Raw genomic sequence first — 72,089 nt, 5'->3', positions numbered from 1 at the left:
TTCAGTGTGCTTAGAAGGTCTCAGTATTGAAATAAAAGAAAAGCAGTTATTCAGCCTAACCCAACCATATATATGTGTATTCATTCCTAAGAGCTTAAAAGATATATAACCTATTTTAAGGAACTACAAATGCGATTTCACAACTGATGTAACATTTTCAGACATCTAGTATTCTTCTTTTTTGGAAAATGTTTTGATGGCTAACTAATATTCATCCAGATTAGAACCTTAATATGATAAACATAGGTATTAAGAATACATGATTTTTTTGTATATCAGATATATATCGTAATTCCACTTTATTAATTTTCAATAAAAGATAGAACTTTTGAGCTGACTGGAGACTTTTTTGCAGCTTCTCAGAGAATTCTATACCAGGAAGAAGGCTGGAGACAGATGGCCAATTGTTTGTTCTTTAGATCATCTTTTTTTCCTAGACTCCATGTAGACAATCACTTTTCCTTAAACATGCAGTTTCCTCAGACAGAGTCAGTACATTTATAGGAACACAGATTTTTTTAAACATTATGATTCTAGCCATGGTTCATCTGATTGGGCATTTGCATTTCATAAATTTTCATCAAAAACACTTGCAAACTATTCTTTCCGTGGGACACGTTTCCTAGTTGTTAGCCTCATCATTATTGTTAATTCTTCCTAATTTTGGGGAGACCCTTATTGCTATTTCATGATGACAGAATTTATTAACCTGCTGGGGTTTCTGTTTTTCCCTCCTTCTCTACCTGTTTTTCTTCTCTCTATTCTTCCCTTTCTTTAATCCTCTATGACTTTCTTCTCCAGGCTTGCATTCTTTCTTTCCTTTTGGGAAGAGTCTATTTTTCTAAACCAGATTATAAAATGGATCTTATGTAATATTTGTCCAACTACCAAGCCTTCTAATGTATTTTCCACCTGAATTCCATAAAACATAGCAGTATGAGGGTGGATATTTTATGTCTTATTTTATATAATTTCTTCTTGAAATAGACCCTCCTACCTGCATGATCCATAATTTCCACCTAAGACATCCCCATCAGTGTCAAATTAATGACTCATAGATGATGTCCTCTTATAATTTCATCAGATTAAGTTTTTTAACCGAATCATTTGGATGCTATGATAAGATGGTAGGGAGCATATACTCATCCCAGTCACAGTGTAGTCTAGTGGAATCACACACCATCTTGTACCGAGGAAATAACAAGTCTGAAGATGACATCAGAACCATAGATAAGTTTGGGAGGCAGAAGGAGATACGGAACATGGGAACTGAGAAGATGGTGGAGCCACTAAATGAGTCCCAAAAATAAACCCTTGTCATTTTAAGGCACTAGTGTTGGATTTACTATATCATGTAGCTGAAACTAAGCCTAAGTAAAAATGTATCTATTGTTTAATGGTGCATATATCTTTAGAGCTTTTTATGTGTCTCCGGCAATGTGTTTTGGGGCAGAAAAGATGATCTGCTATGTTATCTCAAAATAAAACCTTTGCAATTGTAAGTCTTAAATTATTTCATCAGGGTCAAAAGACCAGTGGAACTAGATTTTACTTCTGCTGCCTAATAAAGTTGAAAATGTACCTTGATTCACTCATTTCAGAGGTACAGATGACCTTTCTTGCACATAGGAGCTCATCCATAGTTTTATTATTTGAGAATAAATTAGAAAGCAGTTATTGTAAATTGTCCACTACAGTAATTTCCTTATATATATTTCTGCTTGGGTTGTGAACCATTAAACAACCAATTGAAATGAGATGCCTAGCAGTGAGGAGGAAATTTTTATCAGAGATTCTCTTTACATAATGCGAAATTCCCATGGCCTAGAGCATCTTGTTTTTAAAGTCTTTGGATTATTGATGATTGTCCAAGAATAGCATTATCTCAAGCAATCAAAAGTACATATCTGATATTACCGCATTAATTATTTTTTGTCCCAGCAGAGAGAAAAAAATCATTGCAAATGAAATGATTATTTGCTATTGCTTTTAAGACACAACTTAGTTTGAGAGATGTCAAAGTTATTTTTTTAATGACTTTGGAATCAAGGAAACAAGTTATTATTGTATGAAATAATGGAACCAATAAAATTAAAGAAATAAGTTAGCACCTACTGATTGTAAAGAAGGCTTCTAGATGACAAAAAAAGATAGATGAAAGAAAGACTAATATTTAAACTGAATGATGTTAACATGATTCAAAAGCTTGGTGAATAATAAATTAAGACTATCCTTTAAATTGATACATACAGCACATCCAAGTTGCAATATGTCTAATGCAGATATTTATTAAAACTTGCCTTAGTTATAAAATGTGAATAGGTTTATCAGTGATGTATCCTGGGAATGAGATAATGTAGAAAGTCCTGGCCTCCTCCTGCCCTCCTGAAATGGGCCTCTTTGACTCATAATGTGAATCATTTTGGTCTGTTCTGTGGTAGTTTTATTTTAAGCTGTAAGAAAAGGTATTTTAAGCATCATTGTGTATGTTTGTATGTGTGGGTAAAAATATTTTAACTTGGTAGTCCTTTTATGCTCAGCTCGAGAAAAATCTAATACAAACCACCACATTATATACATATTAAAACTATAATTACAATACATAGTTGCATACAATAATTTTAATGGGTATGTACTGCAAATTTACTCAATGCAGAGTCTTATCTCATACAAAGTAAAGATATGCCAAATAAACTGTTAGTTGTCATGTTCAGCTTTACCCCATCTTCTCTGGTATTGGAACCACCCGATTTTTGCTGAGTGCAGAATGGCCCACAAAAAATTTTATGTTTTTCCGTGTTCCTTGCTGGGTAGTTGCAGAAACATTATGAAATCCCACCCCAAATATGCTTTCGATGGCAAAACTGATGCTTTTATCTACACACACTAAGAGTGCAAAAAGCATTATTACTCACATAGTGGGGTTTTCTGGGCAGAGGAGGGAGGAGAGTGACTCCAGAGCAGATCCAAAATGGCTTGAGTGAAATGGTGGTAAAAGGATACTAGTTTGACTTTTTTATGGTGGTTAGGCAGTGGAGCTAGAGTGAGGGTTCTCATGTATGGGAGAGGCTTTTTTGGCTTGAATTTCCACCAGAATTGGTGAAAAGCATTTAGGCTTTCTCATCAGCTTGCCATGAAAGGCAAGAGGGAGGAGTGAGGCTTAAAAAATGTGAATAGCAAACGTAAGAAAATTAAGTCAGACTCTGTTACAGTAGTCATGTATCAGTGGGCAGTGTGCAAATAATGTTTTCAACTTCTAGGAAATATTTTTAAAAACATACATTCCCTTAAAAGTCATTGTCTCCTTTTAATTTCCTGCTGGATAAATGCAGTCTTCCTAGTTGGAATTAGATTGACTGTGGTAAATCATGAGGTCAGACTGCAAATAAAGGTCACCTATGAAAAGCACTTATGGAAGGGCAGTGGGTCTCAGCACTCATGGAGCATTACTTACTCAATGCCAATGAATTGTGGACTTGTATAAGACAAGTCTATTGCCATTTCATTTAAGCCAAAGCTATTTTTATTTTTCCACCACAACCAAACTTAATCTAAACTATTCTATTCTATTCTATTCTATTCTATTCTATTCTATTCTGAGAGTCAAAGAATTTACAATGTAATTTGGACTATCTGGAATAGGAGAACTTCATTATTAGACATAATACACTAGTATATCATAAATTAATAGATTTTACAGAAAGTAGTATAGAAATTATAGGAAGAATTCAAAATAGGGCTTATTGGTAACTACACTAATATATCATAAATTAATAAATTTTACAGAAAGTAGTATAGGAATTATAGGAAGAATTCAAAATAGGGCTTATCGGTAACTACAGGGATGAAGCAGCTTCCAGGAAAGGATATAAAAGTTAAGTGGTATTACAACACATCAAGAAAGAATGGCAGAAGTGGTTGAGAAGGACATTCTGGGGACAAAGAACAAAAGTATCCTTAGAAGAGAATAGAGAGTAGGATTTGGTTAGAATAAATGCAGATTTTACATATAAGTAACACAGGAGAGAAGATTGGGAAAATAGGCTGGGGATATATCATAAAAGCCATAATTATTAAGGTTAAATCTAATGGTTTCACTTGTTTTTCAAGGCAATCCATGAATGAATCAGTAGTAAAGTGATCTTAGTTATGTAGGGCCATTTATCCACTAACTGTGACTGTAGGGTTTGGTTAGTCTTTGTAATATTATTGGCAGCAGGACAGAAGGAGAAGAAACAGCTAGAACCTGGGACTAAAAACTTCTCAGAGAAACAACAGGTTCATGGAAACTTTCCAGTAGCATATGCTGAGAATCATTTTTTTTGGGGGGGGGGAGTGGGAGAAAACAAAATAAAGTTGTTCCAATTAATTTCAGGCTAAGTGTTGAATAGTGCATCTTAATGTTGCTAAAAAGCACAGTATAGGCCTGAGCCACAAGTCGAATTGTATCTATCCATGTGGTCTGCATCTGGAAGATTTTTCATGAGTAATTGGAACCAGGCATTTCTTTCAGTACCAGCTCATCAAGGATGATTAAAGAAAGACAGAGAATCCCAGTCCCATGAAGGAATCAGCTATCGAGTCAGAATTAAGTCAAGGAAAAAATATCTAGGCAGAAGTTCATAACTTGAACTAAAGGATGTGGAGTGGGAACAGAAGAATAGGAATCATCCAAACAAAATTTAGTCAAATATAATTTCAGACTAAGGAAAAATATTAATAAATATTTCTGAAAGCTAGACACATGAGAAGAGGAAAAGACTGTTAGAGCTATCACATACCTGGGTAGGGGAAGTACACTGAGGAAGGGATGGGACTCAAGCTGACAGTGTAGAAATATAATAGGGAGCACCATTGTATGAAATTATATATGAGATAACTAACAAGATTAACTCAGTGATTAGATTATGTTCATAGTCTCCAGATTCCATTATTTACAACTTTGTTTCCCTTCACCCAATACCTTTTCTCCTCTTTGGCATGGTTATTCTTGATTAGACATTTTCTGGTCTAGTCTATCAATTTACTTAATTAGGTATTGAGCTCCCAATCTATCTACTAGATTTACAAATGCCTTGGAGGCAGAGGTTGTTTTACCTCAATTTGCATTCCCTAAACAACTAAAATTTGTGTATAATAGTCATTTAAATATTTGTGGGAGTTAAATTAATTAACAAGTGTTTAACTGGGTCAAATGGTGCAGAAGGTGATGGGAACGAAAACTTGAAAAATAGAGTAATTCAACTTTTTGAGTACTGTCCACCGTGCTGAAGACAACTTTAATCAAGATTTAATTTCTGTCCACTGGGAGTCTATTGAAGGATAAACAGTCAAATGGGAGATTATAATATCATTAATTCAGATAAGGGAATCATGTGATGATATATGGGAGCATAAGAATTTTACCTGGCTTAAGCCATTGAGTTTAGTGCTATAGAGGTCACTGTGTAGTTTTCAATTGCTACTATAACAAATTTTTACAAATTCTGGCTTAAAGAAACACAAGCTTATTATCTTACAGTTGTATAGGATAGAAACATGACGTCTGTCCCACTAGGCTACATGTGAAGTGTTGGAAGGGAAGTATTTCTAAAGGGTCTCAAGGAGGATTTTTTTCTTTGCCTTTTCTAATTTCTAGAAGCCACCTGTATTCCTTGGCTAGGGATCCCCTCACTCTCTTCAAAACCAGCAACACTGCATCTCTATGATTCTCCTTTCATCATCACATTTCTCTTTTCTGACCACAGGTGTGAAAAATTCTCCATACTTAGGGACTGTTGAGATTAGACTGAGTCCACCAAGATAATCCAGGATAATGTACCTATCTCAAGATCCATAATTTTAATCACATCTGAAAGCTCCCATCTCCATATAAGGTAATATATGCTTGGTCCTGAGGGTTAGGACATAACAATCATTAGGGGCGTTGATCTGCCTATTTGAGTCACTGTTATCTCCTAGAATATCAGTTTTAGTTCAGTGTGTAAAAGAGATTAAGATATGTGTGTGAAAGCGGAACAAAAGTAGTGAGTAAAGTGTAACATTATATAAATCATAGATAGAATAAAGTACTTCAATGTCACTGTTTTCATTTTGCTAATGAATATATTCGTATACCAAATGGCAAGAAATCACCATATCTAGTATGAATGCCAGGTCTAAAATAAAAATCCACTGGATGTTGTAGTAACATTATACATATACCTCAGGATGAATAAAGTCTTTGATTTTTGTTTTGTTTTGTTCTGTTTTAAATATATATAGTGCCTTTTGATGATTTGAATATTCACATTTCATATAACGGTAACTGATTTTTCATGGTGGTAAGAGTAGATGTACAATCCCAGGAAGTTATATAAAAAAATATATATTTTTAGTAAGCAGTATGATAGTAACAAGGGGGGTATAATCATTATTTAATTTTTTTAAAAGATTTATGAAATCCTTAAAACATTAATTTATTAGTTTTAAAGAAGGTTAAGTACTTACAAAGAGTTATTATGTTAGTTATTATGTTATTAATATGTAATTCTGCCATTATAGATTTGAAATTTATTTTACAATGTCTAAAAGAACTTGGTTAATGAAACTGATAATTCTCTTTAAATAATAGGGACATTTTATTTTTAAATGTATAAGTAAATCAAAAGTTAATTAAAATGAAGAAGGGATTGATTTTATATATATATATATATATGTATATATTTAAAGTTTTATTTATTTATTCATAAGAGAGAGACACAGGCAGAGGGAGAGGCAGGCTCCATGCAGGGAGCCCTATATGGGATTCGATCCAGGGACTCCAGGATCATGCTCTGAGCTGAAGGCAGATGCTTAACCGCTGAGCCACCCAGGTGTCCTGGGATTGATTTTATATTTACAAATACTACTACATTTGAAAATGTTATTGGTTTACATAACATGATCTCTAAACTTAGCTTAAAAGCTTAACACAACCTCAATTTTTTTTAAAGATTTATTTATTTGAGAGAGAGAGAACATGAACTGGGGGAGAGGCAAGGAAGAAGGAGAAGCAGACTCCCTGCTGATCAGGAGCTGGATGGATACAGAACTCTATCCCAGGACCCTGTGATCATGACCGAATATAGATGATCAACCCACTGAGCCACCCAGGTGCCCCTACAACTTCAACTTTTAAGGTATAATTTGAATGATTATACATACAGTTGATTGAAAAAGTATATGTTTAATGTAAGCACTCCTTTTCATGCCAAAGAGGTTTCCTTGATAATTAAAATATAATTAATTATAAGGGAATGACCAGATATGAAAACATTTCAGTAAGACAATGTTTGTTACAACAAATTTATTATTTGAACACAATTTTGAGAAAGGCTAAATTTTCAACATTAGGAATTTACTTAAATAAATTAAGGCCTATCCATAAAATGGAATGCTTATCATTGAAGAATATCAGTCAATGAACTTAAATTTAAGAATAAATTCAGTATGTCTCTTGGTGTTACATAAAACTATGCATATGTAAGCATAGAAATAAAATTAAAATAGAGGGGCAGCCTGGGTGGCTCAGTGGTTTAGCACCTCCTTCAATCCAGGGCCTGATCCTGGAGACCCCGTATTGAGTCCCAGGTCGGGCTCCCTGCATGGAGCCTGCTTCTCTCTCTGCCTGTGTCTCTGCCTCTCTCTCTCTCTTTCTGTCTCTATGAATAAATAAATAAAATCTTTAAAAAAATTAAAATAGAGACATTCAGGATTCCTTTTTCTCCACATCCTTGCCAACATTTGTTTCTTGAGTTTTTTATTTTAGCCTTTCTGACAGGTGTGGGGTGATATCTCATTATAGTTTTGATTTGCATTTCCCTGATGGTGAGTGATGATGAGCATCTTTTCATGTGTCTGTTGGCCATCTGCATGGATTCTTTGAAGAAATGTGTGTTCATGTCTTCTGCCCGTTTTAATTAGATTATCTGTTTTTGTGTGTGTGTGTGTTGAGTTATATAAATTCTTTATATATATTGGATACTAACCCTTTTTATAATGTATGCCATTTGAAAATATCTTTTCCCATTTAGTAGCAATCTTTTAGTTTTGTTGGTTGCTGCCTTTGCTGTGCAGAAGCTTTTTATTTTGATGTAGTCCCAGTAGTTTTTGTTTGCTTTGTTTCCCTTCTCTCATGCACTGTTGGTGGAAATGCAAACTGGTGCAGTTGCTGTGAAGGACAGTATGACATTTCTTCAAAAAATTAAAAATACCTATCATCCAATAATCACACTACTGGGTATTTCCCCAAAGAATATTAAAACACTAATTTGAAGGGATATACACACCCCTATATTTAGTGCAGCATTATTTCAATAGCCAATTTATGGAAGCAGCTCAAGTGTCCATAGATAGATGAATGGATAAAGGAGATACAGTGTGTGTGCATGCACACACACACACACACACACAGGAATATGATTCAGCCATTAAAAAGAATGAAATCTTGCCATTTACAACAACATAGATGGAGCTGGGGAATATAATGTTAAATGAAATAAGCAAGTCAGAGAAAGATAAATACCATATGATTTCACACTTATGTGGAATTTAAGAAAAAAGATAAAGGGAAAAAAAGACACAAACAAAAAGCAGACTCTTAACTACAGAGAACAAACAGATGGTTACCAGAGGGGAGGGGGGATGGGTAAAATAGATGAAGGGGATTAAGAGTGTACTTACCTTGATGAGCACTGAGTAAATATACACAATTGTTACATTATTGTATTATATACCTGAAATTAATATAACACTGTATGTTAACTACACTGAAATCAAAATTTAAAAAAATCTTATAAAAAATAAAAACATTAATATTTTAACTGAGGCCATCATGGGTGTGGCATAGATTGCTAGTCTTCCCTTAACAATCTTGAGTGCCTTTCTCACATTATTACAAAAAATACATGGCAGTGTCCATTCAGAATATAGGCTGCATGTCCCAGTGATGCTTGTAATTAGGTGTGATAATAGGACTAAGTCACAATTTCTGAGACTCTTTAAGAAACAGCCCACATTCATCATTTGCTCTCTTTGTTACTTTCACATTCTGCCATCTGGGATGTGGAAGTTACCATGTTGGAGTGAACCATGCAGTCAAGGTTTTTTGTGGCTCAGCATCAGAGAAAAGCTTAGCTCCCTGACAGCATGGAGTGAACCTCTACATGACAGTGAAATAAACTTCCATAATGTTGAACTCTAAAAAATGTCATAATTTGCACTTAGACACAATCTCTAACTAGGTGTTAAGAACACAGACAAGTTTAAATTCTTCATTGGTCATTATGCATTTTCCAAATTGCCTTCAATAATCACTTACTATAATTATAAGTATACATAATACATTTTTTTAAAATAATTTTATCCAAGGGGCACCTGGGTCACTCAGTAAAGTGTCTGACTTCAGGTCAGGTTATGATCTTAGGGTCCTGGGACTGAGCCCCCACATCCAGCTCCATGATCAGTAGGGAGTCTGCTTGCCCCTTTCCTCTTTCCACCCCTTTCCTGGCTCATGCTCACACTGTCTCTCTCTCCCTAATAAATAAATAAAATATTTTTAAAAATAACATTAAAAAATAAAGTAAAATAATTTTATCAGAAACCTAAAGTCAAATGTGATATTATGCACCTAAAATTTGAGTTAATATCTTATAAAGGAAGAAACAATTTCCTTAACCTGGAATATTGATGCGGTTTTCTAATAATGTTTTTTTGCCACTACTAATTGAGTTATTTTTTAAAAATATTTTATTTATTTATTCATGAGAGACAGAGAGAGAGAGGCAGAGATATAGGCAGAGGGAGAAGCATGCTACCCGCAAGGAGCCTGATGTGGGACTTGATCCTGGATCCTGGGATCAGGACCTGAGCTGAAGGCAGACACTCAACCACTGAGCCACCCAGGCGTCCCTCGTCCTGAAATATTTAAATATATTTTCACCGTAATTCACTATCAAATGAATGAAATGTGTAGGACTTGTTGATTGCAAACGATTTTACTTTGGCTCCTCATATTTGAATGAGGAGCCCTTTCAATGCTTGTCACTTTATAATTTTAAATTTGTAGTTTCTCTTGTTTTATATTATTTAAAATATCATAAAAATTAAAAGAAATAAAATTTGGCATAGGTATGCTTGCATCATGTGTGGTTAAGTACTTTCAGATGATTGGTGTTATGAGCCATGTTGTTAGAGAACATTTATTACATTTCTATTGGATGTCAGCTGTGATGTTGGGCAGAAAATACAAATATTAAAATGATACAGTTTATGCTCTTTGGACATGTCACATGTTCAGAAAGGGGCTGCTATTAAGCCCATGCGAGGATACATTTCCTACTACCAGTCATCAAAAACCTAAGTCTTATTTAATTAGAAAAGACTAAGCAAAATTTATACAACTATTGGACTTAATTAAATACACATTTATGGATCCTCTAAAAAGTGAATTACACCATACTCTCCTTATTTAAACCTCAATATTTTGAACATATATTTATTATGTAGAATATAAATTAATAAATTTATTTTTTCTTACAGGTAGATAGTATTACTAAAAGAAGGAGTTTATTTTCTTCTAATTTTGAGCTCTAGTGATAATGTTGTATAATTCTTAACATTTAAACTGAATTACTGGAAATTAATGAAAACTTCCAATTTTGCTTTAAAAAATCTCTGGCATGCAATTGAAAGGATAATGGCAGTTTTAAATATATCACAGTCTTAAAAATATTTTAATTAGAGGAAAGATAATGCTCAGTGTGCTATACCTTAAAAACAAACAAGATTCATAATCATCTGAGAATGTTTAATTGGAACATCTTATCATAGCATGTGGAAAGCATCACTTCCCCACCCATATTTATTTTTTCCCCAGGGCTAATGTGTATACTAGTGATTACTTTTTATGTTTAGGTTTTTAAGGATGGTATTTATCAGGTATCCTAGAATGTTTAAAATAATTCTATTTATTTATTTACTTATTTACTTATTTATTTATTTCATTTTAAAGATTTTATTTATTTATTCATGAGAGACACAGAGAGAGAGAGAGAGAGAGGCAGAGACACAGGCAGAGGGAGAAGCAAACTCCATGCAGGGAGCCCGACTGGGGACTCGATTCCGGGTCTCCCGGATCAGGCCCTGGGCTGAAGGTGGTGGTGCTAAACAGCTGAGCCACCCGGGTTGCCCTAAAATAATTTTAAAAGAGTATCTTTTTTTCCTTTAGAGAAAAGTCAAATCAGTATAAGTATCTATGAACAACTGTACAGGTAGATCAGTTCAGTGTGCAGATAAAGTCAGGAATTTATCTGAAGGATGTTTGCATTTTACTGTCTCTTTGGTTAAGTCATAAACTCCCCCATATTCCTGGGTTGTATTACCAGGTCCTGTAATTTATCTATTGCTATGTAACCACTCCCAAACATAGTGGCTGCAGATAATAGTGACAAAGAATGTTACAACTTCAGTCCTTGAAGACATCTAAACCTAACAATCTTATTTTTCAAATGAGAACAATTAAGATCCTAACCTTAACTAAGTTGTTAGTTTTAGACTATATTATCATACAATACATACTTTATTAGAAAGAAGAAAGAGGAAGGAAATAAAAAAGAAAGAAGAAGAAGAAGAAAGAAAGAAAGAAAGAAAGAAAGAAAGAAAGAAAGAAAGAAAGATGAAAGAAAGAAAACAGAAAGGGAGGCAAACCATTAAGAGACCCTTAAATATAGAAAACAAACTGAGGGTGCTGGAGGGGACTGTGGGTGGGGGTTGGGGTATTTGTGTGATGGGCACTAAAAGGGCACTTGATGTAATGAGCACGGGGTGTTATCTGAAACTAATGAATCACTAGATTCTACCCTGAATTTAATAAACAGTACATGTTATCTAAATTAAAGTTAAGTAAAAAATTAAAAAAAAAAAACAACTTTAGTTTTGGTATTAAACTTCCCAAGACATCTTTGAACTATGATAATCTTTGATCTTGAAGGCATTATGTAGCTTTAATAAGTAAACAAAAGTAGAAGTAAACAGACTCATGTAACAGAATCTATACGTATATTTGAAAATATTCTATGACATTAAGATTAATGGAAAAAATTTTATTGCAGTGTCAAGGATAACTTTTTTTATGACTAATGGATAAGGAAGATATACAGACTTAAATGACAACAGCACAAATTACATTTGTTAACTCTAAGCAATAAATTTTTTTAAACATTTTATTTATTTATTCATAGAGACACAGAGAGAGAGAAAGAGGCAGAGACACAGGCAGAGGGAGAAGCAGGCTCCATGCCAGGAGCCCGACGTGGGACTCGATCCCGGGTGTCCAGGACCACTCCCTGGGCTGGAGGCAGCGCCAAACCCGCTGAGTCACCAGGGCTGCCCTAAGCAATAATTTTGAACAGAGATTTTGCAGCATTTTGATAAGATATAGTGGAACCAAACTCCTACATTTGAAAAGTTTGATGATCATAGAAGTAGGTAATGTAGCCCTGCGATACGTGTTATTAGAATTCTCTCTAGAAGGCTTTTCTCTTTAAAATAATTCTAATAATACTCTTCCTTAAGAAGCTTGCAGATGAAATACATTTTTTGCTTTACGTAAAAATAAGAAGATATGTAAATGTTTATACTAATACATCGGTTCCTATCTGGGTGTCAATGGTGTATCAGCCCTCAGTATAAATGGTGAGATTCCAAATATAACCATGAATATTAAATACAACAAAGAAAATCCATTTAAAAGTAGTATAAAAAGATAAAAGAATGCAACAATCTTTTAAGTAACGCCATACACTAGATCCCAAAACTTTTAAAATTTTTTTAATTTTTGTTTTATTTTTGATAGTCACATAGAGAGAGAGAGAGAGGCAGAAACACAGGCAGAGGGAGAAGCAGGCTCCATGCACGGGGAGCCCGACGTGGGATTCGATCCCGGGTCTCCAGGATCGCGCCCTTGGCCAAAGGCAGGCGCTAAACCGCTGCGCCACCCAGGGATCCCCCTAAAACTTTTTAGAAAGAAAATTGTACTGCTGTATACAAATATGCAACATGCCAGGAAGAGATATGGAATACATTATATGACTACCAGAACATATTTCTAATATTTCAATTTTGTAGTCTCTTGGCTCAGAACAAAACAAAAACAAAAACAAAAAAACAAGATTAGATTAGTGAACAATCTAGTCCCTAAACAAAACTTAGGTCGAAATCATCCACAGTTCTGTCAGCAATAGGATTAGATTGACTGGGCTGGGAGAGGAAGTAGCAGAGAGAAAAAAGGTGTTGTGGGATTTCAGAAAAGGAACCTTATACCCGAACCTCTCCCCAAAGTTGGGACCATGATACTGGATCACAGAATCCCAATGCAGAAGCTAGAATGCTGTGACTATTTCCCATTTGGTGGCCTGTGAGGGTAGTCAACCCTGTGTCAAAAACATTACCTTCTCTCTGTGGGACTTAAAGTAGACATAGCAAATGGGTGTGTAGGCCTGTGGGGAGCTTCAAAGATCCCATGCAATTCAGGACTGTGAAAAGAGTCACTTCACTGACATGTACCCTGAGAATGGTGGAGTTGGGTAAGAGAGAGAGAGCTGGTGGCCTGAAAAAGTCTCCTGGTGGCAGAGTGGATTTGTTGACATTGAGCTGAGTGCAGATGGGGCTGCTTTCCAACTCCAAGGACCTGATTGTCTCAATAGGTGCCTGTAGAGTGGGATTGACAATCATTGTTACCCTTCTAGAATATAAGCTCTATTTAGATGAAGATATAACTGTATCCTCAGGACCAAGCATATGGTTCACACTCAATAAATATTTGTTGGTGAATAAATAAATCACATCTTAACACGGGATACTGATTTTGCATTGTGTATATTTGAATCCAGAGTTTCACTACTTACTATCTAGATGTTCTCAGTTCACTCCTAAGTAAAATGCAAATTATGCTTCCCTCAATAACAACATAAATATAAAGAATGTCACACAGTACTGGACAAATAGAGATGCTTAAAATAACACATTAATTATTGTTGGAAATTTGTAAGAATTTTTCATAATAGCAACCTTGAGAGCTTGTTGGACCTAATTACTTGAGCAGAATTCTGGGTTAGAAGATCTACCAATATTGGAGCAACTGAAGTTTTTATTTCCCCCTCAGTGTTGCATTGGAGAAATTGTTCTCATCAGATACCAGAAACAGATAAGCCAACAGAGAACTTGAGTACAGAATATGTATATGCATTAACATGGTATCAGAAACAACATTCAAATATCTAGTTTGGTAAGTGGGTAAAATCTTTCTCTATTCATTGGTTTTCTAACCAATAGTTGGCTACAGCCACATCAACTCCCAGACTCACTTGCTGCCTCTTATTGACACAAATGCATAAGCCCATGGAAGCATGCTCAGCTGCAGACCCGTGGGATTCAGCCTTTTCTGGATTGTGCTGAATAGCCTGAAGTAAAAAACAAACAAGGTGCCTGGAGCAAAATTTCTTGATTAGCAGTACACAGTCCTTTAAAGTGATCACATGAACTTTTATCTGAAACATAGCTTGGAGCAGCTAAAGATGGGATCTGTTGCTATGAGAACTGCCAAACAGCTCTGGTAAATTCCATGTGTGATAGATAATAACCTTTGTATCATTTAATATTGGATTTCCTGTTTCTGATGGCAACAAATAATCCTTACCTTCCTTTGGTGAGCAGTTCCTTCATCCCAAAGCCCAAAACCATGTGTGAAGACATTTTAGCAAAGGATTTCCAGTAAAGCCTACAGACCACATAGATCTGACCTAATCAGTGATTGCCCTGGGCTATCTTCTGTGTGCTTTCTGCTTTCCACATTATCTCCTGGGGTTGTTGTTATCTAACGTTTGTAAATATTTCAAAAGTTGGAGCTGTGTGTAATCAATTGTAAATGCTATGGAGCTAGGGACCACATCAATGGTGCTGAAAAGGATGCATCATCATTAAAATTATAATCAATCCATTTTTATTTCTCCTAACATTTTTTCTTATATCATATCATGTTTTGATCCAATGTTTCAACATTATAAAAATGGCATCTTTAATCTTAGAGGAAAGTTTTTAAAAGAGTCAAAAAGAAATTGGGAGGAACTGATTCACTTTCCTTAATTTAGCACCACCATGGTTCACCAAATTCTCCAAGAGATCACATTGCCATAAGTGTGTGTAAGAGCATATCCATATACTGGCTCTACTGACCACCCTCATCTTTTGACACAAAAAGGTCTAAATTGGAAAAGCACCAACTAACTGTAGTTCACAATCCATCTTAGAGAAGGAATGATTCTTTGAAGTGTGAGAAAAATATTTATCATTTAAATAATTTTTTTAAAAACTCACATTCTTATATAGTGGACCTATTCAATTGTATAACAGAAAATACTTCTATTGTACTGTGCTGAGAATGTCTGTGTAATTTTGACCAGGTCCCTGAATATTCATTGTGAATTTAAAGAATTTAACAATTTCTTTCCTACAAATAGCTTCTATTTTATTTGAGAGCTATTTCTTTGGTTAATATGGTTACTTCTGCTTTTTCAAGGACTCTCCACACACACAAGACAGCATTTCTGAGCCAATTGTAGAATATGATGATGTTGAAAGAAATCAAAGATCTAAATAAATGGAAAAATATTCCATGTTCATGTATATGCAGATTCAATATTGTTAAGTTAATGTCAGTTCTTCCCAAGTTGATGTATAGATTCAACAGAATCCCAATCAAAATCTCAGCAAGTTACTGTGTGGAAATAAAAAAAACTGATTCTAAAGTATATATGGAAAGGCAAAAAGACTCAAAATTATAATATGATGATGATAGGAATAAGAAGGATTTGTGGGTAATATCCTTAAGCTTTGGGAAACCTTCAAACTCTTTATAGAATGTGATTCAGGCTAGGAGCTTCAGCTGCAGGGCCAGGAACCTGGTCATGATTCTATTTCATGGGTTAGGGCAACCACTTACCCAAGCTGCTAGATCTACCTCTACCTCTATCTACAGCTGACCCTTGAACAAGGCAGGAGTTAGGACCACTGAATCCCTGCACAGTCAAAAATCTGTGTATAACATTTGACTCTCCCAAAACTTAGCTATGAATGCCTACTGTTGATTAGAAGTCTTACCAATAACATAAACAGTTGGTTAATGAATATTTTGCATGCTTTGTGTATGATATACTGTATTCTTACAACAAAGTAAGCTTTATAAAAAAAGGAAGCTTTTTTTTTTTTTTAAAAAAAAAAAAAGGAAGCTTTATCCACAAAAGTGATTAAGAACATTATAAGAAGGGAAAATATGGTCATAGTACTCTAATGAGTTTACGGAAAATATCTCCATATAAGTGGACCCGCATGCAGTTCAAACCTGTGTTGTTCAAGGGTCAACTGTATATTATATCTGTGTCTATGTGTGTCTGTCTCTCTCTATGTATCTAAGATTCAGAAATCACCTGTAAGCTACAGGCTGGGAAACCTCCAGCGACAGGGGGAATACGCACACATAATTCTGTGGAAGATATCAGGGAATATGAAAATTGCTGGAAAGAACTGAATATGAAATATTAGGAACAGAGGAAACTTGGAATTGAATCTAGCATCATAATTGGTCTCACACTGCTTTTGCACAAATCCATTGCCATGGGAGATAACTACTTTTCCCCATTGGTGAAATTAGAAAATCAAGCAGAAACTATTTTATTTTAAGCATTCTTTCAAAACACAAAGAAACAAGCATTAGAAATTATGAGAAGTTTGGAAGTATATTTTTCTATGACTTTGAAATAAACTGCTGAAACCCATGCACTCCTAGCCTACAACAAAATTTATCCTCTCAGAGTGAATTGGTGGTATCTGCTAGGTCCTACTAGACTAGTGCCCATTAGAGCAATTAGCATTAATTAGCACATTTATTGTTGAGGTTGGATGCGATCCTGTGAATGGGATGGACAGAAAGGAAAATCTTATCTCCACTAGTGCTGATCCCTCCAGAAAAGAAGATTGGAATACTTGTCAGGAATCTGTAAGGCCAGTTCATTGCCAGTACCCTAATGGCAGTGGTTACAGAGTCTGTCTCCAGTGGTTCCTGCTGATGGCTCTGGTGAACATTATCTTTAACCAGAAATAGAAAATGAGATTCCAAAGAAATGATGGTGTCATTTACCTTCATGGTCAAAAGCCTCCCAGGGGGCTCTAGTGAACATTTTACATTTTAACACAATGGAGACCACTAAGGACTACGTATTCCTCATGAATGTGGTTCATTGAAATATATGTGGAGTTTCCCATGTAACACAAGATTGCAGAATGTCTTTGATTCTAATAGCCAATGGCAGTTCTCTTTCTTCTTCTATGCTTTTAATCAGGAAGATCTCTTTCTCATCCAACTGTGGGTTAAAGAAATAGACCCTAAATCAAAGTTCACCTGTACTTTAGATGATAGGGGACTTTTTTCCTATACAGAATTATTATGAAACCCATAATACGAATGTGAAAGATATTGCAAGTCAACTGAATAATGTAATATGAATGAAATTTAAGATCTTTCGTTGATTTATAAAGGCTATGATTCCATTCTTTCTCCAATTAATTTTAATGTTTATTTAATATTTGAATTCCCAAATTATATTAGTATTAATGAAGCCTTTCAAGTCATTTTAGTTAGTATTATCTTAGGATCATAAACATGGATAGGAAAAAATAAAGAATGGTCTAAAAATATAAAATGGTACAATTATTTAAAGTAAAATGTGGTGATATTTATTAAGATTAAAATGAAAAAAAAAAAGATTAAAATGACTACATTTTTGGGAATGTACTTAGGATAAACCAGCACCAGTTCTCAGAATATTAGAATATGTGGGTAATCTTAAAATTCCTTTTGCTAGCTCTAACAATTCTGTTATATATATAATACATGGATTATATATACAGTACACACACATGCATTATGAAATATATTGCAGAATTTTTGAACTAGCAAAAGAATTGAAATGAAATACCTAGCAGTAGTCTAACTACTGGTCGAAAATGAGTACCGTACTATTATTTACCATGTAATCACTCAAATAATGAATTATTGGTATATGTGTGAAAGCATTTGTGTTATAGTAAGTTAAAAAATTCTGTAGTATAAAAAAATCTGAGGGAAAGTACATGACTAAATGAAGGAAAGGTCATGTGGTTTCTACTTTATGCCCTTATGTCCTCTTTCTTTTCCCATCACAAGGAGGATAGATTTCATTTATAATTATAAAATAAAGTTTAAGTGAAAACACATAAAGAGAGTAGACTACCTTAAATTCATCTTTGAGCAAGTTGAGAAACAAACCAATAAACAAATAGTATACTTATAGAGTAGCAACAGCAGTAAGAAAATTAGAACTTTCAACAATATAACTTGGTATATTTTCCACATTGCCAAATTTATTATGTATGAGACATTCAAGAATGGAGGTGCTGCCTTGCAAATGTTAAAAAAAATGTATTTTTTTCTTTTCAAAATATTTAGTGTCTACAATTCATCAGTGAACCAAGTAAATCATGGCTTCTTCAAGTGCAAGGATCGAAACCAATTACCATTAGTGACCATCGGGTGCAGCCGGTCCTTTCTGTCCTGTTGCCTGAATCTCAATGATCTCCCAAGTGTGCCCATGCAATTTAACAGAAAGATCAATATACCACAGCAGTTAGCAGCAGCTCTCTTGAAGTGCTTCACAAAACATGCTACATTTCTCTACCGAATAAATGTCAAAACATTCCAACAGCTACAATTCTTAGGAGAAATCGTTCTTCTGAAACATTATTGACATACTTTAACCCACATTTCCCGCTGCTCGCAGGCTTCCTACTGGCCAGTCAATTCTGATTTGGCAAGAGCCACATCGACGTGTGTCCCCTGCTGACTTGCTCGGGTGGCATGGAAGATATCAGAATCTGGTAGATAGGTCTTTAGGTTCAAAGGTCAGTGGTCTAACGCTGACCCAAGGCCAAGGTGATGGCAACCTCTCTCCAGAGGCTTGGCTTCATCTCTAATATGCCCTTGAAATCAATCAATATCATCACAGAGCTTGCCTTTCTAAGCATAAAAGACTGCCTGATCTAAATGCTTCTAGGTTACTTCCTGCAAACTGAAAGCTTAAAAGCCATGTAGGAGGAAGATGGAACAGATTTTATTTCTCACTTCATGGGATTACTGTTTTTAAACCTTACAGTGATTGTGACTTTTCTTTGTGGATATAGAGATTTTCAAATATATGTAACAAATAGAAATATTTGTACATATTGTGTATATACATATATGTAAATACACACACACACACACACATAGATGGAGAAAGAGAGAAAAATAGATTTATTTTCCTTTCATTGGGTTAGTCTTTGTTGTTTCACATCAGAACTCACACTGTGACAGTGGTTTAATTGTCATGCAATGCTCTCAGATATGTTTAAGTTCTTAGTTGCTGCTGCAAGTTCAACCTGGAATGAACATTTCTTTTGATGTTTGTTTTGTCTTCACTTTGTGCCCCTATAATTAGTGTTTCCCCTTCATCTTTCGGCAATTTTTTTTATTTGAATATGTGAAAATCCTCCAGATTGTATTATGAGAAGCAATACTACATATATGTAAGCAGAAAACCATTAAGTTAGCTTAAGCTTTATTTTGATGTTTACAAAACAAGGAACCATTTTGTCAGATGGCTGCTCTTCTTCATTTCAGGTTCATGAATACATGGCTCTTAGGACCCAATCAACACTATCACCAATTGGATCGCTCTCAAGACATAAACTGCAGATGGGCAGCAATGAGAATCATTATTAAAAATAAGAAAAGGGATAGCAACTATTATTCTGCCGAGACAGATTCTCTTAAAGTTTTTGGAAACCAAATTTATTAGCTAACTGTAGTTCTCAATAGAGCAGGTTTGACTAATTGGGAAAGTTATATACAACAGGTGTGCTGAATCATTGGCTGCATTGGGCTTCTCCCACACCTCTGCCTGTGGTGTTTAATGTATCCACAGTTAATACAGATCTAGTCAAGACGAACTGATAAGAAAGAAAAGGTCTCTGCCCCAAAATAAAATGCTACCATTACTTCTAGGGTGAAAACTTAGTGGACTATGAACATTTATAGAAGCATGATTGTTAAGACAATCAACAAATGGCAATGGAGACCACTGGACTCTTAGCCTTGGTTTCTTTAATAAATATCAGCAATAGCAATCTCAGTGATAAATTTTCCTTGGACTCCACTTAAAGTTATCCAGTCTCTTCTAAGCAAACAGGAGCCTCTTATTATTACCCAGCATTAATTAATTGATAAGAGATTTATTAAACCAATATTTTCATAGTTGTTTGTTCGGATCCAACTCTCAAGACATTATCCAAACACATGGATCTAACATCAAAATGAAAGAATCACATGATGTTTCAAATACAACTTCCTCAGTAAGGTAGAAACTAGATATTTCAGAGAAAAAAAAAAATCAATGTCACTTTCTCTCTCCAAACACACACACACAAAATCAATAATGTTCTAAATAACCATCTCACATATGTATTTTAGATTATGAGAACCCATCACTGAGATAATATGCAAGAATTACCTAAAGCCACAGTGACACCACTGTGAGGTGAGATCAAACATACAATGCTATCCAGAATGAGACTTACCGTACCTCCTCACACATATACACAGATGAGTTTCCTTTTTTTTTTCTTCAGATGAGTTTCCTTAACTCAAATATGAGTCCTGATAGTTAGCCAAGAGTTAAATATTCTAATCTCATATAGCTTGAAAATTCCTTAAAATAAATTATCTCTAATGAAAGTTATTATTGACATCTGCTCAGTACATTACAGATGCTATTCTTTAACTAAAAAGAAATTAAATATAATCCCTTTATAAGAGGATTATTATAACTAATATAATAATGTGTATGTAGGGATCCCTGGGTGGCTCAGTGGTTTAGCACCCACCTTCAGCCCAGGGCGTGATCCCTGAGTCCCGGGATCGAGTCCTACGTCGGGTTTCCTGCATGGAGCCTGCTTCTCCTTCTGCCTGTGTCTCTGCCTCTCTCTCTCTCTCTCTCTGTGTCTTTCATGAATAAATAAATAAATAAAATCTTAAAAAAAATAATAATGTGTATGTATATTTTGCATTCCACAGTATTCCAAGTATTTTGAGGGAAAGATTGTTTTCTGCTCCATACTATGCAAAATATACCATAATTATATTTTATATCCTTTATGAATACTTACCAACTACCTCAGAAGTTGCCTTCAAAACTCTAAATAGCCACTTCTTAAATAGTCCTGTTACATTTCTTATATCAATTTGTTTTCATATAAATTTTCCGTATCAGGAATCTCTCAAAGGTTAAGAAATCATTTTATGTTTGCTTTCTCAACTTGGGGCTGTCTGAATCCAAGACCCATGTTTTTAAGCCACACAGGCTATTCTAACATTATCTTACCAAAAGTATCCCAAAGTGACAGGTTTATGGTCATTGGAGGGAAAATTCTTATCGAAAGGGAATTATGCCTTATTTATCAGGTTTGGAGATGACATCAAGTTGAGAGCAATTAATAATGCAACTAATGGCATAGTCGGCATCCAGAACTATTTGGTCAAATTAGAGAAGGCTTTTCATTTTTACTGACTCAGAATTACATAGTGGTTACAATAAATGGTTCACAGAAATTATAAGCAAATAAGGAAAACCCCACGATTGGAGGTCAGAGTAGGGGGGACAAAAACTTGGCCAGAAGGAATGGTATGAGGGAAGAGTAGGTAGATGTGTAGTTAAAGTTCAGGTTTCAGAATTCATTCTGCTATTTCTGCTGTGTGGTCCTGGAGACATCTCACAGCTTGCTCAAAATTCCCTTTCCCCATCTGAAAGATGAAGATGATAACAGCCACTTTCATTTTGAGGATTAACTGAGATAATGTATATTGTTGAAGAGATCCACCAGGCAAAACAAATAAAAAATAAATGCCCACATCAGAGGATATCATGCTGAAATATTAGAACACCAGAGATTTAAAGGAAAAAAAGCCTATAAGATTACAGAGAAGAGGAAAAATAAGGCCATATACCAAGTAACTAAGGGGAACAGCATTTGACTATTCAATAGCACAGATAGCAGCCAGATGTGATGCAGCTTCCCTTCAAATCCTGAGAGAAAAAAGACATTCACCTAGAGTCCTATGTCTTGTCAAATTATCAATAAAATATAGCAACACAATAATGTGTTCATGATAACTTAGCTCATTGGAATCCTTTTTTAGGACATTACTGGTGAGTTCAGTTTAATGCAGAAAAGAAAAACAGAGTATGGCAAACAGGAAGACAGCAAAAAGTAGCCTCAATATGGCAGCTGCATAGAAGCCCCACAACCTGGCTTAGTAAGACAAGGTCAAGAGAAGAAGGCTCCAGTAAAGTGCAGAGTATTGGCAGGATTACATGATGATTTTTAAGCAAGTAAAAAATATTTGTGGTAAAACCATAAGAGAGACATAATAAAACATAATAAGAAGTGTTATCAACTACAGAAGAAAAATGGATGAGGCAAAAAAATTCACTCATAACAGGAAACTTGATCCAAGTGTGAGAAACACTATCATCGGAATGTTACCATTAATAACTTCCTTTAGCAGAAATTATGATTATTAGGAATGGAAAAAAATAAGGATTTATTTCCACACAAAAGCTAAGGCAAGTGTGTGATTCAAGAAATACAAAACTGTAAGTTAGGGCAGCTAATGATAATTTCCTTGAGTTCAAATATTTGAAGGACTATTGCACTATAAAGAGGTCAGTCACTTTTTTTTTAATGATTCCAAGAGTCACCAAAAGGACAACAAAGTAAATCGTATGGGGAACATATTTCACCTTAGCATAAGAAAAGATTGTCTGACATGACATAACTTTTGGCAAAATGATTCCTCTGCCACAGGAATGGCCATATATCAGACAATTGATTGATGGAGATTAAAGACAGAAATCAAGAATCAAAAATAGTAAGGTTTGTTCTAAACGTATCTTGTCTTGGGCTCAGTGACCCTATGGGAACCATGTGAGCCATTATTATGATGAGAAGGTTATCCCATTTGGTCTACCCAACTTGGATACTCTAGGATACCATAAAACTCTCTCTGAAATCTCAATACTGAAAACTTTGATGAAGAAATTCTCCAGGATCCCCTTCACCCCACCTACAAGTAGTTGAAGCATTGAATGTATTTTATTATTCAGGGGATGGTACTGAATACTCTCCTTACTCCAAAGTGCTCTTCTGGGATGTAGAGATATAGATTTGAACAAGACCAAGAAGGTCCTTCTAATAAGGAGCTTCTATTCTTTGGCTCATCTAGATAGACATAAAATGGAGATGCAGATGTCCTCACCAAACCAAAGAAAGATCTGGAAATATTAAATATGCCAAATAAAGCTTGTTAAAAACACCAAATAAAGACTGGAAAGGCACAGCACAGCCTAATATATCATCCCGTGTTGAGCTGTATAGTTCACCCAGCCCAGTTTACTGAAGGTTTGATTCAAATGCTTAATGTGATTATTTTTTTGTAATTTAAAGTTTTTAGCTACCAAAGCACTGTAAAAACTGGAGACATCTTTGTAGCAGTTGATGTGATGTAGTGGTAGATGTTCAGGGTGGGAAAGAATTTTCAGAAGCTTAAGGAAATGTAGTTGTCATAAAACTGTAGAGAGATAAGGCAGAGGAAAATTAGTTTTATGGTGGTCAGTTGACTGTTTGATGGGTTAAAAAATAGAGTTCTGCTGTAATTGGGAGAGGATTTCACTCTCCCGTGTGCTTTAGGCCAGGCTACTCCAAATTAAGTCTAACCAATCCCTCTGTACATTGTTTTCTGTCTGACACCACCCAGGATGGCCTGTAAGTTCCTAAGGACAAGAGGTAGTTTTTCATTCATTTTACTTTTCAGAGCATCCAAACATTTGGATTACACCTAGAAGATGCTCGTTTTTATTTAGGACAATTGGAGGATATCTACATAATCCCTTTCCTTCCATATTGTGGTTTTTAGGATGATTTCAATGAGGTTTAGAAATTTTGGTCACTTTTAGAGTTACATAAGGACTAAAAAAGCTAGAAATATCATCAAACATGTTTAATTCATTTTACTGAATACCAGCACTACAGTATTAGAAAAAATAATTAATTCCTTCTAGAATTATCAGTAATGTCTCTATTTTAGTATGTTCTTTGCTAGCTACTGAGAATCAGAAGGAACTCACTATCCCTGCCCACATAGTTGCCATATGCTAAAGGCTTATGATAAGGAGTCTATACATCATATGCATATTATTACATGTAGTCACAGCAAATGACATGAGTGGAACAATTCATAAAAGCCTTGAATTCCTAGGCATTTGCATGCTATTAATTCTTTTAACTTTTTTTTGACAGAGATTATTTTTTGAAATTTCTTTTAAAAAAATTTCTTTGACATGTCAATAAAGATGGTGATTATTCCTCCATGAAGTGGAAAATAAAGTTGAGTTACATCAAATGCTCAGGAAGGTGGTATAGCAATTTTATCGGATTTCTGTAAGAAATAAATCAAAATGGTCATGTTCACATCAATTAATAATAAAAACATATGAAATAATATTTGGTCATATGTAAGAGAGATAATCAATTCACCTGCAGTCTGAATTACATCTACCATAAGTACTTTGAAATGTATTAACTGTAGGTTATCATGGTCACAAAGTTATAATTTTTTTTTTACTTGTGTTGGATTAGTTTCCCTTTTAATTAAATCAATAAGTTGTCCTTCTTACCTGAAAAATCAACCCAAATGTCAACATCCTAATAGAGTTGTAAAAAGGCTGAAGAAAACACTATAATCAGATGACCAAGGAAGCATATTATTATTGATAAATAGACACAAAAGGACCAAACGTCCTTCTTCTACCAGATAAGTTTTCAAAGTACCACATGCTTCTTCCAAAATAATCTCTTCACAGATAAAATATTTAAACATAAATGAAATGTAAGAAACTTTGATTTCCTATAATATGTTTTAAGTGAATCTAAACTTTATACCAATGAAAAGACAAAATGGTGGACACCCAGGTCTCCAAACTCTTAAGGAAATAAATAAAAGACTAACGCCAGGGCGAGGCTTAAGTTTATGCTGAAGAAGCAGCTTTCAATAGCATGAGAATATTTCTTAGCCATGGTTCCCCAAAAATATACCTGAGATAAAAGTTTGATGAAAAGATCTTTTCAGAGTTGTCCATGTGGGTAGACAAAGGGAGACCACTTGTCCATTGGTTGCTACCTCTGCCCCATTGGTTGAGGGTGCCCCATAGGCATGAACTGCTTTGTATATGAGCTCATCACACATGTGGAAGTACTGAGAGGGAGCTGTCAAAGTAACCAGGTGAAGGCAGAAAGAGATATGTGTACAGTTGAGAAGAAATACTGGTGGCACAAAATTATTGGGAGCCCTCAGATTTTATTCACTGTATCTGTAACTGGAATTAGAAAAGAGGCTACCAGAGTATCAGGTGAGCCTCAGAAGTATTGAAATTAGAGTCTGGAGGTTTCTCTTACTGATATCACCTCTCATAGACCCTCCATGGAAAACGAGAGGCCCTCACAAGATGGTCCTCAACAATGAAGATCTCGGTTACCATTTTTTAAAATGGAAAACCAACACTTAATATTTAAATAAATATCTCTATTCACAGTATTATGAGTATTATGCAAAATACCAACAAAAATTATAGGAAGCTATGAAATCGTGTAAATGACATGAGCAAGGAAGATTCAGGAAAACCTCTGAAAAAGAAGTATGTGAGCAGAGATCTGAATAGTGAAGATAAATGAACAAGAGATGGGAGTAAATATTTCCATGTACTATGTTATACGATGGCCTAGGGGCAAATAGCAAGGTTACATCAGGTACTGAAGGAAGAAGTCAGAAGGATGAGGTGAAGCATGTTCAGTCACTCACTCTGAAAGTTCCAGAATGGCACAATGAGGTACAGAGCACCATGTACACTGTGCTTCATTGGGAAGACCTTGTTTCTTCACTGTGCTTCCATGTTATTGGGTTAGCATGCAAGGGCTTTGTGAAACTTTTCCCTTATTTAATGTTCATCCTGAAATAAGGAATGTCCTTTGTTTTTGATGCTGGGCCACAAGACATTTTTGTTTTCTTTTCTGTTGAATGAGGCAAGGAGGGGAGAATATAGACCTCTAAGTAAGTGTAGTGACTCAATCTGGATCTAAAAGCATTTTTCTCACCATTTCTCCACACATTCCACCCTTTGCAGTAAGGACCCTGGGGCAAGGCATCCTGGGGCAAGATCTTGGCACCATATGTTGCTATGTGAACTTGGACAAGTCAGCTATCTTCTCTGTGCCACAATTCCTCCATCTTTAACATGGGAATACTAGAACTTACCTCACAGGGTTGTTTTAAGAATTAAACAAGCTAACGTATGTAAATCAGTAGTATAGTGCCAGTTTGTATATTGCCTACAGATATTATCAAGAATATATCATCCCTTAGTGTACTAGTGGATCAGATTATCTGAAGGAATGTCAGTGATTTTTATCTCAGATCCATTGAAGTGCTCAGGAAAAGACCAGGGCTTTCTCTGTGGTTGTTGAAGGATCCTTCAATGGGAGAATCAGGTGGGGACTGCAGTTCTTCCAGACCCAGGTAGAAGAGGAAAACAAATCTGTAAAAACAAAGAAAGAAACAAACAAACAAAAATGAGGGACATAGAACTAAGGATACAAGTCTTTATTTTTAAATGTGAAACAAGAATATAATAATAAATAGTTATTTTAAGGGTTTTTTTGCATCTGTTCTGCATTTTCTACCAAAGACATCTCTATTACATTATTTAATATTGCTTTAAGAGCCAAACAAAACACTATTTTGAGAAAAAAGCTTACTTTTGCCAAAAAAAAAAAAAAATGACAATGAGAAATAAAAGCGCTTCCTTCTCACCATGACTGAGAGCCAGTTTGTAGCAAAATATTGTACTAGATAGACATCAGGTACTTCCTTAGGTTGGGATTTCTGAAGAAACTACCTTTTCTAACCATTTAATCTAACTATACTTGTCTTTATATTATACTTGCATGTGTGTCTTTTAGGGCTTTGACACCACAAATATGGTTCCAGGAAAAGCAACTTTACCATAGGGGGACTCCTTGAGAAAGGAAGATTCTCCGGCCCCACCCTTGACAGCTAAAATTAGAACTTCCACTGGAATAAGATTCTCCAGTGGGTCATATCCTTAAAGTTTGAGAATTCTTACTATAGGTGTGCTACTCAGAAATTAGTTTTGTTTTGAAATGGGTGGGTATAAATAAGCAGTTAGTTATTTGAGTGATGCCAAAGTAAACCTAGGTAAACTTTCTCCACAAATTTCTCACAAATATGCTTTGAAGCTTATCTGTGTGTCAATTGTTTCTAACTGTATTGAACTGGAAGTGACTTCAGAGAGTCTCTGCAGTTTAAATTTCGCAGTCCTTTGTCCACCTTTGCTGTCCTAGAGTTGAGATGAAGCAGCAGTCTTCATACCACGTCCAATGGGAATATTAGGAATTGGGTCTGTAAAGAAAGAAAAGTCTGAAACACCCCCCCCCCCCCCACACACACACAAATGCAATTTTCATATTGGTGGGGCTATGAATACATTTTGACTTCCACCACAATTATAACTTTCATATATTTCTATTTCTCCTACCATGATTGTACAGCTCCAGGTAATATAAATAGTGACATAAAGATGTATTTACTTATTGTCAAGAGCAGAGATATAAAGAGAAGTCAAGATGATCTGTCTCTGGTTTTGTTTTCCAAATATCAGTCTACTCACCTCCTTTCCCTTGACATCATCTTTATACTATCAGATGTACAGAACTAAACATAATGGTATTCTCTTATGAAGTTATTTATAACCTCAAAGTAGATGCAAACTCCTCCCTGTTAGTGAACTCTGCCCTTTGTAATTCTGAAAAACAGATTTATAATGCAAACTACTATTATGTTTATTAATTTTTGGAGAATAAATAAAAGTGATAAGCAATGAGCTATTATTTTATCAGTGTTCTTGTCAGGATTACTTCACTAAGTGGGAAAAAAAAGAAGAAAGCAAGCAGTGGATACTATGCATAAAACCATACTCATCATTAATGCATTTTGAAATCAATAAATGTTAAAATGTAATGTTTTTTTCTGAAAAAATTATGAACTAACATTTTTATTTATTCTTGATTGGCACGTAAAATGAATTCTCCCTCAGATGCAAAGATTTCTTAAATATAAATAAAGAACACTGTGACAAGTTGAGAAAGAGACCAAAGAAAAAGTAAAATTTGATATTTCAGAACCTCTAACAACATTTTTTTTCCTGTGTTATGAGCAAAGGGTCCCAATATTTATTTTGCACTGTGCCCTGCAACGAATTAACAGACTCACCTACTTCGCACCTAGCTTCCATATGTTTTGAGGAGCAGACCGAGATGTCTAATTAGCCAACAGAATATTTCTTGCTTCAAAACACCCCTACTCCCACCCTGCTGCCCGACTTCAATTCATGCAACAGTTATTTGTGTTTTCCCATTTAGAATTTCAATTTGCTCATTTAGAAATAATAAAAATAAAATTAACCCTCCTGTGTAGAGAGGCAATTTAATAGAAATGAGAGATTAAGGAAGTCAAATGATTTTCTCTGCCTTTTAAGGGAAAAATAATGCTAGAATGTTGTTAGGAGGAATGCCTAGAGGTTCCTAATCTCCTTCCCCATCTTCTACGGAAGACTCATGGGCAGGGTAACCAACCACCCCAGGTTTTCTGGGACAGTCTCAGTTTCTACTCATGGAAAAATTATCAATACTTCTCCTCCCTTTTACTCTCAAAAGTGTTCTGTTTTGGAAGATTAATTACATAGGCACCATACATGTGGACATGGTAAGTGCTATGATGGGCACAGGAAGGGTAGATTCTGGGTACCTGCTCTTGGCATATCTCAACATCTTCCCAGAAACTAGAGATGCAAAAACTTATCATGGGGACTTTCTGAACAATTGCCATATGTAGTAACATTCTTTCAGAAAAGCAGCTTTCTCTGTCCATAGCTTGCAGCTGGATGGAAAGTGATTTATTTTGACTCTTTGGTATGAAGAAACAGACACAGTCCCATCATAGATAATATCATGTGCCTAAAAGAAGAAGAAGAGAGAGGCAGATCGGAGGTATGGGGGCACAGTTCAGAGGCAATGAATGGATTGGACTGGCAAGGAGTGGGGCAGGGTTGGGTTGGAAAGGAGTGTACTTATCAGTTGATTTATCTACAAAACCAACTCAAACTCAAGGACAAGAAAATGATGGACATTAAGGATATTGACACAAGTACAAAAAACATCAAATAAGCAAACAAAGAGTAAGGTGGACTCCAAACATGGTATTTTCCAGTGGACCAGTGGTCAATAACTGCCCTATTTCTTTTCTCTCTTGACCTTGCTTTCCACAGTCCAACACTGAGATTGGGTTCTCCTGTGTTTTTATAAGCTTTCTTGCAAATCTCCTACAAGGAAGAGAATAGGAATTTTCAATATCCTCAAGGAATGAGAGAAAGAGAATCTTCCCAGCAGCCCTGAAAATACACGTTCTAATGCTCTACTTATCCTATGTAGGTATAGGAACATTACTGCTGTTTTAAACTAAAACTACACATAAAATATAAAACTACATTTTTAAAAATCAAGAGAATGAGAAACATGAGGCTCACAATACAGTGACCTTGGATGCGGGATCTGGGGGGATGGGATTGGAGGAAGATGAGGAACATCACAAACTGTTTAACCGTGAGCTGAGTAGGGAGTTCGGGAGGCTAGGTCATGAATCACTAATAATGAGCAATCCAATTCTTACATGAAAGGAAACCTATATGTATATAAAAGAAATATATACTTTATGAAAAAATGTAAATCCTAGTATTATGAAATAACATTTAAAAAAGAAACTTTCCATAACTTTGTTATATTTCCAAAGTCTTTAATGTTCATAATTATTTATGAAAAATCATTTAAAAACAAAGGATAAACGTTTTTTAAAGTCAGAAATTTTAAATTACTTTTTTTCTTAAGTTCACAATTTCATTTTCTTGTTCTATATACAATATCCCAATATTAGCAAGATGGCTGAAGATTAGGGTCCCCAAGTCACCTGTCCCAACCAATTTACCTAGATAACTTTTAAATCATCCTGAAAGCCTACAAATTTGGCCTGAGATTTAAAGAGAGAACAGCTGGAATGCTACAGAGAAGAGTTGCACTTCTAACAAGGTAGGAAGACAGAAAATAAATAAATAAATAAAAAAGAATCAAGTGGGGGAGAGGCCCCCATGAGGAGGTGGGCTAAGGCCCAGCGAGCTGCGAGATCCTCCAGGACAGGAAAGCCCAGGCCCAGAGAAGTGGGAACTTTTAAAAATCAGCACCAGATTCTTCCCGGTGGGAAAGGCACTGGCAGGGAACTTGGTCAGGATCCCAGGAGGGGCAGTGGAGCCTCTAGGCTCCTGGGGTCACTAAGAGAAGAGGTGCGCCCTTGGGGGAGAGGGCACCACACCTCGCTGACCAAGCCCAGTAAAGGGCTGGGGTGCGCCCAGCCAGGCTTCGGGAGCAGCTCAGGCGGCCGCTCAGGGCAAAGGGGGCTGCGTGGCCCGGAGGCGCGATTCCAGCGGCACAGGCCCCAGATCCCAGGGTGCCGGGGAACACCGGCCAGGATCCTGCACTTTCCTTGGGACAGGTGGAGACGGGGAACCCCCAGGACAGCGAGGACGCTCCTGCCACCAGGCGAGCTGTGCAGGTCAGCCCCCCCACCCTGGGAGCATCCAGGCCAGTGCAGCCTGGGAGCTGTAGGAGTTACTGCAGGTGCTGACTCCAGGACTGGATAGCTGGCAGCCACCAGTCTTGTTCTTCCTCCTTGTGTCACCCTGTGCCTGGGACAGAGCAGGGCCACCAGGGAACAGGGGCCTCACAGGACAAACAGCTCCCGCTGAGCCCAGCACCCAGCCTTGCAGCTCCCCCAGGGGCACACTCCTGAGAATCAGCACAGCAGGCCCCTCCCTCAGAAGACCAGCTGGAAGGACAGGGGAAGAGCAAGTTCTTGACCGAGCAGCACTGGAAAGCTCAAGGGGAAGTCGAGGGATTTACAGTATGTAGAACCAGAGGATGCCCCTCCTTGTTTATTGTTTTTGTTTTTGTTTGTTTTTTCTTTTTCTTTTTTTCTCCTTTTTTCTTCTTCCTTTTTCCAATACAAATCTTTTTTAGTCACTCTACACTGAGCAAAATGACTACAAAGAACCCACCACCAAAGAAAGAATCAGAAACATTACTCTCTCCCACAGAGTTATAGAATTTGGATTACAACTCAATGTCAGAAAGCCAATTCAGGAGCACAATTATAAACCTGCTGGTGGCTCTCGAAAAAAGCACAAAGGATTCAAGAGACTTCATGACTGCAGAATTTAGATCTAACCAGGCCAAAATTAAAAATCAATTAAATGAGATGCAATCTGAACTGGAGATCCTAATGAGGAGGGTTAATGAGGTAGAAGAAAGAGTGAGTGACATAGAAGAAAAGTTGATGGCAATAAAAGAAGCTGAGGAAGAAAAGAGAAAAAAAGTTAAAAGACCACAAGGAAAGGTTAAAGGAAATAAATGACAGCCTCAGAAGGAAAAATCTACATTTAATTGGGGTTCCAGAGGGCACCAAAAGGGACAGAAGTCCAGAATATGTATTTGAACAAATCATAGCTGAAAACTTCCCTCACTTGGAGAGGGAAACAGGCATTTAGATCCAGGAGATAGAGAGATCTCTCCCTAAAATCAATAAAAACCATTCAACACCTCAACATCTAATAGTGAAACTTGCAAATTCTGAAGATAAAGAGAAAATCCTTAAAGCAGCAAAAGACAAGAGATCCCTAACTTATATGGGGAAAAATATCAGATTAACAGGAGACCTCTCCACAGAGACTTGGCAGGCCAGAAAGGGCTGGCAGGATATATTCAAGGTCCTAAATGAGAATAACATGCAGCCAAGAATACTTTATCCAGCAAGGTTCTCATTTAGAATAGAAGGAGAGATAAAGAGCTTCCAAGATAGGCAGAAACTGAAAGAATATGTGACCACCAAACCAGCTCTGCAAGAAATATTAAGGGGGACTCTATAAAAGAAAGAGGAAGCCCAAAGAAATAACCCACAAAACAGGGACTGAATAGGTATCATGATGACACTAAATTAATATCTTTCAATAGTAACTCTGAACGTGAATGGGCTTAATGATCCCATCAAAAGACACAGGGTTTCAGACTGGATAAAAAAGCAAAACCCATCTATTTGCTGTCTACAAGAGACTCATTTAGACCTAAGGGCACCTACAGCCTGAAAATGAAAAGTTGAACCATTTACCATTCAAATGGTCCTCGAAAGAAAGCAGTGGTAACAATCTTCATATCAGATAAATTAAAGTTTATCCCAAAGACTGTAGTAAGAGATGAAGAGGGACACTATCATACTTAAAGGATCTATCCAACAAGAGGACCTAAGAATCATGAATATTTATGCCTCTAATGTGGGAGCTGCCAAGTATGACAATCAATTAATAACCAAAGTTAAGACATACTTAGATAATAATACACTTAATCTTGGTGACTTTGACACGGCGCTATCTACAAATGACAGATATTCTAAGCACAACATCTCCAAAGAAACAAGAGCTTTAAATGATACACTGGACCAGATGGATTTCACAGATATTTACAGAATTTTACATCCAAACACAACTGAATACACATTCTTCTCAAGTGCACATGGAACTTTATCCAGAATAGACCACATATTTGGTCACAAATCAGGTCTTAACTGATACCAAAAGATTAGGATTGTTCCCTGCATATTTTCAGACCATAGTGCTTTGAAACTAGAACTCAATCACAAGAAGAAATTTGGAAGAAATTCAAACACGTGGAGGTTAACGACCATCCTGCTAAAAGATGAAAGGTTCAACCAGGAAATTAGAGAAGAATTCAAAAGATTCATGGAAACTAATGAAATGAAGATACAACTGTTCAAAATCTTTGGGATACAGCAAAAGCAGTCCTGAGAGAGAAATACATCACAATACAAACATTCCTCAAAAAACTGGAAAAAATTCAAATACACAAGCCAACCTTGCACTTAAAGGAACTGGAGAAAGAACAGCATATAAAACCTACACCCAGCAGAAGAAGAGAATTAATAAAGATTCAAGCAGAACTCAATGAAATAGAGACTAGAAGAACTGTAGAACAGATCAACAAAACCAGGAGTTGGTTCTTTGAAAGAATTCATAAGATAGATATGATAAGCCATTAGCCAGCCTTATTAAAAACAAAAGAGAAAAGACTCAAATTAATAAAATCACAAATGAAAAAGGAGAGAACACAACAAATACCAAGGAAATACAAACGATTTTAAAAACATATTATGAGCAGCTATATGCCAATAAATTTGGCAATCTAGAAGAAATTTCTTCTAGAAAGTTGAGGTTTCTGGAAAACCACAAACTACCAAAACTGGAACAAGAAGAGATAGAAAACCTGAATAGGCCAATAACCAGGGAGGAAATTGAAGCAGTCATGAAAAACCTCCCAAGACACAAAAGTCCAGGGCCAGATGGCTTCCCAGGGGAATTCTATCAAACGTTTAAAGAAGAAACAATACCTATTCTACTAAAACTGTTCCGAAGGATAGAAAGGGATGGAATACTTCCAAACTTGTTTTATGAGGCCAGCATCACCTTAATTCCAAAACCAGACAAAGACCCCATCAAAAAGGATAATTATAGACCAATATCCCTGATGAACACAGATGCAAAAATTCTCAACAAGATACCAGCCAATAGAATCCAACAGTACATTTTTTTTAATCCAACAATACATTAAGAAGATTATTCACCATGACCAAGTGGGCTTTATCCCTGGGATGCAAGGCTGGTTCAACACTTGTAAAGCAATCAACATGATAGATCATATCAACAAGAGAAAAACCAAGAACCATATGATCTCAATAGATGCAGAGAAAGCACTTGACAAAATAAAGCATCCATTCCTGATCAAAACTCTTCAGAATACAGGGATAGAGGGAACATTCCTCAGCATCTTAAAAGCCCACAGCAAATATTTTCAGTGGGGAAACACTGGGAGCCTTTCCCTAAGATCAGGAACACGACAGGGATGTCCACTCTCACCACTGCTATTCAACATAGTCCTAGAAGTCCTCGCCTCAGCAATCAGGCAACAAAAAGAAATAAAAGGTATTCAAATGGGCAAAGAAGAAGTCAAACTCTCCCTCTTTGCAGATGACATGATACTGTACGTAGAAAACCCAAAAGACTCCACCCCAAGATTGCTGGAACTCATAGAGCAATTTGGTAGCGTGGCAGGATACAAAATCAATGCCCAGAAGTCAGTGGCATTTCTATACACTAACAATGAGACTGAAGAAAGAGAAATTAAGGAGTCAATACCATTTACAATTGCAGCTAAAAGCATAATATACCTAGGAATAAACCTAACCAAAGAGGTAAAGGATCTATACCCTAAAAACTAGAGAACACTTCTAAAAGAAATTGAGGAAGACACAAAGAGATGTAAAAATATTCCATGCTCATGGATTGGAAGAATTAATATTGTGAAAATGTCAATGCTACCCAGGGCAATGCACACATTCAATACAATCCCTATCAAAATATGATGGACTTTCTTCAGAAAGTTGGAGCAAATCTTAAGATTTGTGTGGAATCAGAAAAGACCCTGAATAGCCAGGGGAATATTAAAAAAGAAAATCAGAGCCAGGGCCATCACAAGGCCAGATTTCAGGTTGTACTACAAAGCTGTGTTCATCAAGACAGTGTGGTACTGGCACAAAAACAGAACATAGATCAATGGAACAGAATAGAGAATCCAGAAATGGACCTTCAACTCCATGGTCAACTAATATTCGATGATGCAGGAAAGACTATCCACTGGAAAAAGGACAGTCTCTTCAATAAATGGCACTGGGAAAATTGGACAGCCACATGCAGAAGAATGAAACTAGACCATTTTCTTATACCGCACACAAAGACAAACTCAAAATGGATGAAAAATCTAAATGTGAGACAAGAATCCATCAAAATCCTAGAGGAGAACACAGGCAACACCCTTTCTGAACTTGGCCACAGCAACTTCTTGAAAGATACATCTATGAAGGCAAGGGAAAAAAAAGCAAAAATGAATTATTTGGACTTAATCAAGATGAAAAGCTTCTGCACAGCAAAAGAAACAGTCAACAAAAGTAAAAGACAACCTACAGAATGGGAGAAGATATTTGCAAGTGACATATCAGATAAAGGGCTAGTATCCAAGATCTATAAAGAACTTATTAAACTCAACAGCAAAGAAACAAACAATCCAATCATGAAATGGGCAAAAGACATGAACAGAAATTTCACCAAATAAGACATACACATGGCCAACTAGCACATGAGAAAATGTTCCGTATCACTTGCCATCAGGGAAATACAAATCAAAATCACAATAAGATACCACCTCACACCAGTGAGAATGGTGAAAATCAACAAGACAAGAAACAACAAATGTTGGGGAGGATGTGGAGAAAGGGGAACCCTCTTGCTTTGTTCGTGGGAATGTGAACTGGTACAGCCACTCTGGAAAACTGTGTGGAGGTTCCTCAAAGAGTTAAAAATATAACTGCCCTACAACCCAGCAATTGCACTGTTGGGGATTTACCCCCAAAGATACAGATGCAGTGAAACGCTGGAACACCTCACCCCAATGTTGATAGCAGCAATGTCCACAAAGCCAAACTGTGGAAGGAGCCTGGTGCCCATCGAAAGATGAATGGATAAAGAAGATGTGGTCTATGTATACAATGGAATATTACTCAACTATTAGAAACACCAAATACCCACCATTTGCTTCGATGTGGATGGAACTGGAGGGCATTATGTTGAGTGAAGTAAGTCAATCGGAGAAGGACAAGCATTATATGGTGTCATTCATTCGGGGAATATAAAAAATAGTGAAAGGGAATAAAGGGGAAAGGAGAGAAAAATGAGTGGGAAATATCAGAGAGGGTGACAGAACATGAGAGACTCCTAACTCTGGGAAACAAACAAGGGGTGGTGGAAAGGGAGGTGGGTGGGGGGGTTGGGGTGGCGGTGACAGGCACTGAGGGCGGCACTTGATGAGATGAGCACTGGCTGTTATGTTATATGTTGGCAAATTGAACTCCAATAAAAAATTCCAATATTATGTCTTTTATCACCCTGTCATTTTCTGCTATAAAATTGTGAATAAAAGTTTAATATTAATTTTTCTAGTTTCCTATGACCATAAGCTCTATGTATTAAAAATATGGATTGAGTTATTTTTATATTTAATATCAATGAAATCAAAATGTATTAAGTTTTTAATCACAATTTATAAACATAAAAATAAAATTTTAACATAAACATTTTAATCAGAGTGGAGTAATTAAAAATTATTTAGTGAGTATATGGATAAATTTTTTAAAATTTTTTAAAATTCTAGTATAGTTAATTTACAGTGTTATATTAGTTTTAAATGTACAATATATGATTCAACAATTCCATACATCACCCTGTACTCATGCAATCCTTAATCCTCACCACCTATTTCACCCATCCCTCCTACCCATCTCCCCTCCAGTAACCATCAATTTGTTCTTTAAACTTAAGAGCCTATGTCTTGGTTAGTTTCTCTCCCTTTTCTCATTTTTGTTTGTTTATTAAATTCCACATACAAAGGAAATCGTATAGCACTTGTCTTTCTCTGGAGACTTTTTTTTTTTTTTTTTTTTTAGCATAATACTCTTTAGCTCCATCCATGTCCTTGCAAATGGAAAGATATGTTGTTTCTCGTGCTTTTGATTTTAGCCATTCTGATAGGTGTGAGGTGATATTGTGTTGTAGTTTTGATTTGCATTTCCCTGATGATGAGTGATGATAAGCATTTTCCATGTGCTGTTGACCATCTGGATGTTTTCTTTGGAGAATGTCTATTTGTGTCTTCTGCCCATTTTATAATTGGATTATTTGTTTTTTGGGGGGTGGGTACTACATTATATATGTTCTTTACATATTTTGGATACTAACCCTTTATCAGATACATCATTTGCAAATACCTGTTTTCATTCAATAGGTTATCTTTTAGTTTTGCTGATTGTTTTCCCTAGCTATACAGAAGCTTTTTATCTTGATGTAGCCCCAATGATTTATTTTTGCTTTTATTTCCCTTGCCTCAGGCAGGAGACATATCTAGAAAAATGTTGATAAGGCTAATGTCAGAGAAATTAGTCTAGGCTCTCTTCTAGGATTTTTATAGTTTCTTATTTCACATTTAGGTCTTTAATCCATTTTGAATTTATTTTTGTTTATGACATAAGAAAGTGGTCCAGTTTCACTCTTTTGCTTGTAGCTGTTGAGTTTTCCCAGTTTGATTTGTTGAAGAAACCATCTCTTTCTCCATACTCTCTCTTGCTTTGTCAAAGTTTAACTGACCATATAATTGTGGATTTATATTTGAGTTTTCTATTCTATTCTATTGATCTATGTGTCTATTTTGTGCCAGTACCATACTGTTTTGATTAATACAGCTTTGTAGTGTAAGTTGAAATGTGAAATTGTGATACCTCAGGCTTTGCTTTTCTCTTTCAAGATTGTTTTTGCTCTTTTCCACATAAGTTTTAAGGTTTTTTGTTCTAGTTCTTTGAAAAATATTATTGGTGTTTTGATAAGGATTGAATTAAATATGTAGATTGTTTTGGGTACTGTAGACATTTAAATATTATTTGTTCTTCCAATCCATGAATGTGGAATATCTTTCCATTTCCTTGTGTCATCTTTGATTTTTTTTCATCAATGTTTTATAGTTTTAGAGTACAGGTCTTTGATTAGGTTTATTCCTAAGTATTTTATTATCTTTAGTGCAATTGTAAATGGGATTATTTTCTTAATTTCTCTTTCTACTGCTTCATTATTAGTGTGTAAAAATGCAACAGAATTCTGCATGTTGATTTTGTATCCCATGATTTTACTGAATGGAAATTAAGGGCAGCCCTGGTGGCTCAGCAGTTTAGTGCTGCCTTCAGCCCAGATCGTGATCCTAGAGACCCTGGATCAAGTCCCATGTCGGGTTCCCTGCAGGGAGCCCGCTTCTCCCTCTGCCTATGTCTGTGCCTCTCTCTGTGTGTGTCTCTCATGAGTAAATAAATAAAATCTTTTAAAAAGGGAAGTTAAATAAATTTTTGCTGGAATGAGCAAAAGAATTCAATACTATTCTATTCCTCATTTATTTATTCTATTTCTATAATTGTAAGCTACCAGAAAGTTTGTCCTTAATTTAAAAAATGAAAATGGTATACTTTTTGCTACAATGATGCCATTCCTTTACAATTCCTCCATGTCCTTTGCCAAAAATTTCATAGCGATCTGTCATCAAAAAAATTTTTTAGAGGTTTATCAATTTCTTGCTGGATTAAGTATTTTTTGGAGTTTTACTAAAAAAAAAAGACTTGGAAATAAACCGAGTTACAAAAGTATTCGTTACCTCGACTTTGAGGTTTTCTACTTTTGTAATACCTATATGAAGATTTCAAACTATCCTTTTGTTTGATATCTCAAATACTTTCCATGCTGGGGAAATAAACAATAGTAATGCTAAGGAAGTGAGAGGGGAATTGAGAGGCAATGTGATACTAGGGAGTTCTTAGGCACATCAGTTTTAGGAAAGTACATATTGTAGCTGAGAATCTGGGAACTGATTCCCTTAAAGTCTTTGAAAGGGCTTAGGATATTTTAGGGGTACACATTTGGAAATTGATTTCAGAAATTATTTTGGAAATGCCAGATCCACTAGAAAGTGAGAAAGGGAAGAGAAGCAGGAGAAAATCACCAGGAAATATTTACCTCACTAAGTAGACCAAAAAAGCCATATATGCAGACCAGTAATCAAGATAGTTAAAACACAACCAGAAAGAAAAAATAAATAAAAGAATAAAAAAGAAAGTTAGAAAGTGGCAAGATTTTGCCTACATGCCTAGTGAAGGAAACTAGGTCAGTGCTTCACATGACACAAATTCACAAAGATGATAATCACAAAAATGTGATTTCTGATATCATAATATTCAGACATGATCTCAGGAAGTTAAATTTTTAATTTTCACAGTAAATTCTTCTCCACACAACGTTTTGTGAGCCATTCACAGATACTGGACAATTCAATTTGCCTAGTTTTCCTTAAACCTGAAACAACACACCACAGATGTAGCATGTAGATCAACTAGCTTTTGAAAAAATAAAACAAATAAAACACCTAGATTTGCACCATTTCCCAAACTTGTGCCACAAATACTGCCACTGAATATAATTTCAAATTACCAACATGATGTCACTGCACAAGGAAATGGGACAAAAATGTGCAAGTTCATGTTTTGTGAGACACTACAAACAGGCTCCTGCACAGCACTGTGATAGAAAGGTTCCATTTGTAGTAATGGTACACTTGCTTGTAGCCAACTGAAATGAGGAAAAATTAGAAAAGCCTGATTCATTAAGAAAAAAAATGTAATCAGGAAACGACCAAGGCGATTGGGAACTTAGGGACCAAGATTCCAGGAAAAAAGAAAAGTTATTTAAATGAGACCAACATTCTATAGATCTATTTACTGAAACCACTTGATACTTTTAAAACACTCCAAAAGAAGAGTTAAGAAGCCAACAATTAAGCAATTCTAAGAGACCTATAATTTTTCCTGATATTTTGGGAATTGCACTGGCTTAGGGGAAAAAATATGAAATTTAGGTCTATTAAGGTAGCCAGAACTTGTGTATGAGGAGGGGAGAAGAGGGAGTTACTCAGTTACCTTAGAGAAGAGGGAGTTACTCAGTTACCTTAGAGAAGAGGGTCATAGAGAAGTGAGCCTAAAAGTCTGACCTGCCGTATCATTCAAGGTATTCTCTCTATGGCCACTAGCCATGAGAGACCAAGAATAAAAACAGGAGCCATGAAATAAAGGAGTCTCACAGAAACCCTACATATGGAGAAATGTTATAGATGAGGTATTAACTAGAGAGCATGAGAGACCAAGAATAAAAACAGGAGCCATGAAATAAAGGAGTGTAATACAGCTTTTGATTGTCTCAAAGGGCTGAGGAGAAACAAATTAAGTATAGAGCTCTTTAAGTGATTCTGGAAAACTGTAGATTTTCAACTGAGATAAATGAAATATGAGACCTAAAAGTGAATAAGAAATAAATGAGTCCTTACAAAAATGGAAACCTAGTCCTGAAATAGCTTAGCTTTTGATTGGATTAAGATGATTTTCTCCCTTTTTAAATTGATGGTTGGAAGATAAAATTTCACTCTGAGTTCATACCTGTTTTTAATATAAGGTTTCTGTTATTCATTAAAGAGTCAGTGAACAGTCTAAGATATATGACAGTGAACTATACCAATAGGCAATCAAGCTATTAAGATCATTATACACAGTTTTCAGAATAATTGATTTACATATTCAAGAACATAGATGACCATAAAAACAATATAAACGATGAAGTTATACGCATTTCTATTGTAGAATAGCAAACTACCACAAACATAAGGGCTTCAAAGAGCACACATTTATTTTGTTCTTCAGTTTCCATGGGTCAGGAGTCCAGGCACAGTTTAGCTGCATTCCCTATTCTGAGTCACACAGGTCATAAGCACCATCAGACAGGCTAGGTCTTCACTTATAAGTTCAACTGGAAAAATAGTCATTTCTAAGCTCATTTGGGTTGTTGGCCAAACTGATTTACTTGTGGCTGTGTGACTTGAAAATAAAGTAACTGAAATTACAGACTCAACTCTTTTGTTTAAGAACAGATTAGACACAGCTAAAGAGAGGACTCTTGATCTGGAATATAGCTAAGTAGAAAGTATGCAGATTGAAACAGGGAAAAATATTTGCAAATCATATAGCTGATAAAGGACCTACATCTGCAATACATAAATAAGTCTTTTTTAAAAAATATTTTATTTATTTATTCATGAGGGATACAGAGACAGAGAGAGAGGCAGAGACACAGGCAGAGGGAGAAGCAGGCTCCATGCAGGGAGCCTGTCGTGGGACTCAATCCCGGGTCTCCAGGATCACACCCTGGGCTGAAGGCAGCGCTAAACCGCTGAGCCACTGGGGCTGCCCCATAAATAAGTCTTAAACCCAACAGTGAAGGGGGAAATCTAAGTTATAAAAAAAAAAAAGAGCAAAAAATCTGAACAGCTATGTCACCAAAGAAGATATATAAACATAAAGTAAGCAGACCAAAAGATGCTCAATATTATTTGTCATGAGGGAATTTCAAATGGAAAGTAGTGTGATGCCATTATACATCTCTGATAATGGTTAAAAAAATAAATCTGAGCATACCCAGTGCTGACAAGAAATCTGTGTTAGTTTTTTAGGGCTGCTGTAACAAAGTTCCACAAACTAGGGGAACTTAAACAATAATAATGTATTGTCATGTACTGCCGGAAACCAGAAGTCCAACACCAAGGAGTTGGTAGGGTTGAGCGGTCTGTTAACAATATGTTTCAGGCATCTCTCCTTAGCTTGTAGATGATCATTTTCTTATGTTTTTTTACATTATCTTCCCTCTATGTGTGTTTCTGTGTCTGAATTTATACCCTTTTTAAGAACATACCAGTCATATAAAATCAGGGGCCATCCTAATGACTTCATTTTAACTTGATTACTTGAGTACCTTTGTAAAAATCCTGTATCCAATAAGATTACATCCTGAGGTACTGAGGGTAGACTTTCAACATGTGAATTTTGAAGGGAACACAATTCAACTAGTAACAGATACCAAGCACAAGGGAAGCTTATTTAACACCAGTGGGAATGCAAAATTGTACAGCCACTGTGAAAACAATTTGTGAGCCACTTGTGAAGATAATCATACACTTACATATGACCTATAATTACCTCCAAGCTACTTCCATAACTTTTTTTTTTAATTTTTTTTATTTATTTATGATAGTCACAGAGAGAGAGAGAGAGGCAGAGACACAGGCTGAGGGAGGAGCAGGCTCCATGCAGGGAGCCCAACGTGGGATTCGATCCCAGGTCTCCAGGATCGCGCCCTGGGCCAAAGGCAGGCGCCAAACCGCTGCGCCACCCAGGGATCCCTACTTCCATAACTTAATTGAAAATTTACATTCATACAACACAATTCAGCAATAATAAGAACTGAATTACACAATAACGTTGATGTAAGTTAAACACATTTTTCTAAGTGAAAGTCGCTAAATTCTAAGGATCCATATTGCATACTATGGCATTCTGAAAATAGATAAAACTATAGGAATAGAAAATAGACTAGTGGCTGGCAGAGTTTGGAAGAAGCAGATTAGGTGACTACAACGGAACCCCAAAACCAATATCTAGGGTGAAGGAACTGGTTCCTGTGGTGGATACCTTATTTTATGGGTTTATCAAAACCCACAGAATGTACACACACACACAAAAATAACAAATTAAACTGTGCTCAGATAAAATCATAGTACCCAGGATATTCAGTGATCCTAGGATTGAATGAAGTGTGACAAATAGCTCTAACTGTAATACAAATGTGTGATAATGCTACGGAGGAGGGTGGAGGTGAGTAAGGAATAGGTTAAAGTAAAGGCAGGGAAGATAGGAGGCCCCCAATTCCCCTAACTAGTCTCACAGAAATCCTACATATGGAGAAATGTTATAGATGAGGTATTAACTAGAGAGAAGGGAACATAGAATCTACATTGTTTGTCCTAAATATGGATGAGATATTTACATGATGGTTACAAATCCACCTTGCTCGTCTTAAATGTTAGAGACCAAATTCCCTGATCAGTTTTCTATAAAAGATCATCCATAAAAGCCCTCACAACAACTCATTTGGTACTCCTCTCACTCCAGATTTTTTTTTTCTCTTCTCACTTTCACTTAAAAAACTTTCACTTCACTTCATCCTTTTGTGCCTGTGAGATTTCATTTTTTGACTCCATGAGACAAGAACTCTGCAATCCTGCAACAGAGGAAAAAGAGGTTGAACTAAACAACCATGGAAAAAAGTGCTTTAACCTGAAGTTATAAAGTTGAAAACAAAAAGGTCTGCATATAAACATTGCCATCAAGTTGCTAAATTTGTTTCTCAGATGGTCCAGGTTAACAATTCAGAAACAATTTCTCATGGACAGTAGAAGTAAAAAATACATGCAAATAAAATCTAGACAATAAGAATCCAAGTTTCTCTATAACAGAGAAAAAATTACAAGCAACAAGAAAGAAAGGCTAGAATAGACCATGCATGGGCCTGAATTAGATTCAGGGATTTCAGTATTAACTCCTATGCACTTTAATATACAAATGTATAATAAATAAACAGATGTGGAAATAATTATAGATAGAAGTGTATATGCTGATTAGTATAAATGCATATATGTCCTAATTGTGCCTCTTGAGGGGTCCCAAAAACAGCGACACCCCAGTAGCAGCATATATACACCCAGCACCCAGATGTTGGTTTCTTATACATTCTTCATTAAAAGAAACCAAGGCTCTTTGGAGAAAGGCCTAAATGTAGCTCCGGGAAGGAGAAAACACAAGACACTAGACAAGACTGTAGTGTTTTGTAGTGCCAGACAATAAAGAATTGCTTAAAAAAAAAAAAAAAAAGATGAAGGCATGCCATGGGACACAGAAGCCAACCTGAAAGATGTCTTCATGATCAAGGCCGGAAATGTGAAGAATATTAAATATAATATTTGATTATAAGTGAAAGAAGAAACTAAATATCACTAAGTGGAAATTTTCTACTAGAATACCACAGTAACATGGCATCAGGCAATGTTGAAATTAGTTGGAGAAACTTTAAAGGATATAGTATGCTTGCAAAGCCTCAAAATATCTCCCCTATATTTACCAATTGCTTGGTTGTTTTCATACACGGCCATAATTCATTGAAGCTGTTCCCAGCACGAGATGGGATTCAACGTCTGTCTACTTGAGCAAGATCTGGACTGAGTGACTTACTTTGAATGAGAAGAGAGTGGAAAACTAGTAATTTGAGAAAACTGGTAATTTTGCAGTAGAGAAATCAGGCTGTTTTAACTGGTGATCAAGGTAAACACCACTAATGATAAATCATATTGGTATCATGTGTCCCTGATACGAAAGATGGGAAAGACATATCTACTAGTTTACTTCACTGTAATATTAAATAGTGGGAATTATGGACAACCTAGTCTTATTCTTGATTTAATGGGAAAGATTCTGGCTTTTCCCAATTAAGCAACATACTGGCTTTTCTAATATTCTGATTACATTAGGGAAAAATTCATTAATTTCTATTTTATTATATTTGTTTTTACATTTTACAGAGGAGTTTATCACAAACACAAGAAAGCACAAGAATAGTGAGTTTATAGCTCAATGATTCACAAATACAAAACACACCCCTGTGTGCAGTAAGTAGTAACTTAGAAATAGATGCTAATAAATATATATTCACATACATGTGCATATGCATGTATGCATATGTTCACATATATTTCCCACTCTACACATGTGTATATGTACATATATGCATTAGTGCACATACATATGTGGTATGTGTACATATTTGTGAATATTATTGAAATGGTTTGTTTCTGGGGCATCCAGGTGGCCCATTCAGTTGAGCATCTGGATTTTGATTTTGGCTTAGGTCACGATCTCAGGATCATGGGATGGAGCCCTGTGTCAGACTTCACACTCACCTTGAGATTCTTCTCTCTCTCCCCCTCTCTGTGTGCTTACTGTCTCTCTTTCTCAAATAAATAAATAAAAATATTTGAAAGAAAACAAATGGCTTGTTTCTAATTACATTTGTAAAAATAAAGATGCAATCAACAGAAAAATTCAAATTGCTCTTAACTTTACAAAATGATACTTAACTTTATTCATGATAGAAAAATTGCAGTTCTTTTTTTTAAGATTTATTTATTTATTCATGAGACACACACACACACACACACAGAGAGAAGCAGAGACACAGGCAGAGGGAGAAGAAGGCTCTTGTGGGCAGCCCAATGCGGGACTCAATCTGGGAACCCAGGATCATGGCCTGAATCAAGGGCAGACACTCAACTGCTGAGGCACCCAGGCATCCCCAAAAGATTGCATTCTAAAGTACCCATACCTAGAAATCATTTCTCATCTATTAGTTGGTGAAATGAAAAAAAAAAATCAGTAAAACCTTCTGTTGATGAGACTTTTATACATTGCTAGTAGGTATAAAAATGTTACAAATTCCATGAAGAAGAGTTTAGCAATCTCCAGCAAAAGTGCATATGCACCTACATTTGCCTTTGTAGTCCCAATTTTAGCAAACTGCCTAAAATTTAGCCTCGCAAAAAATATTGGAAGACTTATGCACAAGGATGTTCACTGCAGAAAACAGAGCAAAAGACTGGAAACAACTCAAATGTCCATCATTCCAACTGGACCAACCAAATCAATTCTAGCACATTCACACAGTGGACTTTAGGAAGTTGTGAAAATAAATAATGAATATTACTATATATATTAATGAGCAATCTCCAAGCTATTTAGTAAGTGTGAATCAAAGTAGAAAAAAGTATGTATAGTGTGCTACTATTTATGAAAGGAGATAACTAGGTAGGAAGGGAGATATAGATAGACAGACAAGAGGATAGATAATAGGCAGATACAGATGTACAATTATATTTTCAAAAAATAAAAAGCTAAATTGTAAAAGCATTTTTATTTTTATTTTTTTTGAAGATTTATTTATTTATTTGAGAGAGAGAGAGAGACAGCATGAGCAGGAGGATTGAGGGAGAGGGAAAGAGAATCTCAGGCAGACGCCGCCCAGTGCAGGGCTCAATGTGGAGCTCTATCTCACGACCCTGACATCATGACCTGAGCCAAACCAAGAGCTGGACGCTTAACGACTGTGTTACCCAAGTGGTAGCTTTAAAGTAGCTTCTTATAGGAATGCCTTTAGAGGATTTCTTTTATATACTATGTTTTACTGAAATTTGATGTCGGAATCATTCAAATATATAATTGTAAAAGAAAATTAAATTCTAAAAACAATCCCTAAATTTTAAGAAGCCATGAATGTAAATATGCATTCGATTAGTGTTATAACTATCAGGTAAGAATGATGTAAAAAAACTTTAAAACTTTAAAATAGTAATTAACTGTACGTTGTTAGTGCACTGAGAATATGAAAAAGAAATCTTAAACTGTTTCTTGTAATTATATTCTTGGTGGTAGTGTCAGTATTATTTTTATAAAACTGTTATGTGTATCATGGATGATGTGGTAAATGAATAACATAAGGTATGCTGATTTCATTATTCCCAAGGTCATTGAGAATGGGAACCCACTGGGGAGGAAGGACAAAATAAAGTTGTAATATGGAGGAGTCTAAGTAAAAGCGAGTTTATAATCCTGAATTTCATTTGCTAGTATCAGTATCAACCTGTGATATATTTAGTTCTGTCCTTCCTTTGCCCAGTGAAAATGCCTAGAAACAATGACTAATTCAGTTATCACGAGCACCCCAGCACCCAAAACATTGACTTCTAATACTACCTCCAGTGCTCCCTGAGAAGAGAGTAGGGATATACAAAATAAGCATGAAGAGCTTATCAAACAAGATAATAAGGAATCTAACAAAGATGACAGAGGGTCATGTCAAAAGGGCTGTGTCAACTGTAAGGGTCCTCATTACAAATAATGGGATAATTTGAACATCAATAAATATAAAGGCAATGAATTGAAACATATTGAATATATTTAAGTCATTAAGTTGATGAAGATATCAAAGCAACAATATTAAAACAAATACGCATGTACTATTTACTGAATTATTCCAAATAAGAAATGAATAAGAAATGACAAAATTAGAATATGAATATTTTCAATCCCTGACAAAATAATGGAATTTCACATTCATTGCAGTGGTTGCTCACTTCACAAACAGGGAGAATTCAATATAATATGCCTCTTGATGGAGACCCATAGTACTTTGAATTAAATAGCCCCCAAAAAGGGAAAGAAAGGGGAGAAGAGGGGCAGGGAAGGAAAGAGAACAAAGAGATCTGATTAAGCCTCTAGATACAACAGTCAATTTATAGGAACTACAGAAAATATAATGACACCATGGAGAAGCTATAGGAAAAAATGAAGAATGCTTGTAAGGAACCTTCTAGGTTAGGTGATGGTCTTTTTCTTTATCTGGATGGCCCTCCCACTCAGTGCAAATTCACTGAGCTCTCCATTTATAATCTGAAATTGTTTCTGTATTAATGTTATCTTTTAACAGAAAGTTAAACATAATGATTAAAGAATCCGATGCTTACATCAAGAACTCAACATTGTCAAGGATAGTATGCCAAGATGGAACTTCCAAATGTTTGCAGCTATTTGAAAGCACAATTATATACATAAGGAAGAATGGAAATGAGCTAAAGGTATAGTGAGAATGGACTTCTTTAGGGAAGTTGACTTTTTGAAATAAAATTAATTTGTTCTTAAGGTGAGATGAATTATTAATATATTATAACCGGTTATATTAATATAACCCGGATTACGCAGGTTTAATATATTAGCTGTGATCCTTAGCTTGTAATGATAGACTGCCTTAAACTACATTACCATTCACAATAAATAATGGTAAATTTTTAATAAAAGAAAAGCAACAACAATAAGAACAGCTTATCTGAACTCTCTGAACTGAATGAAAGGACAACTGTCTACCTCTCTATGGAAAGGAGAATTTACTCATCTGTAATTTTATGTATATCACAAATATATATACATATAATGATATGAGAGTGAGAAAAAGAGAGAGAGGGGAGTTGAAATGTACATCTATCTGCTTGTCCTATATGAGTGAATTTGAAGTATTTTTTACTTTTAAAAGATTTTTTAAAAAGATTTATTTATTTGAAAGAGAGAGAACATGTGCACATGTGCAAGCAGGGAGAGGGGCAAAGGGAGAGGAAGAGAGAATCTCAAGCAGACTCCCCGCTGAGCACAGAGCCTGACTTGGGGCTCCATCCCAGGACCCCAAGATCATGCCCTGAGTTGAAATCAAGTCAGCCCCTTCACCAATTGAGCCACCTGGGTGCCCCCTGAAATATTTTTCTCAAATCATGGGATAGTATAAAAAACAAAAGTCATGATACTGTCTGGGCTTCAGTAAGCCATTTTGCCCTCACAATGTATGCATTCCACAGAAATCAACATCGCCATGCTTGCTAGTTGGCCTACAAACTGCCCTCTTGCTCCATGTTTCTGGGAAATTCTTACTTATCCTTCAGAATTAACTCTGAACTTCACATCTTCTTGCATTGTGCTATTATCTGAAAGCCCTAGGAGTCTGTGACTAGAGCAATTTTCACATGGGTGTGCATTCCCTTTGAGAAGTTTGTTCCTCTTCTCCCATTAGGCTTCCAAGGGCAAGGCTTTAGTCTTATCCTTTAGTAGTAATGGAAAAGTATATGAACTTGCTTACCGTGCTATGGTATTCCACTGACTGTGGATGTGGGCAAGTTACTGCTGCTATCTAAACCTTACTGTCTTCACATATCAATTAAGTTTAATTGTACCTACCTCGGAGGGTAATGCTGAGGCTCAGGTGGTGTGTGTGGTGTCTGGTGCAATGCACCGCACATTTTCGCAGTTCATTAACAAGAGTCATAGTTTAGAGGGTTTGGGGGCATGCAGCAGGCCATCTCCTTGTTTACCATGTGCCCAGCACAAAAAAAAAAAAAAAAAAAAGTCTGTCAAATATACATGCAAACTCTTGAAACAAGTGAACTTTGGTGTTCTTTCTGGCATTCTTGACTTCAGTCTTTGGAGGTTTTCCATACAGAATAAATGATTCTATTACTTAAAGTTCATTTACTCCAACAACAAACAGCACTTCCCTCCTCCCTCCGAATTCTCTTATATTTGTTTTGTGTAAGTGTCTTATCTCTATTCATAAAATGCTTGCCAATGAGCATGAGTTGTTTAGCAAATGTTTGCCATGTCCCAGGCTATATACCTAAAATATACCAAACCTTTAGCCTAAATTTCAAACTTTACATAAGGACATATTCTTTTCCAACAAAGGCTTAATTATATCTTAAGTGGTCAAAAGGAGATTGTCCACTAACTAAATGCATATATATATATAGAGAGAGAGATGTACTATTTGTACTACTAACAGGTCACTGCAGTAGAGGGTAAGAGGGTGACTTGGAGTAGGCGGGGCAATTGTTGATAAAAGGGTAACATTATGCATTTCTTTTTCTAGCACCAATATAGTTAATTTCAAATATACTGAATTTTAAGATACTGAAACTATGTAACACCAGGAGATTCTCCATAAAACAGAATCCCCCATCTGTCTTATTCCAATTTTTTTTTCCCCTTGTAGATCAAATCTCAGAGACAAAGCAGACAGAAGTAGCTCCTTAATCTCCTTGCTAGGCACACTCATTACAATTAAAAAAAAAAATGAGTTAAGAGACAGCTCACTAAATTAGTCATTTTTAACGACGAAACACCCATCGGACATTTCCATGTTTGTGGTGTTGTTTAGAGAGTTAACTTAACTTGAAGTATCAATTTCTATGTACTGAAGTGAAACTCGCCAAGTCCAGGGGCCCAGCTTGCAGAAAAGGTGGCATTTTTAAATGAAAATATATTACAATACTAGCATCTCTCTCCTCACTCCTCCCACAAATTATTCATTCAGACAGCTTGTGAATTGGATTTGCAACTACTGCTATGTCTTACACAATACAAAAGAGAGAATGCCTGGTGGACTTCGTCGGTTAATTATACAACACGTGATGTCAGATCTCACATAATGTTCCATTGGCTGGGGTTTCTATTGCTAAGCTTTTACAAATATTAACTGTGTGCTTTCTCTGTGCATTTGGAAAGCTCTAAAAAAAAAAAAAAGGAAACAACAACAAGTAACACTTCTTGGATCTTCCTGATGTTATTGAAGAGTGTGTTTGCAAGATGGTGAAATGTCACATGTACTAGGACATCAGTGAAGCTGGACGGCTTTGATCGTGACCCCCCACCCCCACCCCAATCAAGTCTGGATCACCTCCTAGAGGCAAATATGATCCACTGAAGTACTGTGAATACAGGTTAATTTTAAATGACTGAGGAATAAACTAAAAGCGTTTTCACCTCTTTTTGCCTTTAATCTTTAGTTCATGCCATGTGAATAGTGTGGATGGTTAGAAACGTCTCAAAATGCATTCTAAATTCATAATTTTCTGCCTCTCTTAATTATCTTTGCACATTTTTCTTGTTAAACTGATACCCCAAAATGATGATAGAAAAGCTAGTAGTCAGCTCCTGCCAGCCATAAATCAACATTTTTTTGGCACAATGAGTTTTCATTTATCTCTGGTATGCAGCATTTAAGGATTGATGCATTCTAACTGTACTTTTAAGGACAGATTTTCATGTGAATACAAGCACTGGCATTTAAACAAAGAAAATCATTAATCTGAATCTAAACTTTATATTAACCATTCAGAGTTTTGCTTTCCTCTGTTTGTCTTTGTCCTTTTCTCTCCTCAAGGTCATTTTCTGCCATTTCCAAAGGCATTTTAAATTTTACTCGGGGTCTTCTGTTGCCTGTTAGACGAAGGCCTAAGTGATTATTTTTCAGTAAGGAAATAAAAGTTAGATGAACCTTGACATACCACTCAGGGTATAATTCATATCACCAGGATTTACCTACTTTAGAAACTAAACAGTTAACCTAATCATCTCATTTTATTGCTAATTTAGAAAAGCTTTCCCCCCCTAAGTACACTCTCACTTTTCAAAATTCACTGCTTATGACCTGAGCCTTTTATCCATTGCGCTATTACCAACAGCTAATCCCTCTCACTTATTGATAATTGGACAAAACTGAACAACGTGCCAACTCCTGAAAACGGCATGCCCCTGAGGGTTCTATTCAGTTATTCCCGAAAAACCACATTGGTTTCCAAGTTTGGTTCTTTTGTGGCATATCAATGGGAAACAAGTGAGAGATTTTCTCACTGCTTAGGAATTTCGCCAATTCTAACCTGCTTATTGCACATTCTTTCTAAGGAAAAGCATTTACAGTTTACAGAATTCACAGCTCTTCCTTTTCTTGTAGTTCCATGAATTGTCTGCAAGTCCTGTTTACTGAAATAATTACTTTAGTGCATATATTTAAACTATAATTATACAATAAGTATTTCTTCCAGAACTTAGTTTATTTTGTCGATCCAATGCAAATTCAAAGGAGAGATGCCCCCATGTCTGGGGCTCATGCAGATTTATCACAGGATTAAGCCACAGGCACTACTTTCTATCTGCTTAATTAGTTCTTGAAATTATGGAAGCCTATGATTTGATGCCACATAGAAATCAATGTAATACTTTCTTAAGGGAATATTTCATTAAATTTTGAAACTGTAATACAACATACATGCAGGTTTAGGTAGTATTTTCTATCTTTAAGCTTAATAAACATATTTAATGGCATCTGCTTGCAAGAAACAAGCCTTTGGGGCATATGTTAGGCAGCCAGGACAAAGACTTTGGCAACTGAATTATTATAGAATGAAATTAAATGCTTACAACAGGGTAGCATTCAGAAATGCTCACAAAGAGGGTACAATGCAGTTCACACATTCAGGGCTTGAATTTATGCCCTTCCCTATTCAATGGGGAGTGTTAGCTGCCTTTCAGTGCTGCCGCACAGCCATAGAAAAATCAGAGCCCGAGAAGGAACACACAGGCCTTCTCTGCTTTGGTTCCTCCTCAAATCTTTCTTTCAATTTTTCACCCTAACATGACCATGTTTTCTGACAGCCTTGAACATACTTCACATGTTGATTTCTCTAGAAGTTTGATATTAAAACACAGATGGGAAGCCATGCATTTTATTAAATTTGAGCACTTATGTTTGGAAGGATTGGGAAAGTGGCCAACACATGGATTCAAATGACACTCAAAGTTAGAAAATTGGCCATTTAAGGAAGTTAACCGACTCAAGACACAGGAAGGAAATAAATGGAATGCAAAAAAAAAAATCATGACAAACACATGAGTGGAATGATGGTATTAAAGGAAAGACTGTGTTGCTCCTTTTAAAGAGATATTTAAGTACCTCTCCAAATTGATTCTTTAAATCACCAAAATAAAGCCCATTATAAGTTGTGTGTCCACGATTTTCTTTCAAGTTGCTTCCATGTTTTAGTTGAGAGTTGGTTTCTGACCTCACTTAGCAGCCCAAACGTCAATGTATTCATTCATTCACTCACTTGCTCATCCACCAGTTTGCCCCTGCTCTGCATTAGACACAGGGAAATGAGGTATTTCTATTGAAAACATTTATTTTCACAAGATGTAGCAAAGCCATGATGTGTTTTCACCAACAAGAGAGTCCAGTAGTGACAGAATGGGACCTCTGTTAGAAAAGGAGCCACTCACATATCAGGAGTTCCATCAAAGATCCAGAACATTGGCTCTCTGGCATTTATCCTCTGGGTTCTTCTGGGAAATCAAATACTAATGCCAATAGCATTCACCATATGTAATAAATTATTTTTTCTCCCATTCCTTCAGGTGGGAGCAGTCATGAATCTTGGGAGACTTGAGAAAATGACCTAAAATTATGTTTTGTGTTCCATAATTCAGATGAGGAACCTCAGTAGAGAAAAGCCATAGGCTCTAACATGCCACCTGCCCAAATAGGGCTCTGTAAGGTGATTTTAAGGATTTAAACAGCCAGAGACAAGGATGGGAAGAAAAGGTGACTATAAGAGTGTTTTGGTTGTGGTTGTTTGGCTTATCTAACAGAGATAATTAAATTATATTGCTTTCCTATGTGGCTATTTTGCCTGTTGTTTTGTGAGTTCCCTCTCTCTCCAGCCAGATGGCTATTCCACACTTGTCTGCCTGGCTTTGTGCTTGGAAGCTAACCTCCATGGGCTGTTCTCTGGCTTCAAGTAGGGTTCTGCCAATGAGAGGCCCCAGTCTGGATGAGAGGGTTGAGAAACAGACAAGTTGGGGGAGGCTTTATCCCAGTTTGGGCCCATACGCCACTTTTGCTACCAGTCTGTCTTCACCTTTGCAAGGACTTCTGTCCTGTGAGCCTCTTCCCTTTTCTGGCCTCTGAGGGGAGGTAGACCAGAGGCAGTAACACTATTATTTGTTCCCCGAATCCCACCTATACCTCTTTTTTTTCCTAAAGATTTTATTTATGAGAGAGAGAGAAGGAGAGAAGGAATAGGGAGAGAAGCACAGGGAGAGGGAGAAGTAGGCTGAGCAGGGAGCCAGATGTGGGCCTCGATCCCCGGATCCCAGGATAATGTCCTGAGCCGAAGGCAGATGCTTAACTATCTGAGCCACCCAGGTGCCCTCCACCCAAGACCTCTTAAACTCTCCTCACCTCAACGATCTCTGGAGACCACTTCTGGACCCTGACGACTCAAGGAAACAACAGAAGAATACTGAATATACTGATTTTCCTGATACTTTGATGTCATTGATCAGTAGCATATTCATTTATTTGGGAGAAAGCATGCTTCAGATATATTTGGAGAATAGTTCTTTCCTGATTCTAAGCAATACCAAATTACTGTATCACTTGCCTTAACAGAAATGGTTGAGGGATCAATAGTTATCTTTCCGTTTACTTTAATTACACAGGAAAATATTTGTGTTTCCTATCCCACAATCACAGAGTATTTTCACCTTAAAATTTCATTGACTGCTAGGATGTTCTAATGCTTTGCTACAGGCTGGATTTTCTTTTTTTTTTTTTTTAAAGTTTTTTTTTTTTTTAATTTTTATTTATTTATGATAGTCACAGAGAGAGAGAGAGGCAGAGACATAGGCAGAGGGAGAAGCAGGCTCCATGCACCGGGAGCCTGATGTGGGATTCGATCCCGGGTCTCCAGGATCGCGTCCTGGGCCAAAGGCAGGCGCCAAACCGCTGCGCCACCCAGGGATCCCCCAGGCTGGATTTTCAAGGTCCTCTTTCCTTCTTCATGATAGATCCCACTATTTCCATCTCATTTCAAGAAGCTGTGCAGTTGAGGTCCTACCACAGCCAGAATCTCCCTGGAGGCCACAGGATGGCATTACTCTTCCAATTTTTGTCATATTCATATTATTGACTGAAACTAACAGTGCATACACTGACTAAATATTCACCTCAAAAGAGAACTGGAAAATAAGGGTCATTGGCTCACAGATTTCATGATACAATAAACCTCAAATTTGAGAGAGTCATGCTCCAAATAGAGCCCTTCTTTTTAAAAATATTTTATTTATTCTTTCATGAGAGACACAGAGAGAGGAAAAACATAGGCAGAGGGAGAAGCAGGCTCCCTGCAGGGAGCCTGATGCGAGACTTGATCCCAGGACCTCAGGATCATGACCTGAGCTGAAGGGAGACGCTTAACCCCCAAGCCACCCATGCATCCCAAATAGAACCCTTCTTCGGGTAATTTTGCTCCTGTTTATTCCAGTAAATAAATACAGCGGCTAAGGCAAAGCTAATTTCTAAGAATTATGAATAATATCTGTTGCTTACTTTTTTTTTTTTTTTTTTTTGAAGGATGTTGCTTACTTTTTACCTGAGGTTGTAATTTTTCAGTTCTGAGGGTTGCCTAGCAGGTGATCTCTGAATGTTTGCATTATGTCTGACTCCATTTACTCCAACAAAACAGTCTTACTCCAGGACCTGGATTAGTATTTTACATAGAATCCCAGGGATATCAGCCAATCTGCTTCATCTTGCCTTTTTAGTGTTCTCCATATTTATAATATCATTTTTAAAACTTGTCTTAGATTCTTTCAGTCAGCAATGAGCTTTAACTTGTAAACCACATTTCTTTACCAATTTACATAAAAGCAACTACTCGTATCACTAGCCAGGCAGCTGAAATAAGCATCCAAACATAAATAATAGCCTGAAATGAATATAATGTTGTATGCCAATTACACTTCAAGTAAAAAATATATATATAAACAATGCCATGAGTTCCCAAAATACATGTGATGTATCTCTCTCTTTCGTGATGGCAGTATAGACAGTGTTAGGTGGGATCTTTGTCATTTCATTTTGAGTCGGGTTTTTGCCCAATTGTCCAGAAGCCTATAATTTAAGCTGGGGAAAACAGACCTCAATACACTTATTTTCAGTAGTCCCCAAGCTGTTTTATCCTAATAAAACAAAATCTTAAAACAATTGACAGAGTCTCACAATTAGGAAAAAAATTATAATCATGGAATGCTTTAGTTTTCTTAGCTAATAATACTAAAGGCAAAGCAAGGGATTTAGTAATCAAATAACACTTACAGTCCACTTATTCAATTTATTTATTGGAAACCAGAGCTGCCTGTTTGAGATGCTATGGGGCACTGTGCCTGAGAACAAACCACGGAGACATCAGTGCATTGCTTTTGATAAAAGAAAGAGGTACATATAGCACCTAATAGGAGTATAGGTATCGCTCAAGTTAGGACCCAACTGTGGTGTGAGGTGAGATTTACCCAAACACTCTCTAACCAAGACTAAATGGTGATAATAAACCCCAGTCAACCTTACAACCTCAGCCAAGCCAGCTGGAGCAAAGGGTCAGGAAGGAAAGTGTTAAAGAGGTAATACTATTTAAGCGGGGTTGCAGAACTCCTATTAAAAATGGCAGTACTATAAATGTTCTAGTATTGTCAGGAATGTTCTGTTGGATGACACTATGCTGTGATTTGTACACACAGCGGACCAGAGTTGATGGGTGAATGAAATGATCCATAACCCTCTCTGACACATTTAAAGCAGTTCGGCTGCACACAGAGAACAGTCCATCATTTGCACCCTTCTGTGAAAGCTGGCTTTACCAAGTGTTTCAATGAAATATGTGCAACTTCCCATTTAAATTAGTACCACATGAACCATGAAGAGCACCACAGGTATCTGTTGTAGTACCAGCCTAATGCAAAAGTGGCCTGTCTTGTAATGCTCTAACAGGAAAGACATACAACCATTCATCTGTAACATATTAAAACCAGAAGAAATAAATTACTCCACAGATGAAGAATTATTGCTTGTGAAGAAAATGTGCAAAGGTAGTCCTAAAAAGCAGCTTTTACTAAAAAATTATCGCAATAGCATTTGAATTCTTAATGCATATTAAACTGAGGACTCGTAACCATAAATCATCATTTTTAAATGGAGGAAATCTGGTTAAAACTTTTAGCAGAGATTTGTTTCACTTCTTCACCACAGTGCTAGCCTTGGCATTGCTAGCAGGCTGCCTGAGTTATGCCAAGAGCATTGCACCAGAGAGATTGTAACAAAGGCAAGCAACAAAAAGAGGAGGTGCCCATTAGTTGTTGTTTTAATGCCTATTTCATCACGTGACATAATCCCAGGGAGGTTCGCTGCTATCGATCAACGAAGCAAGCTCTCCCTCTGCTACGAAAAACAATACTGTTCCAGGAGCACCCTAATGAATGGAAATCATCTGCCGAAATCCATGTGATTTAAGGGCAAAGACACAGTAAGAACCATAAAAACCATTCCCGTGTATACAGCATACACTGCAAAGAAACGCAAAGGATTGCAATTCAGTCAAACTGCTTCCCCAGTAAACTTTCAATGCTTAGACAGAAAGAATAATGATGGAGTCATCTGTTGGGTTATGACAGCAGATTTGGTGCTTTGCTAAATGTTTTACACACATGATCTCATACGATCCTCACAACAGCTCCTTAAGAGGAGATGATTTCAGCACCACGGTTCTCCAGATCTGGAAACCAGGTAGAGAGAAGTGAGGCAAATGAGTCCAAAGTCACCCATGTGAATCCTGGAGTCAGAACCGGGCAGGGTGCTGTTCTGGGCATCTCAGGGTGCTTTCAGGAGAATGTTCTCACTCGCTTCTCTCAGCAAGCTTGTGATGTGGCTCAAGCACATACCATCATTCCATTTCACATAGGGGGATGCCTATTTCAGAGGCAGGAAGTGGCCTCCCCAAGTCAGAACAAGAAAGTGATCGGCCTGAAAGTTATCACTTCAGGCCTGTGCTGCTTTGCCTGCAAGGTCCCCAGGCTGGTAAATACACATAGACCTGTGTCACTCCTCCTTCCCTTCCTCCTTTGCTTCCCCTGAGCAAATCCATTCCACTTCTTCACTTTCAGTTAGCAAGAGATGCATGGACAAATGTTTTATTTTATTTTATTTTATTTTATTTTATTTTATTTTATTTTATTTTATTTTATTTTATTTTATTTATTTTATTTTATTTTGACAGATATTTTAAAAGGAGGTTAACTAATATGGATCAATAAATATAAACGTAGTTTCTGCAGAAATACTTTTTTCTCCTATATCTATAATGGATCTGTTGTTCCAGTAAGTCAGGCTATGTGTACTGGAAAACAACCATGTAGAAGGCATTAATGAGAGAGTGTTTCTAGTCCATGTAAAATTGTCTCTTAGCAGCTATTGTTCAAGATAGCTTTAATGTTTTCATATTTGAGATGAATATTCATACCTCAGTACTCACTGGATTTTTGTGGGACACAGAGTATATAAAATAGGTGGAATGCTGGGCCATTGAAGAATTTCCAGAGTAGCTTTTATGACGGCTATAAGTTCAAGATAAAAACATTTTCTCAGTAAGATTACCACCTTAGAAAGTTTATGTTTTTATGATAAAACCATGCCACATGTGTTTTCTTTGTGGCAGATGCACATTGCCCAAGTTGAAACTTTGCTGCTAATATTAAGCCTAGTGCTTATTTGTGCAATTGTTTCCTTCCAGCATGCCACTCACGATGGCACTCATGGTGCTGTGGACACTCACATCTAAAGGAAATGTAATCATCAGCTACGAATTATCAAAGCTGTCACTTTAAAGTTGGGTGTCACCTATTGTATAAAACTCTGTCACCAGGTATCCAAAAATTCAGTCCCATAGCCACAGCATTGAACTGAATGGCTCCTAAATAATCAAAATCATGTGAAAAGGCACCTGCAGCACCTGTTATTTTCCAGGAGCTGCAATATTAAGAGTTTTGGGTATTGGAGTGGAAAAAAACCCAGGAGGCAATTCTATTTTTCCTCCAGTATTTCTTATTCATTTTCTCCAAAGCAAACCCTATCTAACCCAAAGTAAAATAAAATAATAAAATAAAAGTAGCATAAATAAAATAAGAGTAAACAAATTTAAAAGTTTGCTGATAAAACGTTGTGACCATGTTAATTCCTCAATATAATGGAGTGCATGAATGGCAGTATCCCATGATCTATCTACAAACTGTAGACATTCTAGGAAGAAAAAAAATGTATCTTACTATTTACACTTAGTCAGGATTTATTTTTAAGACAAAGAGGCACATCAGCTGCAAACATCAGGAGGAAGGTTGTGGGACCTGCACACTATGCAGGAAACCACTGGAACACTCAGAAGTAAGGTATAATGAAGAGATTCCTTCTAAGCGTGAAGGCAGAGTTAAGAGAAACAAGAGATGGGAGTCACTCTGCAACTAGCAATGGCAGGACCACTAATGTAGATACATTTACTCCAAATGATAATCCAGGCATGTGATAGGGAGCAACTCTTCTTTTATACAAATTATTTAATTGGCTGGAATAGTGTGGCACTTCCTGTCCATGGCAGCTAATTGCTTCTCTTCTGTAGGCTCCCTCATTACTCTGTTTCCATTACTAGGATAGCAACTGCCAACTTGCTAGGCTGTTTTAAAAGGAGCCATCTCTTCCATTTCTAGATTGTGTGTTTCTTAAAGAGAGGATCATCTCATTTCCAGACCTAGAACTGAACCACATATTGAACAGAGGGCACATCCATTTGAATATTGATACATGTCAATCTGAACTCAATTGCGTGAACATGTACATGTGGAGGGGGTGTGTGTGTAAAAGCACAAAGAACAAGACACTGCATGTTCAAGATCTAACTCCCAGACTTCTGGGGGGGGGGGGGGAGGAGTGATGCAATTGTGAAAAGTATAATGAAGTTGATGCAAATAAAACTGTGATTATGTATTGAAATCTACAACTGGACTATGCCAGTGCAATGTTCATAGTTGCAGCTCTTTATCTGTTTGCTTTGCTTTGGGTCTAGTCACACCCGCAGATCCCATTTTCTTCCTAGCTCCAATTATCACCAGCCAGTTACTACAAAATAATTGCCAAATGGTCTCTTAACCCTACGTTGGTTATTCATGTATCTCAGTTCCCTCCTGTTCCCTTCTCAATTACACTGCCCACACCTCATTACCTCCCCAGATCTTCTCCCAGTGAGATCCACCGAGAGCCACGGGGCTCCTTGGTTTTTGTCCTCGGAGTGTCTCTCTGCTTCACTCCTAAGCGCTTTCTCTGATTAAATTTCTTGCCAACTCTAACTGTGGATTTACACTCCAGCTAGTTTCTCTCTGCTTTTAGTTTTTCATGCCCTCACTTACCCAGGACATGCTGCTCTTATTTTCCCCAGGTCCCCCGTCCTGGGATCCATCCTTCATCCGTAATTTCGCCTGCTGCGTCATAACGCAATGTCACAATGTCTTAGGATACAGGGTATTAAACTCCAGTTCCCACAGGCCTTTTCCTGTTCTTCTCTACGGAGCCTGTCATCCTCACCTCTATTAATGTTGGCTCCATTTTTCTCAGGGATTGAAACGCTTTCTTTACAATGGTTGGCAAATGATTAATCTGGGAGTTTTTCCTTATTTCCATGAAGATCCTGTCTCTCATTCTGGCTAGTTCGGGTCATTTTTCCCAGCACTTCTCTGGGTACTTACTGACAACTTCCCCTGTCCTATTATCTTTTATCTATTTGAGTTCTTCCAGCAACTCTTCCTCTCCACCATGCACACAACTCATTGATATGCAGAGCAGAGGTAGTAGATTAAAGTGCCATCTTCATTGGATCTTAAATTGATCGAATCACTTTTGTCCCCAGGAATTTTTAAAAAGCACAATGCATAATTTATTTTGTTGTTTTGTTGGTGACAGGGAGACAGCTGCTGGAGCTGATGTTGAATCTGTGTGACAAAAGTTTTAGTACTTTTTTTTTTCTCCCTGAAAATATTGAGGCCTGAAGGAGAGAGTTGCAGGAAAAAAAATCTCTTATGTTTGTGAAACTATATAATCCTAGTTATAGGTTAATTTTGAACCATCATAATATATGTATGTATACTATATGTGTGTGTGTGTATATATATATATATATATATATATATATATATATGTATATTTGTGTGTATATATATATGCCCTTGAACAATTTGTAGGGGAGTGCTAACCCCCTACACAGTCAAAAATCAGCATATAAACGTTTGACTCTCCCAAATATTTTTTTTTTTTAAAGATTTTATTTATTTATTCATGATAGTCACAGAGAGAGAGAGAGGCAGAGACACAGGCAGAGGGAGAAGCAGGCTCCATGCACCGGGAGCCTGATGTGGGATTCAATCCCAAGTCTCCAGGATCGCGCCCTGGGCCAAAGGCAGGCGCCAAACCTCTGCGCCACCCAGGGATCCCTGACTCTCCCAAATATTAACTACTAATAGCCTATAATTGACCAGAAGACTTAATGGATAGTGTAAACAGCCAATTAATGCATATTTTGCGTGTTATATGTGTTATTTACTGTATTCTTACAACAAAGGAAGCTAAAGAAAAAGTAAATGTTATTACGAAAATCATAAGGAAGAAGAAAGTATATCTACAGCACTGTCCCTGTTTTTTATCTAAAAAAAATCTGAGTGTAAGTGGACCTGAGTGTTCTGTTGTTCAAGGGTCAACCAGAGATATATATGTAGTATGTACACACACACAAACATGCATATATACAGCTGTATATATGTACATCTAGTGTGAACATATTTACAGTGTAACTATGTAAGATTCTGTAATAAAATCTGTAATCTAAAAGAATCTCAAAAAATTTTCAGGGACTCTTTTGCTACCATGGTTTGCTCTGGCAGAGGCAGCACCAATGGTGCTGGGAGAGAACTCGTTCTCTGCATTCTCCACGCTTTCTGCCAGGATCTGATATCCCATCCTCCGTCTTGTTTATTTTGTTTGTGGTAAATTATCATCTTGGCAATGTGCCTTTGAAACAGACTTCATTGATACAAAAACGTGTCTGATCTGGCCGGCATGAGGAGAAAGACGTATAATTCCTCCTCACAATGATTCCAAAGGGAATTTGGTGAAGGGCATGGCTGAGGTAATGGGATAATCTCAACTCCAAACCAATGCATATTCAATAGTCTTTGCAGTTTTCATTTTCTCAAATTGTTTAAAAATTAGTGATGACTTTTTTTTTTTAAAATCACTGTGCTCACTCGTGAAGTGATTTATACCAAGAACCCAAATAATGCTCAGTTGAAATGGGATTCAGTGTAAGCTCATTTGATCTGAAGAGACTATAATTCTCATATAGGAAATCTTATCTTCTGTAATGGGTGGAATTATCTAAGGAGTATACCTAATACAGCAGTATGCACTTGATGGGCACTCCACAAAATTTCATTAAGGAGGATCATTTAGAGTGATCTTTTTAAAACTGGGTGTATAAGGAAATATTGCCACTATTAAGGGTAAGTGAACAAAATGTTTTCAAATGGCAGAAAAAGTGTACTCCATTTGCTTACATGAAATAGCCAAATTGCTGACAGTACCGTCACCTGTCTTTCTAATTACCATGTGGAAAGAAGTAACAACAACTGTGGCACACTGACTTAACCAGTATATTGTTTAGAAATATTGGATTAACTCAGGTGGACACAATCCAAATCTTTTTTTCTGGTCAAAATTGGTATTTCAAACCAATGTAACAATGTCTTTGTTGTATTCATTTATAAAAAAAAAAAATTAAAGTAAAACAATATACATTGCAAGTTTGGGGCTAAATTGCAGACTAATAATCTTCATACGCTGAATTCTGTCTCCAATTGTGGAAATACTTTACTGAAAAGTAATCCCAGTGAAGGAAGAATTGTAGATTTGATTGAGTATTATAGTATCTAATGCCTGTATTCCTCGATCTTTCAAAATATCTGTAGTTGACTCTGTATCTATATCTTCTTTCCTATATTTCTATACGTTAGCTCTACCTACATATGTTTTCATACATAATCAGACATGAGCCAAAGTACACTGATATTTGAATTTGGAAGATTTTATAACATTTAAGCTGTGTACACTGATATTTGAATTTGGAAGATTTTATAACATTTAAGCTGTTGTGATATTCTAACTATAATTTGAGGGAAAGAGAATTACAAAAAGTTAAAATTCCAGCGTATCTCAAGTAGAAGAAAAGTGGTAAATGCTGATCCCAAATGTGATGGATGGAAAGAGAAACCCAACTCTGAATAAAGAATTTACTGAAGGTGACTATAGAGTAACACACACACACACACACACACACATACATGCACACACATGCACTCAATATTCTTCAAATGAAAGTCCTCAACTTGGTTGCCTGTCAAAGATGCAAAAGGCTACATAGTTTTTTTTTTTTTTTAATTTTCTCTGGAATTTAACTTACTGGAAATACTAGACAAATTCAGTGAAAATAAACATTTCTGTCCTGTCTTGTATAATTCAAGAAGGTGCTGGAAATATGTCCGTAGGACAGAACTTAAAGAAACAATTTGGAGGCCATAACTGAAATTATGGGAAGCTGAAGTTCACTCTCAGGGATGCTTGTCTTTCTAGTTCTTTAACACAGTTTCAGTCATCATATTCTAATTCAGCGATGAAAGAGAACTCAAGAACAAAACTACCAAGGAAAACTTCTTAATTTCTGATTATTATCTAAGATTAGTGCATAATATTACTATCTAATACAACCTAATGTTAGATAATAGTACTTACTAGTGTCTGCCTAAGACACAATTTATAGGGTCTCTCTGGGAATCCATTTTATATTTCTACTGCAAATAGTATCTAGAGAGATAACATTTGGGATTATGAACATAGGCTATACTAGCAAATAAGCATTTCATATAAATTTCATTATACCATAAAACAAGAAATGAGCTAGTATTTCAGTAAGAATAATTTAAAATAATATTCCTTATGCATTTTAAAACTAACCATTTAGAAGTTCTGTGACTATCATTTTCAGAATAGGATGATTTTGGTTTCCAGCTTCCACATTTGAATTAGTGAAATTCATTTATTCATTTGAACAACAGGTATTGTACGTGGCACTGGGGATACAGTAGTGAATAGGATAGATAAGATACAGCTTCCATGGAGCATACAGTGTAAAAGGGAATATAATCAACAAACAAATAGCTACATAATTAAATATGTTATATAAATTTGTGATAAGGACTGCACAAAAAAAGCACAATGCACGTTGAGAGGTATTAACAGGGAGACCTGACTTATTTTGGGGTTTGGGGAAAGCTTCCCTGAGGGTGTGACAATTAAGCTAACATCTGAATTGTTACTAAGAATCAACAGGGGAAAAAATGAGGAAAAATTACCTCATTCTGTGCCTTGGAAGCTATGATCAGAATTTTTAGAATGTTTCCACTGTCAATTGGAAAGTCTTTGAAGGGATTTATGCAAGAAGAAATATTACCATATTTTTCAAGAATATCCTCATAATTACTGTGTACATAATAAATGAAAATATCTAGAATTGTACTGTCTAATATGGTGGTTCAACATATATGTTAAATAATATTTTGGGTATATTGGATAATATATTAATAAATTTGATTTCATCTTTTTACTTTTAAAATGTGATTTAAATTGCATATATAAAGATTTCTTGTTTTTTAAGGGTTTATTTCATTTATTTTGGTGGGGGAGGGAGAGAGGGAGATGGAGAGAATCCTCAAGCAGACTCCCTACTGAGAGTGGAGCCCTACTCAGGTCTCAATCCAAGGACTCTAAGATCATGACCTGAACGGAAATCAAGAGTCAGATGCTTAACTGACTGAGCCACCCAGAGGCCCCAATAGTATAAAGATTTCTGCTCTGGACAAGATGGAATTGACATTTTTCTTCCTGCTCCTCCCCACTAAGTATAACTTTAAATCCTAGAAATAATAAAGAAGAAATCAAGAAGATTCCTGAATAAAGAGTGAACGAAAAATATTGGAGACATTGTCAGTGAAAGTACATCACTGTTGCAGAGTATCACACAAGCCAATCCAATAGAAAAAAGTAACCCAGGCCTGACATTTTCTGAATCCAAACCTACACGTAGAATGTGGCCAAAAGGAGGTTCATTTCTTCCCTTGATCAAATGGGAGATCAGCTGACAAAACTGCGATTCCATCAGAATCTCCCAACGCATTTACTGGGAACCCTGCTAGCAGTAAAAGACCAAGAGAAAATTTCTCCTCATGCACTGAACCTGAGATTCTCTTCCACCACCAAGAGTCACTGTGTGGCCAGAACACAAAGGCAACAAGAAACCCCACCTGGGAAGCATTCATTGGCCAGATCCTCCCTTCCCTCACTTAGAAGCAACAAGTAACTCACCCAGGGAATCTCTACCATCATAAGCAGTGCCAACAGCAACCAGTGACAGCCTGAGCAGCAGCAAATAAATTGAGCTGAGCCGAAGAGTAACAGGAAGGCTCTGAAAATAAATGGTCATTAAAACTACAGCCTACAAAAGTAGGTCAAGGTCTGAGGGATGAATACAACTGGGTGGCCGCCTCCTAAAATAAAAGATATAAATTGGGCTCAGAGTCTCCTCACACAATAACCAAAGTATCCAGCATGCAACTGAATATCATCTGTCATACCAAGGGATAGGAAAATCTCAATATTTGAGAGAAAGGATAATCAACTGATGCTAACACTGAGATGAATCAGAAATATTTAGGAAGAATTTTATTTATTTTTTAAGTATTTATTTATTTATTTACTTATTTATTTATGAGAGAGTGTGTTGTGGGAGCGAGCAGGGGGAGGGGCAGTGGGAGAGAAAGAAGGAATCTCAGGCAGACTCCCTGCTGAGCGCAAAGCCCCACACAGGGCTTCATCTCACAACCTGAGATCATGACCTGAGCTGAAATCAAGAGTTAGAAACTCAACTGACTGAGATACCCAGGCACCCCACCTAGGAAGAATTTTAGAACAACCATCGTAAAAGTGTTTGAAGGATTAACTATAAAGTCTCTTGAATCAAATGAAAAATCAGAAAATCTCAGGAATGAAATAGAAAAGGGCCATATGAGGAATCTTTGTGGTGATGGAGCTACTCCATATCTTCATTGTGTATGGTGATGAGCCCTCACATGACAAAATTGCATTGAATTAAATGCATGCAACACACATATGTTTGTGTGTGCACAAGTATACGAAAATTGGGGAAATCTGAATAAGACTGGTAGATGGTAATATAATATAAATATCTTGGTTGTAATATGATACTATAGTTTTGCAGGATATTACCATTGGGGGAAACTGAGTCAACAGTAGATGAAACTGCGAATCCATATTATCTTAAACTAAAATGTTCCATTTAAATATTACATATGTGATGTGCATTATATTCTATCATTTACTGCTGGTGTATAGCAGTTAATGCACAAGTTCAGTGGATTCAGCAGTAGCCTGGGTGAGAGATTATGATGGAATGCACCAGAGAAGTGGCTCTCAAAGAGAAAAGACACATTGAGTTTGACAGAGGTCAATGATAACAGAACTCTTTGAACAGTGCTTTCATACTGTGTTATGTCAAATGAAATGTCCTTAAAATGAAAAAAAAATTAAGTGAAATGGAAATGTTTTTAAAAGATTTTATTTATTTATTCATGAGAGACAGAGAGAGAGGCAGAGACATAGGCAGAGGGAGAAGCAGCCTCCCTGTGGGGAGCCCAATATGGGACTCGATCCCAGGACTCCATGACCACACCCTAAGCCAAAGGCAGACCTCAACCACTGAGCCACTCAGGTGCCCCAGAAATTTCTATTCTACTCCATTTTCCTGTCTGGCCCATAATAAGTGTTCAATGGCTAATTTTTTTAATGGGATGAATTATAATTGAAATAGTCCAAAATTATTGAAACAGCATAGATATGTAATCATTTGAATTAAGAATTAGATATTAGTATAGAAATATTATTTGAATGTAGTTGTTTGGGATAACTCTCAGCAACACATGCTGATTGTCAAGATGGCTCAGTGTGGAAAAATGAAGCATCATGTCCCCATTTGAGGTAATAATATGTGTATGTGTCTCTCTGTGTGTCTGTATATTTAAACTGACAAAGCTATAAAAGTTTATTAATCATGAATACCTTTTTGAAAATTATTAATAGAACAATGGTATTTTTAAATGATGTATGACTTATAGAGATGGAAGGATTTTATGGTAATATCTTCTATCCTGGAGCTTTCTCTGTGCTCACCTGACTCATCCTTGGTAAGAAAGACTAGTGTGAGAATTTCACTGCTGTAATGGTGGTATGAGGAACCTTGTGGACCTATTCTACCATGAAACAAACATAACAGGTAAAAATTATGTTTTTAAAGAACAGGATATCTGGAAATTATCTTAAGAACAAACAACAAATAGAGAAACATTTATTCAAGAAAATCTACTAAATCTCAGTAAGGACACAATTCTATGAATGACGACCCACTTACTCACCACCCTACCCCACCAGCTCGCTTGATGGAGGCTCTACTCTAGGCAGATACAACAAGGATACGAGGTCCCTTCTCTCCTTAATCCCCAACGAAGGAATATAGTATGTCACCTGGAGAGATCACCAGTATTTCTCAATATCTCCCCTCCAATTTACAGAGGCTAAATTCTTGGTGAGGTCAACGCTCCCTTCCTCCACTTACCTCCCACTAATAAGTCAGGGGTCAGCCTCAGGAATGGCAGGCTGAGAACCCTGGAGCTCTGATAGTCTTTATCGCAGCTTGCTTGTAGGGTGGAGATTCCACAGGAGGAGAGGGAAACCAAGATCTTCTTATCTGAAAAAAAAATACAGGGAAATTAAAACCAAGGGCACTCTTCAAAACATTGGAGACATTCATGGTAATCAGTTAAGTGGGAACTGGTAGATCTAAAAGAGGTACAAACTAAATCACAAACCATAATATACCAGAGAGAACTAGGGAAAAAGACACCTAAGAAGAGCCTTCTAGAAATAGAAAAAACTGCGAAAGACTCGTCTAAAACATTGTCCTTATCTGAATTTACCTGTATCAGATTGTAGAGCAATATATGCCTAAGGACATTGTTGAAAGTAATAGGGCAATCAGCCAGCCATTAATGGGACATAATAGTTGATGTAATAACAATAAGGCAGAGAGTTTAACAGACATATTAGATAAGGAGAAAGTCAAGGAAAGCTCAGCTAAAATCTCAGTAATCCCAGGGTAATTGAGGTGGATAACAAAGTCTTTGCCCTTTGAAGAGTGACATCAGAAATTTTACAACATGGGGGAAAGTGGACTAAAATAGTCTAGCCAAGACTAAACAAATAAAGACACCAATAATAAAAGTAGATTCTGGAAGTGAGAGTGGGGAATCAGTATCCAGAGTTACTGCAATATTACTTAAAAGGTTAAGTTTTCAACCACATATTATGAGCCTGAAAAAAAAAAAAAAACAAAAACAGAAAACTGTATCTCAATATAGGAAAGGTAGCAAGCAACAGAAACCGACTTAAAGATAGGGCCCAGATGTGTGGTTGAATAGTGAAAGATTTGAAATTTGGAGAATCCATGATCAAAGAATTAAAGAAAGCTGGGATGATCATCAAACAGAACAGGAAACCCTAGAGCAACTATTTAGAAAACAATTTTTAAAAATGGTAGTAAAATATTCATTAAAGTATTAACATGTTACACAGGAGGATATTAACGTAAAAAATATAAAAAGAGGAATAGAAGACCAAAAAATGCATGAGATATATATGAAGCAAAAGGTAAAGTGACAGATATAAACCTAAATCTGTCAGTAATAATATTAAATGTGACCAGACTAAATAAACGAGGTTTTTAAAATTCCATATTCTATACTGATGTTAAATCTATGCTTTTTTAAATTATTAAGTTATACTTTTCAGAGCAGTTTAAACCACAATAAAATTAAGCAGAAAGTACAGAGAATTCCCATATGCTTCCTTTCCCCATACAAGCACAGCCTCTCCCACTGTGAACATCCAGAACCAGAGTGGTACATTTATTACAATCTATAAACTGACATCAGCACATCATTATCACCCAAAGTCTGTAGGTTATATTAAGATTAATTCTTGGTGTTGTATATTCTATGACTTCAGATAAATATATACTGACACGTATTCACAATTGTTGTATTATACTGAGTTGTTTCATTGCCCTAAAAGTCCTATGTGCTTTGCCTATTCATCCCATATGAGTGACATCGTATGGTATTTGTCTTTCTCTGACTGACTTATTTTGCTTATTTTGCTTAGCATTATCTCACTAGCTCTATCCATGAAATCTTGCCATTTGCAAATGGCAAGATTTCATTCTTTTTATGGCTGAATAATATTCCATTGTATATTATATATTACATTATATAGTATATAATATATTTATATATCTTTATGTAATATTGTTATTATATATGAATATATAATATACGTATAATATATAATATTATAATATATATATAATATCTTTAGCCATTCATCTATCAGTGGACATTGGGCTGCTTCCATAGTTTGGCTTACAACAGCCAAATAATGCTGCAATAAACATAGGAGTGCATGTATCCCTTTGAATTAATGTTTTTGTATTTGAGGGATAAATACGCAGTAGTACAATTCCACAGCTGGCAACCACTGTTTTTTTTTTTTTTTTTTTTTTTTTTTTTTTTTTTTTTTTTTTTTTTTTTGCTGTCTCCCTAGTTTTGCCTTTTCCAGAATGTCACATAGTTGTAACCATAGAGTTTGTAGCCTTTTCAGATTGTCTTCTTTCACTTAGCAAGATGCATCTAATTTATTTTTTTTCATGTGTTGGTAGCTCCTTTGTTTGCAGCATTGAATAATATCCCGTTGTCTGGATGAGCCTATTTATTTATTTATTCACCTACTGAAGGGCATCTCGGTTATTTTCAAATTTTGGTAATTCTGAATAAAACCTTATAAAGATCTATGTGCAGGTTTTTGTGTGAACATAAGTTTTCAACTCCTTTAGATAAATATGAGGGAGTGCATTTGCTGGACCTTGTGATAAAAGTACATTTAGTTTTTAAGACACTGCTGAACTGTTTTCCATAGAGGCTGTACCATTGTGCATTCCCACCAGCAATAGTGAAAGTTCCTGTTGTTCCACATCTTAGCCAGAATTTAGTTTTGTTAGCATTTTAGACTTTTGTCATTCTATTAAATGTGTAGTGCTATCTCATTGTTGTTTTAATTTGTATTCCCCAGATGATATATGATGTGGAACATTCCTTCATATGCTTACTTAACATCTGTATATTTCTTTGCAACATGTCTGTTTAGGTCTTTTGCCCATTTTTTTAATTGGGTTGTTCATTTCCTTACTGTTGAGTTTTGAGAGGTTTTTTTTTTTTTTTTTTTTTTTGCCTATTTTAGGAAACATTTTTTTTTTTTTAAGATTTTATTTATTTATTTATTCATGAGACACAGAGAGAGAGAGAGGCAGAGACACAGGCAGAGGGAGAAGCAGGCTCCACGCAGGGAGCCGGACGTGGGACTCTATCCTGGGTTTCCAGGATCACGCCCTGGGCTGAAGGCGCGTCAAACCGCCGAGCCACCCGGGCTCCCCCATTTCTATGTTTTATATTCTGTTACATTGATCTGTTTTTCTGTTATTTCACCAACACCACACTGTCTTGATTACTGTGCCTATATAAAGTCTTGAAGTTGGATCATGTGGGTTCTCCGATATCAAGTTGGCTACATTGAGTCTTTGCCTTTTTTATGTAAGCATTATAGTTTCAAAATATTCACAAAATAATAAAAAAAAATATCCACAAAATAATTTAATAGATTTTTATTGGAACTGTATTGAATTTATAGGCCAAGTTGTAAAGAATTGACATTTTGACAATATTGTCTTCCTGCCCATATACTTGGAATATCTATTTCTTTAGTTCTTCTTTGATATTTTCATAAGATTTTATAATTTGCTTAATAGAAATTTTGTTAGACTTATATTAAATAATTCATTTTAGACAGCATAATGTAAATGGTATTGTGTTTTTAATTTAAATTCCACTTATTCATTGCTGCTAATAAATTAATATATAATGACCTTGTAACTTGTACAATTCTAACATTGCTATAATTGATTATTAGTTCCAGGAGATTTTTTTTCTTTTTTTTTAAATCAGTTCTTTCCAGTTTTCTCTGTAGACAATGATGTCATCTGTGAATAAAGAGAATTTTATTTTTTCTTCTTAATTTATCTTTTATTTCCTTTTCCTGTCTTAGTGCGTTAGGTAGGATTTCTAGTGAGATGTTGAGGAACAGTGATGAGAAGGGATAGTTTTGCCTGGTTCATGATCTTAGTGGAAAATTTCTAGTTTCTTATAATTAAATGTAATTTTAACTGTAGATTTTTTTGTAGATATTTAGGAAATCCCCATCTATTTCTAGTTTGCTGAGAGTTTTTATCATGAATGACTGCTGGATTTTGTTAAATTTTTTCTGCATCTATTGATATAATCATGTGCTTTTTAAATCGTTAGCCTGTGGATGTGATGGTTACATTAATTGATTTCAAAGACTGAACCAGCCTTGCATATCTGAGATAAAACCTAGTTGATTATGATGCATAATTCTTTTTATGCATTATTGGATTTGAATTGCAAATATTTTACTGAAGAATTTTGCAACTGTGTTCATGAGAATTATTGGTCTTTAGTTCTCTTGTAATGTCTGTCTGATTTGGGCATTGGGGTGACTCTGGTCTCATAGAATGAGTTGGAAACTATTTTCTTTGATTAGGAATTAAGAAGATAGCACACAGAATAGAATTGGTAATTTAGAATTATCAATTTAGAATTTATTTCTTAAGAGTTTTGTAGAATTCATCATTGAATACCTCTGGGAATGGTACTTTCTGTTTTGGGAGGTTTTTGATTATTGATCAATGTCTTTAATAAATGCAAGCTATTCAGAGCACCTATTTCTTTTTCTGTGAGGTTTCAGCAGATTGTGTCTTTCAAGGAATTGTTTCATATTAGCTATCAAAATTGTGGAAATAGACTTGTTCATAATATTTCTTTGTTAGATTATTATGTTCATGAGATATCTGATGACCATTATTTTATTTCTAATGCTAGTAATTTGTGTCTTCTCTCGGTTCTTAGTTCACTTGGCTAGAAGCTTATTGATTTTATTGATCTTTCTAAAAAATGAGCTTTTGGTTTTGTTAATTTTCTTTGTCACCTTTTCTTGTTTCTAATTTAATTGATTTCTGTTCTGCCTTTTTTTTTTTTAAGATTTTATTTATTTATTCATGAGAGGCACACACACACACAGAGAAAGAGAGGCAGAGACACAGGCAGAGGGAGAAGCAGTCTCCATGCATTGAGCCTGACGTGGAACTCAATCCTGGGTCTTCAGAATCAGGCCCTGGACTGAAGGCAGCGCCAAATCGCTGAGCCACCTGGGCTGCCCTTCTGTCCTGATTTGTATTATTTACTTTCTTCTGAATAATTTGTACTTAATTTATTTTTCTTCTCCAGTTTTCTAAGTTGGAAGGTTAAATTATTGATTTTATATCTTTATTCCTTTCGAATATATTCAATCAATGTTATAAAATTCCCCAGGAGTACTGATTTCACTGTTTAACAAAGTTTTGTTTTTTTTTCTTAG

The 72,089-nt window shown here is 36.1% G+C and overlaps 1 long non-coding RNA gene across 2 annotated transcripts; it reads right to left on the bottom strand.

The window, feature by feature from the left end:
* Positions 1 to 26,642: 26,642 nt before the first annotated feature.
* Positions 26,643 to 59,790, bottom strand: LOC102156237. 2 transcript variants are annotated; one of them, XR_005365211.1, is made up of 5 exons: positions 59,726 to 59,784; positions 57,793 to 57,886; positions 48,848 to 48,972; positions 27,605 to 27,676; positions 26,643 to 26,792 (listed from the first exon to the last, which is right to left on the bottom strand). It is a non-coding gene; the product is annotated as an uncharacterized LOC102156237 (long non-coding RNA). The 2 variants fall into 2 exon arrangements; XR_005365212.1 differs by lacking the exon at positions 57,793 to 57,886 and having other exon boundaries at positions 59,726 to 59,790.
* Between the last annotated feature and the right edge of the window lie 12,299 nt (positions 59,791 to 72,089).

This window comes from Canis lupus, chromosome 10 (genome assembly GCF_011100685.1).
Source record: "Canis lupus familiaris isolate Mischka breed German Shepherd chromosome 10, alternate assembly UU_Cfam_GSD_1.0, whole genome shotgun sequence".
Classification (NCBI taxonomy): Eukaryota; Metazoa; Chordata; class Mammalia; order Carnivora; family Canidae; genus Canis; species Canis lupus.
The sequence above is the reverse complement of the archived record's forward strand: the minus strand, read 5'-3'. Positions and strand labels throughout refer to the sequence as shown.